The 66,158-nt window shown below is 42.2% G+C and overlaps 1 protein-coding gene across 2 annotated transcripts; it reads left to right on the top strand.

The window, feature by feature from the left end:
* Positions 1 to 26,357: 26,357 nt before the first annotated feature.
* Positions 26,358 to 52,154, top strand: TIAL1 (TIA1 cytotoxic granule associated RNA binding protein like 1). 2 transcript variants are annotated; one of them, XM_065407390.1, is made up of 12 exons: positions 26,358 to 26,554; positions 35,942 to 36,038; positions 40,027 to 40,176; positions 40,433 to 40,487; positions 42,383 to 42,470; positions 44,436 to 44,511; positions 47,246 to 47,354; positions 47,666 to 47,761; positions 47,866 to 47,950; positions 48,616 to 48,739; positions 49,204 to 49,343; positions 50,545 to 52,154. In XM_065407390.1, the coding sequence occupies exons 1-12, from the start codon at positions 26,526 to 26,528 to the stop codon at positions 50,660 to 50,662; spliced, it is 1,167 nt and encodes a 388-aa protein (XP_065263462.1). In that variant the 5' UTR covers positions 26,358 to 26,525; the 3' UTR covers positions 50,663 to 52,154. The 2 variants fall into 2 exon arrangements, with proteins under 2 accessions (XP_065263462.1, XP_065263463.1); XM_065407391.1 differs by lacking the exons at positions 26,358 to 26,554; positions 35,942 to 36,038; positions 40,027 to 40,176; positions 40,433 to 40,487; positions 42,383 to 42,470 and adding an exon at positions 43,894 to 43,962.
* Positions 52,155 to 66,158: the final 14,004 nt, after the last annotated feature.

The raw sequence follows: 66,158 nt of genomic DNA, 5'->3' as shown, positions 1-66,158 counted from the left end.
CCCCAACACTGACAGCCAGCGTTTGGGGCTGAAGTCGTGGAGGTTATGTAAAAATCCCGGAATCCATGACTGCTGTGATCAACTCCTAGCCTTAAAAAGCAAATAGAGGGACCCCTATTTGAGCTGCCCCGGGCCCTAACAATTGCTTGGTCTGCTTATGCCTAGCACCGGCACTGGTCTTTGGGCATTACCATAATGTAAATGATTAATAATCTGGGTGCTGGATGCCTTTGCATACAGCAATAAACCAGCAGTTTCTGATAGATAAAATTTTACACATCTAAAACACTTAAACAGCCATATTCTCCTCTGAATCACACCCATGCAACCCCACTGGACCAACTTCATCCTAGGAGTAACTTCATTGTGGCCAGTGCACAAGGGATAAAAGTACTTGGCCTGATTCTTCTCTCATTTACAAGGTGTAACTTATTCACTTCAGAGGAGCTACTCAGGCCCTGATCCTGGAAATGCTTAAGTGTATGCTTAAATTTACTCTTTGAGATGCCTTTGTCCACGCAGATTCCGCTGTAGGTGTATGCACCTCATGCGTGCTGCAAGCCTGGAATGTTTTAGCCAGCTGTGTCTATTGGGGCTGTGCATACATACACCCTGCACACTCTTGCGCCCGCTGTAGGAAAGGTATAAATTGTGGAGCAGCCCTAACCCCCACTCAATTCCTTCTCACCAACCACGGTAGCAAGTCGGATCCCACAGTGTCCTCCTGCTTCCTTGTAGCTCTTAAGTAGTTTAGGACTATAGTGGATAGCTTAGATAGATAGCTTAGTGTAGAGTTTGATACGTTTTATTTAAGCCCATTGGCTAAAAACAAAAAAACCTTTTTAGTCTTGCCTTGGAACCAAGAAATAGGTCTGATGGTGGAGAGCAGGTCTCTGGACTTTAAAATCTGTCCTGTCTCTGAGATTGCTGTGCCTGCTAATGATGCACACTTTAAGAAAGTGCTTATTGTTGTTTGGGAGAATCACACATACTTAATAAGTGAGCCAGTTTTTGCTCTTTTTCTGAGTGCACACAGAGTACTTATGATGCCTTTCTACAGTTATTTTTTATATAGAAGTCTATGTGAAATAGGTCTGACTCCACAGTACCCTCCTCAAGAGCAACCATTTCTTCCTGTGAAGCCAGTTTCTTCAAGTGCCCTGACTTCAAGAGATGTCACTACAGGACATGAGATCTGCTTTTAAGAGAGCACCTGCTGCTGGCAAACACTCAGAGCCTGCTCATCCCTCCTCAGGTGAGTCAGTTGTTCCTGCTACCCAAAGCAGGAAGGGACAGAGCTCTACTGATGGGCTTCGGCTTGGCACCGAATGCGGACAAAGTTCTGCAACTATCTAAGGAACTTCCTTAGGAGATCAGAGATGAACTGAGATAAGAGGCTTCAGAAGTCCAACTTGTAACAAAAAATGCTTTGAAGATCTCATTGGATGCCTCTGACACTGCAGCCAGATCAATGGCCACTGCAGTCTCTCTGAGAAAAACATCTTTGTTGAGGTCATCAGGAATTCTTAAAGAAGTTTGGGCCACTATTTGGACACCTACCTTTTATGGTTATGATCTGTTTAATTCTCAAATGGATGAGGCACTCTATGATCTGAAGGATTCCAGGGCGATGCTCTGGTCTCTTGGTCCATAAGAGGAAGCAAGCAAGACCTTATTCATTTTCTAGGCGGAGGCCTCCATCTTTCTCATATCAATATTGTGACAGGGTGTTGGGCAACAGCAGGTGATCCAGCACTCACACTTGAATATGGGAACTGTGCCAAATTGATAGATTGAGGATAAACTGGAGAGAGTTAAAAGCTAATTACCTCATGAACTCAGAGGGTACAAAGGTACAGGAAGGAAGTGCAAAAGGAGAGAGAGAAAGTGGAAGAGCTGTAGGCTGGGCTCAGGAAACCTTAGGGTATGTCTACACTGCAATAAAAAAACCTGCCACACCGAATCTTCTGGACTGTTTAATGACAGTCATCAGCCAAACAAATGCAACATGGAACCTACCTATGGAAGTTTCTCACCACATCCTATCACCTCTCATTTGGTGGACAGATCTTTTAAATGTCTACCAACATGTTCTGTTTCATCCACTGCCCCTCAAGGACTCTGGTGTCAGATGTGTCCAAGATAGGTTGGGATGCTCATTTGGACTCTCTCTGAATTCAAGGCACGTGGTCCTGAGCACAGTCTCAATTGCACACAGATATACTAGAGCTCAGGGTCATTCATTTAACCTGCCGGGCATTCCTTCCCCCCTTTGAGGGGATCACCATTCATATTCTGATGGACAATATGACTGTTATGCTCTATATAAACAAAGAGGGGCAAGCAAAATCATCCCTGTTATGTCACAAAGAAATATACCCCTGGGACTGGTGTACCCGACATCTGTTCAACCTAGTAGCTCTCCATCTGCCAGGTACCCAAAACAATTTAGTAGATCACCTCAGCAGAAAAAGCTCTGACAATCATGAACTGGATCAGGTATTCAAAACTGGGGTCTTCATTTGAGACAACTGTTCACTACCAACGTGGATATGAAATATACAGTGTTCTTATCCTGGGAGGAAGTAAGCCCATGTTGTATCCCAGATGCAGTTCTGTTCCAAAGGGACAATGATCTGCTTTATGCCTTTCCTCCTGTTCCTTTAGTCCCCAGAATTTGTAGGAAGATTTGCTAAGACAAAGCTCAGTCTGGGCGCTAGTTCTGGTACTCAAATCTGAGGCAGCAGTCAATCAGTTCCACTTTATAAATCTACTGGACATAATTTCCCAGAAACAAGGCCTGGTGCTTCAACTGAACCAGAATCTCAACACTTAATAGCATGGAATCTGGCTGGCTGAATTCTGTGGAAAGATCCTGCTCAGCAGCTGTACAAAGCTATTTTGATACAAAGCAGAAAGATCCTGGGCGGCGGATGAAGCTTCCCCTTGGGGAGGCTAGCCCTCTGCCTTGCCTCTTCTGGCCAAGGCCCTGCCTCTTCAGGTTGAGGCCATGCCCCCACTTGTTGTTTTAAACCCCCCAGTGGCTCAGTCGGGGCGTGGGGGGAGGGAGGGAGAGCTTGGTCAGGGCCATGGTGAGGGCTAAGAGCTCAGGCTTTGGCCCTGGCTGGAGCTCCAAGCTTAGAGCCCCTCCCCCATTCTGCCCCTCCTGCCCATGGCCCCATCCCATTCTGCCCCTTCCCTCGTGGCTCCACCCCCATTCTGCCCCTTCCCCCACAGCCATGCCCCCACTCTGCCTCTTCCTCCCGAGGCTCCGCCCCCACTCGCTTCTGCGCCTCTCCCCCGCTGTGGCCCCAAGACTGGAAAAGCTTGGTGCCCCCGCCATGGCCCCAAGAGCTGTGGGGGGGATATTTTTCCAGGGGCCCCAAATCTGCCACTGTCCCCCTCCTCCGGTGGTGCAAGGTTTGGGGAGGCTTAGCCTCCCCAGCCTCCATTACGCACTGCCCATGAGAAAGATCCCTCTACTAGAAAGATGTATTAATTGAAGTGGAAACATTTCTCTTCATGGTCTATTCAGAATCACCCAAGAACCCTTGGACTCTTCTATATTGTCTTTAGACTTTCAGCCGGGTCCACTTAGCTGCTATATCAGCATATCGTTCACTTGCAGATAGTCACTCAATTTTTTCTCACCTTGCAGTATCTAGATTTATAAAAGGTCTGATTCATGTGTTTCCACTAATTAAGGAATCGTTGCCCCATTGGGACTTGAATGTAATACTCACATTGTTGATGGACCCTCTATTTGAGACAATGGCAACATGTTCTTTATTTCATCCTTCTGTTAAGACAGCGTTTCTAGTAGCTATTGGCCCACAGGGTGGGAGAAATTCAAGCATTAATGGCAGGGCCACCATATATTGTCTTTCATAAAGGCAGAGTCACACTCAAACCATAACCAATACTTTTTGGCAAAAATAGTCTTGGACTTTCATATGAACCAGTTTATACACCTACTAGTGATTTCCCTTACATCTCATGATTCTCCTGGGGAGATTAAATTCCACAGACAAGATGTATACAGGGCTATGTCCTTTTATCTTTCTAGGATGAAGTATTTTCATAAATCACCTAGACTTTTTGTGACTCTTACTAATAAGTCTAAAGGGCAAGCTGTTTCCTCTCAAAATACTTTCTAAATGGATTACAGACTGCATTAAAGATTGCCTACTTTCTGCACAAACTTCCTATTCCAAGTTAGGGCTCATTCTACTAGATACCAGTCAACAGCTGTGGCTTGTTTAAGAGAGGTTACTATTCCTGAAATCTGTAGAGCAGCTACCTGGAGTTAGGTACCTGTTTTCCTCTCACTACTCCATTATCACAGTTTGTAGATCAGATGCTCACTTTTGCAGAGCTGTTGTATAGTCATTACTTTAATAGGGATTCAATGAGATACCTCCTTGGAAGGTAGTTGCTAGCCATTTACCTAGAGTGGGTCCATGTGGACAAAAGCTTGAAGAAGAAAAATAGGTTACTTACCTTACAGTAACAAGTTCTTCTAGATGCCTTCTCTTTAAGGGGTGCACGGCACATGCATAGCCCCAATGGACGCTACTGGCTACTGGTTTCACTCTATATGCATCCGAAGAAGTGGGTTGTAGCCCACGAAAGCTTATGCTCTAATAAATTTGTTAGTCTCTAAGGTGCCACAAGTACTCCTGTTCTTTTCACGGATACGGACTAACACGGCTGCTACTCTGAATACTGGCTAAAAGATTCCCAGCTTGTTCTTGTGAGGTGCACACGTATACAGTGGAATTTGTGAGGGCTAAGGCATATTGAAAAACTCCATTTACTGTAAAGTAAATAACCTTCTTTTAAAATATTTGCAGAACCAGGCTGTTATGCTAGTGTAACCGAAAGTAAAATGTGGCCCCATGCTTGGGTTTGGCAATACTGCCACAGGAAGATGATTCAAGAAGGAGTAAAGTCAGTTGGCCAAGCCTTTTGGTGGCTCATTGTAGGCGGGTCAGATCACATGGTGTTGGCTTCCCCTTCTTTCCTTCTGCTTCTCCATGTATCCAGGTATCTAGTTTTATTACATTACTAATCTCTATTGCTTTCAGCAGCTGGAAATGAGGAGGAGGAGGAGCCAGGGGAAGTCCTAGAGTTTGCTGCTATATAAGAGAAGAAGACAAAGAAAAAAGAGTCCTTTCCAGGACAGACCCCTTGTTGAGCTGCCAGCCACCATCAGCAACTGCCTGTGGAAAAGAAATAATCAGGAAAGAAAGGAACTGGGCAATATGTGCAAGCAGGGCCAGCTCCAGCTTTTTGGCCACCCCAAGTGGCGAAGGGAAAAAAAAAAAAAGGTTGAGCTGCCACCGAAGTGCCGCCGAAGAGGAAGAGAGGGAGTGAGGGACCTGCTGCCGAATTGCCGCCGAAGACCTGGACGTGCCGCCCCAACAACGGACCGACTGCCGCCCCTTTCTATTGGCCACCCCAGGCACCTGCTTCCTTCGCTGATGCCTGGAGCCGGCCCTGTGTGCAAGGGAGGAGGGGACCAGATCAAAGAGAAGCACATCAAAGGAAAAAGGAGAGCAGAACACATTCAGAAGAGAAGGGGAACAAGCTGCCAGGCAGCATGGGGAAGAAAGCAGGGGAGAAAGGAGATGAGAGGTCAGGCAACAAGTGCAAGAAGAGAGGAGGCCCTGCAGCATAGAAGCATGTGAATGAGAGCAGGAAAAAAGAGAGAGAGAGAAAACAGAACAGATGGAAGGGGAAGATGAAGCCGTATTCATTATATTGATGGGTTTTGTCCTTTGCTAACTAAAGAAAGCTCCTTGTAGCTTAGAATCAGGTTTGGAAGGTTAATCTGAATCTGGTATCAGTCTGATGATCCAGTATGTCCCCAGAGGCTTACTGTGCTGGCCAGCTGAAGAGGAAGAGGGACAGTGCTCCTAGCACCAAGGATGGACAGCTAAAGAGGAGTTGCTGTGCTTCCTGGATCTGAGGGGAACTCTAGGTAGGCTTCCTGGATTAACTGAACCACTAGTTATCTGATGGTTTTGGTTGTCCCCTGAAACCTTTAGCTAATCAGGATACCGCTGCATTGTCTACATCTAGGCATATTTTCCAGCCCCAGGAATACCATATATTGATGCTAGTAAGAGTTACACACTCATCATGGGGAGAATAGACTTAAGGCTGTGCCCCATCAGCCCCATTTGCAGCATTGATTCGAACCATAGGGTTCTACAGATAACATTTCACTTGGTGTGCCTTATAAGCAGGCCACTGAGAAAATTAAATCTCTTTAAAAATAGCTTCAGAAAACATATACAGAAAATGACAAAGCTAGTTTTATTCCATTGCTAATCTCTATTGCTTCAGCTCTTGTAACCTATTCTCTGGGCAGTCTCCATCACTTCAAACACTTTTCATCACAGTGAACACTCATTCTTCTGGACAGCTTGTTCCTGGTACAGACACGACAAATTCTGTCCTGAAAGAAGTTCCTGAGACATTAGGAACTACATATGATAAATCAAGACATATGGTCACTTTAAGAGGGTCCAAGTGGCAGCTATTGACATAGGGATACTGTAGACGCATGGTTCCATTAGAGTCACATTGTCAGGGAGTGGGGTAGTGCAAAGCCAGTGCAGAAAGATGAGGCATTTGCATGAACAGCCCTGGCCCTTGCTGATTTAAGAGATGGCTCTGTGGTTCATTCCATGGGGGCAAACCCTACTTTCCGACACAATATTTGAGAAGGAAATACATGAAGGGTCTTCCTGGAGATTTCAAACCCCCTTAATCCCCTTCTATGGGGTTTTAAGGGGGAATCCAGCTCTACAATATACAGGTTATTCTTACATTTCTTTTTAAAGGGACATCAAGCTGATTTGTCCCTGCATTTGAAATAGCTTAAAAGATGCATAACTGTTCTAAATGTCTTCCTGGTCTACAGTAAAGGGCACATTTTGCCCCATTTACGCCCCAGGTAACCCCATTGTTCTCAGTAGTGTTCCTAAGAGCAGCACAATTTGGCTTTAGTTGTTTATTTTTACAAACAACCACTGCAATGCTGAATAATTATGAATACAAATCACTACCTTTAGGGGGTCTGTTGTCACCATGCTGTTCTGTTGCAACATGTATATGGCGCCCCTCATTTGAAATGCTAGTACTTCTAATCATGCTCCCAGTTCACAAGAGTAAAGCTGTAAAAGAATTAATGCCTGAACAGAACTCTCATTAACTTTAATGGGAACTGCACAAACACTAAAGGGGGACTAGACACCCAAGTATATATATTACACAGGAACAAAGCTGTTCAGGCCTGCATGTTGTAATCACAGCGCACGTACACAGCTTGCCCTGATCAGAGCATATAGAGATTCACAAGGGGGACAGTCAGCTCAAATTTAGCCCCAAATTTCAGATTTTTTTTTTGTATAATCAAGCTTTTCCAGTAGAAAATATCCCAAGAGCTATACAAAATATTTCCTATGTTTGTTTCCACTGCAATTTAAAAAACAAACAAACATGGCGTTGCGGCGTTTGCAGCCCACTCACTATAGCACTCAGATACTGAAAGTGAACCTGCGAACAAAGTAAAACTGACAGATTTATGAAGTCAAAGTGAAACTGACTGTCCAAACTCAGAGAAATGCAAAAAGTAAACCAACAGCATTGGCAGTGAAAAGTACTCTGGATTTTTGAAATTCTTTCATTTTACTAATGTAAGGTGTTATTAATAACAGGTCAATTAATGTATTTGTTTACACTATATTAATTTTAGGTTGACTGTGTCCCTTTCATCTTGGATAATTTGGGTTGTACTCTCTCAGTCAACTATTGGCTTAGGAGGAGGTATTTGTGCCTACACAGAGATCAGGAAAATCTGCCGTCTTTCATAAGAAATTAGGAGATGTAGGGAGCAGATTCCCAGCGTCGGGTTAGTGTTACAGGCCTCCACCTAGTGGATAGATTGGTATTCTATACTCATACTGCAACTGGCTAAAATAATTAGGAATTGTTTTTGCCATCCCAGGAGACTACTGCACATTTGGATTGTCCCAGCCAAAGCTATTGTAGGAGCTGAGCATGCCCAACAGTGGTGATATCACTGCCTTAAGAAAGACACAGGTCCTAAATGAAAACCAGTTGAAAAGGGAAAGTGAGAGGTTTCTTTCAGCATCATTAAAAGTAGTGACAGCAGGAGGCCACATGTGAAAGCACAAGACCCAACAGTAATGTATGTGTCTTTCTCTCAACTTTTCCACCAAGTTCAAAATCTTGATCTACCTATTACTGCAGTAAATTTTAAAAATATTTTTTCAGAAGCTGCCAGTGTCACTGCTATTGCTCTGGCCTCTGCTTTGCTGCTTTGGCACAGTTGTAAACAGTGACTTCTTTTTGTGAATGGATACAAAGTGGTGCCTCTAGAAAGGCTGATCCAGAAAAATGCAGACCAGCATGTGACAGGGGCTCTGAGTGCCGAGCCAGGCCGCCCCCGTTGGCCCAGTGCAGGGTTGGTACACACTATCGTCGGGTATTCCTGCTACTACAGGGAGTTGCAGTAAGGTGAGCTCCGGTCCCCTGGTGGGGCTGCGTAAACAAATAGTCCATGGCCCCTGAGCCTCTGGGCTGGGACCGACACTCATAACTGGAGTCCTGTCCCCCTTGGATGGGGCAGAACAATGATCCATCTGTAGCCCCTGGACAGGGCAAAATGAACAAGCAGTCTATAGCCCCTAAGCCTGGGTGGGGCGGGTAGTACTAATTGGGGAAATTGGACCTTTTTGGGCAGAACACACCAGCACTCAGTCTGTAGCCCCTGGGCAGGGCAAAACAAACAGTCTATAGCCCCTGTGCCTCAGAGCTGGGACATAGAGCAGACAGCAGTCACGCCTGGTGGCCCGTGGAGGTGGTAGGGAAACCCGGCCCCGCCCTCTCCACCGGAACTCCCTGCTAGGGGTTGAGGCATAAGCTTCTACTACCTTCCCTGGGTCACTAGCTACCACAAGTTGCGTCCCGTGCACCTCCTCAGCTTGCAGCCACCAGAGGCATGTTATACATACGCTAAGAGTCTCAAGGTTCTGTACGGCTTCCCATCACTGTAGTATCTGAGTACCGACCACACAAAATCAATAGCAATAGTGAAGTCCCTAGTTGACTTGTTGGAGTCTCTAAGACCCTTTTCAGGGTCAAAGCTCTGGTTGGGGTAGGATGGTGGTTTTCTTGGGCATGGGGTGGTTGTTTGGCTGAGGTTTGGAAATAGAAATGGTGTTCAAATGAGTCAGCTCCTGACTTGTTTCTAACAGAGCTGGGTCGTTAAGCTTAGGCAATAGAGGCACATGTTTTTAGATCCAAATCTAGGGTTCAGTTCCCACTGGTGACAAACCACCAAGGAACATCACATTACACTTTCATAAGTAGTCCCGTGGGAGGGATAGCTCAGGGGTTTGAGCATTGGCCTGCTAAACCCAGGGTTGTGAGTTCAATCCTTGAGGGGGCCATTTGGGGATTTAGTTGGGGATTGGTCTTACTTTGAGCAGGGGGTTGGACTAGATGATCTCCTGAGGTCCCTAATAATCTATGATTCTATGAACTTACCAGAGTGGATTCTGGCCCCTTTATGTTGACTCTGTGGGGTGAATATTTAGTAGACAGGTAGGTCAATCAACATTTTAAGTGTAGACCTGGCTGTAAAAAAAAAAACAGATTTGTATAAATAAGTGATTATTATCAGTGACTTGTAATCAGGATCCTTCAGCAATTAGGGAATCCACACAAGAAATCTCAATCTACATAATCTTTAGAAACCAAAGTGGATGTGCTGTGGAAGTCGGTTGAGCAGAACTGCAAATCTAGCATTTGCAGAAGGCCCTCTGACCAGGGAAGGTCTGCCTCACCTACTCTTTAATCAGTTTTCCCTAGACTTTCTTGCCAATGGAACATAAGATGCCATACTGGATCAGGCAAATGGTCCACCAAGGCCCATACCCTATCTCTGGCAGTGACTAATACCCGGTGCTTCAGGGGCAGACTAAAGCTTTGATAATTCACCTGGCTGATTGTTTACTGCTGCACATAGGGGAAGAATGTTTTTCTGACCCTAGTAATTAACTTACTCACTGAAATATGCAGGTCAGATTACCCTTATCTTAGCTTTCAGAGCTACAGTTATTATAAATGGTGGTAACATGATCCAGTCCTTTCTAAAATCCAGTCCACAGTACGATTTTTTTTTCAGTGCTTAACTGGTTTTTAATCCCCAACAAGACTATTCCTTACACAGTGATTATTTTTCTGAATAGTCTGTTATGATAGAATTTATCAGCTATTTACAATCCAAATAAATTATGTTCACCTTTACTGACTTCAGTGGTCCCTCACTATCAGGCTAGGAGGGCAGCCACTCTGCCTTACTGTGTCAAACAGCAAACAGCCAGTAAACGGTCTAGAGGTTTTGGCCCTCTGGATAGGGCCAAGCAATACATAGTCTTCAGCCCATGGCAGGGGCAGACAGCAACACACAGTCTATAGCTCTGGCCCCCTGGGCGGGGCAGAGCAAGGAGCAGTATTCAGCCCAAATCCTGGCTGGGGCAGACAGCAAGTAACAGTCTGGGGCTCTGACCTCTGTGTGGAGCAGAGCAGCAAGCTGTCTTTAGATTCAGTCTTTGGGCTAGAGCAGACAGCAATCACAGTCTAGGGGCCCAGAGCCTCCTGGCTGGGATAGGCCACAAACAAGGCACAGGCCTTCTGGTCTAGGGTGAGTAGGTCAGATCCCCTGGTCAGATGGCCGAAACACACTGACTCACTTCCTAGCAGCACAACTGGACTAATGTCTGGTTCCCCTGGGCTATTTGCTACCGCAGTCTGTTGGCACGGCTCCATTGGCCACACATCCTCAGTGGCTTACCCCAAAACCATGCTGGTAGCTAATCCTTTAGTAAACTAAAAAATAAAGGTTTATTAATATAAAAAAGAGAAGAGAGCTATTCAAAGGTTAAAGGGAATTATAAACATTACAGTTGATTTCAGGGTAACAGCAGTGATGTTAAATTTGCTAGCTTGCAGTAAGTTCCTCCTAAATATTGGGATCCTCAGTCCATTGTTCAGAGCTCCCTTTTGTTAGAAATCACAGTCCAGAAATGTGGAGCAGGAATGAGGCAAGGAGGTGATGTCACCATCCCCAATTTATAGCCCCAGAAAAGTACTGGCTCAAACATGGAGTCATAGGTCACATTTCTTGCATGCCTTGCTGAGTCATGGAGTATCCATTTTCTCTGTGCTCTCTGAGGCTATCTACACTACAGTTTATGACGACATAATTTATGTCACTCATGGGTGAATAAAGAACTCCCCTGAGCAACATAAATTACACCAGCATAAGCGCTCATGTGCACAGCACTGTGTTGGCAGGGGAGCTTCTCCCACTGACACAGCTTCTGCCACTGGCGGAGATTTTTTTTATGCTGACAGGAGAGCTCTCTCCCGTAGGCATAGAGCGTCTTCACCACGCATGCTGCAGTGTGATGCTGTATTGGTACAGCTGCGCCGCTGCAGCGCTGTATGTATAGACATGGCCTAAGATGTCTTCGGGAGGGGCCCATTGGAAGAGTTGATTCTCCTTAATGGCCCATCAACACATGGCTGGCTAGTTTGATGTAAATGTGTACCCACGAATACAACATGTTTAATAACAAGCATACAGTAAAATGTCATCACTTCATACCCAATGATGATATACCCACTTCAATAAGATATCACTGTTCAACAGATCACAACTTTTCCAGTGATACCTGATATGGCATATTTTGTACAAGATTTAATGCAATTGTGTGATAGTGGTAACAACACTAGTGTAAATGGTCAACTTCCTTTTTATACAGTGTCACACTCTCTTGCTGCAGCTTGAGCCAATTACTTCTTGTCCTGTCCTCAGAGGTTAGGGAAAACAATTTATCACCCTCTTCATAACAAACTTTTCTGCACTTGAAGACTGTTATCATGTCCCCCCTTAGTCTTCCTTTCTCCAAACTAAACCAACCCAATTTTTTCAGTCTTTCCTTGTAGGTCATGTTTTCTAGACCTTTAATCATTTGTGTTGCTCTCTGCTGGACTTTCTCCAATTTCTCCACTTCTTTCCCAAAGTGTGGTGCCCAGAACTAAACACAATGCTCCAGTTGAGGCCTTATCAGCGCTGAGTAGAGTGGAAGAATTACTTCCTGTGTTTTGCTTACAACACTCCTGCTAATACATCCCAGAGAATGATGTTCACTTTTTTTTTTTTGCAACAGTATTACATTGTTGATTAATATTTAGTTTGTAATCCAGTATAACCCCCAGATCCTTTTTTGCAGTACTGTTTTCAAGGCAGTCATTTCCCATTTTGTATTTGTGCAATTGATTATTCCTTCCTAAGTGTAATACTTTTCATTTGTCCGTATTGAATTTCATCCTATTTATTTCAGACGATGTCTTCAGTTTGTCAAGATCATTTTGACTAATGCAAACATTCATTCATTTTTTTCACTGCTTCATCCTCCTCTTGAATTGCCCCGTTCTCAGAAAAATGTGTTTAAAAACTCTGTACAGCAGTGCACAGCTCACTGACAGAGAACCCAATCCTCATAGAGTTGGGGTAAATTAACTTTGCTGTATTGAACAAAATGGCGGTATACTGATTTACCACCAGGTGAGGATCTGCCCTCGAATATATTCAACATTACTTGTCCCACCAATTTCAGTTTCTTGGGGCTTGTCTACACTTACCGGAGGATCGACACTGCGGCGGTCGATTTAGTGGGAGACCCACTGATCGCTCTCCCGTCGACTCCTGTACACAACCTGATTGAGAAGAGTAAGAGGAGTTGACGTCTCCCGTTGACGTCGCATAGTGTGGACCCTGCGGTAAGTAGATCTAAGCTACGTCGATTTGAGTTACGCTATTCATGTAACTCAAATTGCATAGCTTAGATCGACTTTTCCCTTCAGTGTAGACAAGACCTTAGTCAATAACAAGGGAAGGAACCCAAAATATATTTAAGAGGAACTTCCACAAAAGGACAAGTTTAAGGGGAAAAAGAAGAGAATATTTGTTATAGTTGTAGCCCTAGTAACAGCTATAGTTAAAGCTGCTAAATATATCCATTGTATCTTTTCAGTCATTTATAATTTTCCAAATCTTTTGACCAGCAGATTGAAATTTACCAAATTTTATCTCTGCCTGAAGGTGAATTTTTTTATTTAAAGTTGGAGCCAAAAAGATTCAGATGTTACAAAAGAAGTTTCAAAATAATCTTCCTTGTTATAAATAAATTAAAATGGTGATTTTTAAAAAAAAAAGCCCTTGCACCATAATGGCTGGGAAGAAAATTAAGTTTGGCAGAGAAATAACCCAGTGTGAAGTATACATGGGTTGTAATACAACTGAATTATGAGCCTTTGAAAATTGCATGCCCAGTAATTTTTTTATGTCAGTGATATTTGTAATGGTCCCTGAGCATTAGGAAGGAAAGGGTGCTGTGTGTGTGTGTGTGTGTTTGGCTAATTTAGCTGCATACACAAGTATTCACAGAAGGCAGATTCTTTAACTGTGCATATCCGAAGGTGTGCACTGAATGAAGTATTAGCTTGCACTGTTGAAAAACATGCATTAAGGCCCTGATTTTGCACCACTGAATCCATGAGAGTTTTGCCATTGACTTCAATGGGAACAGGATCAAGACTTTGAGGCCCCAATCCTATAAGCTGTTCCATGTAACTTTACACCGTGCCTCTTCAGGGAGTAGTAAAGATGCTACACATGGATAACTAGAAATTGTGGCTTTCCTTGACTTTCGAGTGCTTAGCTAAGAAACCTGCATGCTTTCTTAACACAGCTGCTTTTACAGTGTACACAGAACAATACCAGAAACGTTTTGAGCTCCCATTTCTATTTTGTAAGCCGTTGTGTTGTGTACATTTTAAAGCCTTTTCCCTCACAGCCCAGCTTTTCTTTCTGCCTGATCCAGCACTGAAATCACAAGGCCAGTTCCTCAGCATGATTTTTGGGAATCGTGGCTGATTTATGCCAGTTTAGGATCTGGCCCAATATGCTGCATTTATAGTATTACTTGTGGGAATAACGGGACCACCAGTTACTTTTTAACTGCAGGATTAATCAGGAAGGAGTATAGCTAAGGCATTTGAACTGAGTACAGCATTTTGGATGCTACAAACATTTTTCATAATTAACAAAAATGGCAAGAACAAATATGAACTTCACATGATAGAAACAAATCCATCTGATAAATATTACATATTATACAAGTCTCTTTTTAAACTTATCTTAGTGTAAACCTGGGAGTTCGGGGAATGGTCCTGAACAGTGTAATAAAATCAAATAAGAGCATATCTGATTACAGTGCCATATCATACTATTGACTTCAATGGGGAGTTCTTAAAAATCAGTGGAACAGTATATCCAAAGATATGGGGAAATTTTGAAGAGCACGGCTAAGAAGATCAATATCCAGATCAAGTGTCAGGAGAGTTTCAAAGGGATTGGGGTTATATCAGATGTACATTTTATGATCAGACTTGGAGAAATAATATGCCAGATGTTGGCACATTTGGCAAGGATTACTTGGAACTAGAGTCAAGCACATGAGGTTACAGCAGTCTACATCTAAGCTCTGAGCATATTAGAATTGGCCCATTCCATTAGGATTTTAGTAGCTGTACACTGCAATAAGAGATTTTATTTTGGATCTGGTCCATATTCCGTTAGTTGGAAATAGATCTGTAGTAATATTTCTGCTGATATGCTACTGAGAACCAAGATTTTCAGGGGATCATGTGCTGTGAGACTGTTTTAGTTGGGTTTAACAAAACAATAAATTAAAGAACTGTGAGCGTGCTAATATTTGAGACTAGGCTAATGCTACAGAAAGAGCCTGAATTCTGTTAAGGCAGAAACTCATCATGTGGTCCTGCAATTTTTTTTTTGTTATGTTCAGGAAAGCAAAAGTGCACCAGTCTATTAATATACTTAGCTCACTGATTTTGGCAGATCACATTTTGGTCCTGTTAACTCTGCATCCAAGTTATTTTTTTTTTCCAAATTGTAGACTGTGATCAAATGGGGACAACATTGCATCTCAAAAGGTATTTTGTAATTTGTGGGATCTGGGTCTTGGGGAGAGGGGCTGTTGTTATTGAAAGCAATAGATACCAAAGCACAGACAACTTTCATTTACACTGTCAAAATCATGATGTTTATTTTTGGTGGAATGACCTTTAGAGGCATAAAGGCTCTAGAAGATGTTTCCTTATTAAATTATACTTCCTGTTGAATAACACTTTCAGTGATGAGGAAATTGGTACTGGAAACAGTCATGGAATTATAGAAATGTAGGGCTGAAAGGGACCTCAGTCCAGCGCCCGACACTGAGGCAGGACCGAGTAAATCTAGACCATAGATTCATAGATTCTAGGACTGGAAGGGACCTCGAGAGGTCATCGAGTCCAGTCCCCTGCCCGCATGGCAGGACCAAATACTGTCTAGACCATCCCTGATAGACATTTATCTAACCTACTCTTAAATATCTCCAGAGATGGAGATTCCACAACCTCCCGAGACATCCCTGACAGGTGTCTCTCTAACCTGTTTTTAAAAACTCCCAGTGATGGGGATTCTACAACCTCCCTTGGGAGCCTATTCCAGAGCTTAACTATCCTTATAATTAGAATTTTCCCCCTAATATCTAATCTAAATCTCCCTTGCTGCAGTTTAAGCCAATTATGTCAGGTCCTACCTTCTAGACACGGAGAACAATTGATCACCATCTTTTTATAACAGCCCTTAACATACTTGAAGACTGCTGTCAGATCCCCCACCAGTCTTCTTTTCTCAAGACTAAACATGCCCAGTTTTTTAACCTTTCCTTATGGGTCAGGTTTTCTAAGCCTTTTATAATTTTTGTTGCTGTCTTCTGGACTCTCCCCAAGTTTGTCCACATCTTTCCTAAAGCGTGGCAGTCAGAACTGGACACAGTACTCCAGCTGAAACTTCACCAGTGCCAAGTAGAGTGGGACAATTACCACCCATGTCTTATATACAACACTCGTATTAATACACCCCTGAACAACATTAGCCTTTTTTGCAACTGCATTGCATTATTGACTAATAGTCAATTTGTGATCTACTATAACCCCCAGATCCTTTTCAGCAGTTCTACCACCTAGCCAGTTATTCCCCAGTTTGTAGTTGTGCATTTTATTTTTTCCTTCCTAAGTGTAGTACTTTGCATTTGTCTTTATTGAATTGCATTTTGTTCATTTAAGGCCAGTTTTCCAATTTACCAAGATTGTTTTGGATTCTAATCCTGTCCTCAAAGAGTTCTAGCAACCCGTCCCAGCTTGGTGCCATCCACAGATTTTATAAGTATACGCTCCACTCCATTTTATCCAAATCGTTAATGAAAATATTGAATAGTACCAGACTCAGGACATAGACAGAGAACCATTGATAACTACTCTTTCCCTCACAGTTCCTCATATCTCCTTGTCAATTGCCGGAAATGGGCCATTTTCATTACCACTACAAACAGTTCTTTTTCTCTCCTGCTGATAAAAACTCACCTTAACTGATCACTCTCCTTATAGTGTGTATGGTAACACCCATTGTTTCATGTTCTCTGTGTATATATATATCTTCCTACTGTATTTTCCACGACATGCATCCGATGAAGTGGGCTGTAGCCCACAAAAGCTTATGCTCAAATAAATTTGTTAGTCTCTAAGGTGCCACAAGTACTGCTGTTCTTTTTGCGGATACAGACTAACACGGCTGCTACTCTGAAATCTTTGATTGTAGTCTTTCAACCAGTTTTGCACACGCTTTAGAGTAATTTTATCTAGACCACATTCCCCCTCGTTTTCTTATAAGAATGTCATGTGGGACTGTGTCAAAAGCTTTACTAAAATCAAAATATAAGATATAACCAGGAGACAAAGATCCTGTGTCTTCTCCACAGACTCCTGGTATGTATTGTGGGATGTCTGGAGGAACATGAACCTAAACCATAAGATCCAAAGGTAATTTTCTTTGTCCAAGTTGCAGCTTTCATTGCTATCTGTCATCATGGCCAGATGACTTAGAAGAGTTATGATTCTTCTTGTTTTAGCTTGCTCTGTAGACAAGTTTCTTCCTCAAAGCAAAAGATAATTGGTGTCAAAAGGCAAACAGTGCCTGCAGGCAGCAGTTTGAGCCCTTCTTGTGTTTTTACATTTTTTAATCTTCAGACAGTTGCAAATTAATTTCCCCCTCTCTTGTGCACTAATGCTAATCAGCTCAGAATATTCAGTTCCATGTTCTGACCCAGCTGTGACTTACTACATACCTGCGTTTAGGAAAGCAATTAGTTCAGAAGAGGTGTGTGTATCTGTGCGTGTACTGCAAAGGTGAAATATCACAGGCTACCGGCCCCAACTCTTTAGAGCAGGGGTCCGCTGGGGCATCCATGTGTGCCCGCCTACTAGCCGCTGGAGAAGCAGCCGCCGAGAAGCGGCAACGTCAAGAAGCGGTACCGCCGAAATGCCGCCAGATTTCGGCGGTGATGCCTCTTGACATTGCCGCTTCACGGCGGCATTTCGGCGGCTGCTTGTCCGGGGGCCACGGTCCTCGGCGGCTAGTCGTCCGGCGCCCGCCCCACGGAAAACGTTGGGGACCACTGCTTTAGAGAAATGTCAGCCTTTAACTGGAATGAGCTATAGCATACATTTGATCTCAGAAGATATTTTATTTAAATCAAGCATTCTGATTTCTAAGAGTGTGATCAAGAAAAAGAGATCATTTTGTATGCAGTAGAGGAGGAGAAGGATGTGTGTACAGAGTTTAATTTCCTAATTAGGGGTCAAGTCCAAGTTCCCTTCTGTTGTTACTCCATAGTTACTCTGGTAAACTCCCATTAGCTTCCATAGAAGTTTGTGTGAATAAGGACTAAGTAAAACCAATGTAAGGACTTCAGGATTTGGCACTAGTTTTTTTTATTATTACTATGAGCTCTCACAGATTATAAGAGCTTTGTTAGATCTCATTGCACGTGGTGTCTTTTGAGAGGATTGTTCAGTTGGGAAGGGAATATCTACAAAAGTAATTAGGTTTAAGAGAAGGGGCCAGATCCCCAGATCCAGCCTTGTTGCAGTTGGTACAGGATTTAGGTTGGGTGGAAGGAAAGGTGATTCTTGGATTAACCTGGTGTTGAATTAGTCCCCAGTTTGTCTTAGAGTGGCCCTGCTACTATGCCTGCTAGAGTGGTCCCTTACAGACCACTCACCTGGCTGGGGGTCACAAGAGTGCACTACACTCTGACTCCACCCCCTCCTATCTGCAGCTCACTCAATATGCCTGAGGGGAAGCAGATGGTGTAGAGCAGTGGTCCCCAACCTTTTTCGTCTGGTGGGCGCCAGACGACAAGCCACCGCGGACCGTGGCTGGCGGACAAGCATCCGCTGAAATGCCGCCGAGAAGCGGCAACGTCAATAGGCGTTGCCACCGAAATGCCACCGACAAGCAGCAGCATCCAGAGGCATCGCCGCCGAAATGCTGCCGGCGGCATTTCGGCGGTGACGCCTCTGGATGACGCTGCTTGGCGGCGGCATTTCGGTGGATGCTCGTCCGCTGGCCAGTATGCGGGCGCACATAGATGCTCCGGCGGGCGCCATGGCGCCCGTGGGCACCGCGTTGGGGACCACTGGTGTAGAGGCTCTGCTGGCTTTGTGCCACCTGAGGATTCCCCTGACGTCAAGGGAATTCCAGGTTTCTCTCTTGGGGCATCTCTCTGTCCCCTTTGACTCAGCAGATCAGTGCAAACTGGACAGTGTCAGGGGGGCAGCCTCCGGCCCGAGGTCTTGATCAAGACATTAACTCCTCGCAGTGGGTCAGTTTCCTCCATAAACCAGAAATGTGTCTGTTTCATCAACAAACATTTCACTTTTAGAGATGAGGTGAAAACTAAGAAGATATCAGAGCTGGGAAATCATCTCATCCCAAAGTTTCACAATTGCAAAGTAGCTTCCAGGCCTGTCATGGGTAAGGATATAATTAAAAATGAGGGCGTAGAAGCCAAACAAGTTTTATAATATAAACTGCACATATAAAGAGAGAAATCAAGAAGTTTCTTCATAAAATTCCCCCAGTAGAGTCTATAGCCAGTGAAGGTACCCCCAAGTGGGCCTTATTGTGCTATCCCTGCTGGATACAATAATTTGGATCCACATCCACAATAATTAACTTCTGTCCGACCCGTGATCCGCACTCCACCATTTATATGTATCTGCATCAGCACCCTTTCTATCTCACCGTTAGAGCCCTGCACAGATACAAACATTTGGATCTGCATCCGATCCGCAAAGATGGTAAACAATACAACCACATCTGCATACACGAATATCTTCAGATTTGCAGGACTCTAACTATCAGCTTTCCATTGGAATCAATGTGCAGTGGTGCTGGACAACTGATATTACACGTGTGGGCCAATGCGTGTAGGACTGGATGACTGATACATTTCCAGGACTATGTTAACTACTTATTTAGTCCCAGAAACAGAACTAACTGGCATGGATTAGTCAGAGTAGCTGATTCGTTGAAGCAGTGGTCTGCTGACCACCAACTGAGCATCCTAGAGACTCTGCTTGCCTTCTGCTGCCGAAGGTTCAGCATGATACATTGATGATATATCCACCATGGAAGAAGTCTTTCTCACAGATGTCACCATTTAATTAGGAGATTAGAGATATTCCTGAATAAGGATCTCAATCACACAGAAGATTCTGTGCGTCTGATTTTCAGTAGCTTTGTTCCAGCTAAAAGGGGGGAATGGAGAAAGAAACCACACCATACAAACTGATAATCATTTAAATAGAACAGCTGAATACATTCTGTGTTCTGGTCCCATCTCTGGCACTGATTTGCTGCGTGAGCTCAGGTAATTCACTTAAGCCTTTTGTATGTTTCCCTATCTGTAAAACAGAGTTAATTATACTTATTTACCTAATTGGAAGGAGTCTTGGATTAATTAATGAGTGAATAGTGTTTTGAAGCCATAAAATGCTAAGTGTTATGCAATGAATTTAAATGGCGACATGCAGCTGTGAAAATGCTCAGTGCGCAGTGCTGAAGTTGACCTCAAGGCATTTCCTGGTCCCTGGGCTGTCCAGTTTGCACTGCTCCAGCAGTGCAAAGAAATCAGATGAATGGTGGTTACTAGATCCTGGTAAGTCTGACACCCATATGTTCAAAGTCAGCTTCTGATTTTTTTTCCTGAAGTTTTATCTCCAAAAGACCTCCCTCCACTCCCCGCGGTATTATTTTTAGACGTGCAGCCCAAGCCTTGCCAAGGCCTTGCCAAGCTCTGAGACTCACTGCTGCGGGTCTTTTATTGCAGCGTAGACATACTCTAAAGGCCCAGAAAGGTTTATCTCTTCAAATTTACCATCTGTAAGAATAAGTTTGCAGACAAAGGGGCCAGGATGTTTTTCCTTGTTGTGAGTGCCAAAATCATGAATTTTCACACACAAGAGATGCTCTCCTTGAAAAATAAAAGAGGCTTCAGTCACATGAAATACAATTTTCCCCACAAATTTCCCTGTCTTAACTGAATAGAATGCCCCTAACTTGGACTATGACAGCCCTGACTGAGTTTCTGTGTTATGTTCAAATGGGCAACAGCTGAATTATAACTTTGTTATCACTCTTCAGTGTTAAAAATTAATAAAGTATAACTATTTAAGACAGGAGTCAAGTTTCTGAGATACTGTATAGCAAGCTCAAGTGTATCTTGCCTAAACATGGCCTGCACACCCTTTGAATAGCTAATGTTCACTGCTGTACCATCTAAATTCAGGCCAAACAATGTTGATTGGAGTTCTTCTCTCCTGATCCTCACAACTTCTAAAGCTGGTGTTATTCTTATTTGATACCATCTTCTGTCTCAGATCCCAAGTCTACTGTTTCAGTGAAGATAACAGAAGTTTTCCCAGTCCATGTCTACAATTACAAGCTTACAGCTGTACTGACACAGCTGTGCCACTGTAAAAGCGCTCATGTAGCCACGTTATGCCGACAGAAGAGAGAGCTCTCCCACCGACATCATAAAACCAGCTCAGTGAGTGGCATAGCACTGTCACACCATGCTTTTGTTGGTGAAACTTTTGTCGGTTAGGGGCACAAGCGCTGACTTTCCAATGTGCCGGGGGTTGCTCGACCCCCAGCTCTGCCTATCGCCCTGCCCCCACTCCACCCCTTCCTCCAAGGTCCCACCCCTACCCCGCCTCTTCCCGTCCCCTCTCCTCCCCCACCTCCACCTCTTCCCTCCCCAAGCATGCCACCTCCTCGCTCCCCTCCCAGCCTTCTGCATGCCGCGAAACAATTGATTAAAGCCATTTTTGGCCTGCAATTTGAAGAGTGTTTCAAAACCTCTAAAACTGAAGCCATTTTTAGCGGCTGTACAAATGATGTTAAACAAGGTGGCAAACTTTTGGTTCTTCTTATGTTGTATTTTTTGGTAGAGTGCCTTTCAACTAAAAGTCTCCACCCCCTTCTCGGGCCCAGACTTCAGATTGTGCAGAGAGGTCTCTCTGCAAGACCCTGCCATGGTGTGAGAGAATTGGTGCTCGTAAGAAGAGAGATCTGGGTATGTAGGGTCTCATCGATGTGTGGATATAGAAGGCATGATGTGGTTGCAGAATGTACAGGAAGTTTTTTCGAGATGGTTAATTTTGGATAATACAAATTACCTCAGCTCTTAGTAGAGTTCATAAATTCTCTCAAAGGTCCAGTTAAGTTAGTTTGGAAGCTCCAAGGGTGTACAAATGCACCATCATATTTGTCTGAGTTCAGTTTCACAAACTACTTTAATTATCTCTTGTACACCTCTAGAAAAACTAAGACCTGCCCTCTCTAAGTGAATGGAAGCAAGGGTTCTCCTCAGTATATACCATGGAGAAGAACATCCCCTTAAGGAACACTAATCTGATGAATTAATTTTCTTCTGGGAGCTTCCACAGGAGACCATACCCCATCAATATCACCTTCCAAGACATAGCTGCATCACTTCTTTACATCTCTTTAGGTATCCACTTCACTTTTTTCCCCCTTCTATGTTTCTGTCTCATTCTCTCTTCCCCTGCTCATCCTCTCTCTTTCTTTTCCTTTCTTTATACTACTAGTATTTTACTTAACTTTCAGCTTTGAAGTTTTAGGTATCAATTTAAGTAACCCACCAAAGTAGCAACAAAGTGTGGTGCATAATCCTTTTGTCTACTATATTGATATTGGTTATCTTTCTACGCCGTGACATTTTTAATCCTTCAACGGGTGATCAGTGGTTTTTTTTGTTGATGTTTTGTAACCAAGTACTATTTCTGCATCTGTATTCTTTAATTTCTTCAAAAAAAAAAATCCTTATTTTGTTAATTTTCCTGCTTTTTAAATGTTTATTTACTTCCTTGCGTTTGAATTTCCAGTCTTTAAAATGTTTTTTTCTGTAACTACAATATTCTCAACAGTTACAGAAAAAACATTTTAAAGACTGGATGATATATATATGTTAAAGTTTTTTGCCTGAAAGTTTAAGGCTATGTCTATACCAGGGTTCGGCAACTGGATTTTAGGTGTGTTGCAAGTAGGTAGTATAAAATCAAAACTTTGGGGTACATACTACCCTCTGCTGGGAAGCTAAAAACAATGTCCGAGAAAATCCCTCGAATCTTCAGTGGGAGTGGTTGTGAGCAGTGATTCTGCTGCATTTTCCATCCTGAATACCCAGTTGAGTAGCTGCATTCTGTGGCATGCTTCTCTCAAATCCTGATGGATTTCCAAACATCAATTCACTTAGCATAAAAGTAACTCCCCTTATGTTAAAACACAAACCCATTGCTCCAAGTGTAGATTTTTGTGAAGCCCCAAGTTAGGGGTTGTATATTAGTATGTGCTGCGATGGGAGAGATTAAAGAGCAGGACACAGGCCATGGGCTTCTGCATATATGCTCTGGGTCTTTGGAAATGTCCCAAAATCTGTGTGGATCTTGGCACAGCTATGGGTTTTGTGGGTCAATCCCCTTTCTAGTTACAGTGCTCCCTCAAATGGAACTATTCAGAAGAAACTTTGTAAGATCCTTGCACAGTGTTCTACCTCCTGTGTGGGAACACATACACAAGAGTAGTATATGGCTCAGTAATTCTAAGACCATTTTGACACACTAGTTGTTAAGTACTATAAAAATGCCAAGACTCAACATAGCTGAACAGTACATAGAATTTGGTGAAACTAGTGAGTTATAATATATGGAGATATACCTATCTCATAGAACCTTGAAAGATCATCAAGTCTAGTCCCCTGCCTTCACTAGCAATACCAATTTTTTTTTGCCCCAATCCCTAAATGGTCCCCTCAAGGATTGAACTCACAACCCTGGGTTTAGCAGGTCAATGCTCAAACCACTGAGCTATCCCTCCCCCCTAATTATCAGCTTATTAATAAAACAGGGTTTTAATTAAATGGATGGTCTCACTTTCTTGACATGTAAGATTAAAGTCTAGGATATTTTGCTGAATATATTTGTGATTCCTATGATATTGTATACAGTAATAGTATGTCATTTATATTTTCTTGTATTCTATTGCCTGTCATAGCTGTCATTTATATCTTCCTTTTTCCCTGCTTCCCCATATCAAAAGTTTTCCATGGGATTTGGGATTACTACCCTCAATTCAGCATGCTGACAGTCTGTTCAATATTAGGAGGAAGATATGTAATGTCTTATGTAATATTTTGAGATGTCAGAAAAAGAGATTCACACTGGGTTCTGTCACCTCTACCAGTCTTTTAAAATGTCATTAAACTTGACAGTACCACAATGTACGTAGCAGTAGCTAATTTTCAATTGTTGACATTTAAATAATAAAGCAATGCACTAAGTAAAAAGTGCTAGGAAAAATTGAATTAAAATATTGTTCAGATCTCAACTTCAACCGCCTTTCCCCCCCTCCCTTTTTACCTCGTAATGTATTAATCCTTCTGCTGTTAGTTATCTTTGTAACTGTAGAATTTAATACTGTACAGCACTTTGAGGACATACAGTTTGTAGAAATATGCTATTCAAAATAAGAACCTGATCCTGCAACAGAACCAATGAGACTTACTACTGTGAATTCAGCTAGATTGTAGAAAACACAATATTTGGTAGTACAATAAATGTTTACAGGATCAGGTCCTCAATTTGCATGCATCATTTTGTATTGTTAAGTATTCATACATACAAACTGGCCCTGGTAGAGGCATTTGTTTTAACAGTGAAATGCTTCAAGCACTTCTATGAAGCCTTAGTTTCAACAATCCATCTACAAAATTGAAAATGTTCTTCACCTTTAATTAGACCTTCTAGTCCTTGGCCATCCTGTAGACTATTTTTTTCTGAACTGTTTTCTTTCTAACTATTGTCTGTCCAAGTTAAAGTGTAAGACAAAGGAATTTACAGTGTGTTTTGTATAGAGCCAGGCATAATGGTTATTAACAAATTTATAAAAATAATCAATTATTGATTTCAGCTTATTGCAGTCTTCTTCACCCACAAATCCAGGTCTGCCTAATTTTAGGTTGCTAAAACAGTAGACAGTAATAATATTTTACATTTGTTGAGCATCTCAAACAAGCCCAGAGCAGTTTTTTATAGACATGTGAAGTTATATGTGTAAACCTCAATGGTCTCTCTTACATGAGTAACGTTACTTATATGTCTCTAGAGGATCAAGCCCTATATACTGCACAGTGGGTGTTTTTCTTAAAAAAAAACAAACAAACAAACAAACAAACAAAAAAACCACCTGTGGTAGTAAAATTTATCTCCATTGTTTACATTCTAAGAATAAGGACTATCACACACACTCCAGCATAGCAAATGGCAACACTTTTTAATGGTTCTAATTGTGATGGTACATGTAACAGCATTGAAATAGATTTTTTTTTAAAGATATGCTTTAGTTCAAAAGGAGTTATTTGGGGTAAATTCTATGGCCTGTTATACAGGAGGTCAGATTAGATGATCACAATGGTATCTTCAGGCTTTGGAGTCTATGAATCTATTAAATGCACCCATGTCTGGGGTGGATGCAACAGTTAAGTGGAACAACTGATACACTGGGGAAAGATAGCAGCATCAGAGCAAATACCCTTTTTTACAGAAAGTGGGCTATAAGATCTTAAATACAGCATTACAAAATTTCATGGATTTTAATCAACCTACACCTACTCTGTACTTTGGGACATGGAAGTAAAAGAACAACAGGGTTATTGGTTGGGTGGTAGCATGTACATGATAATTTTGCCTGGCTCACTTCCACGTCCATGCAGAGAGAGCAGGTGTCTTTGCCTATGTTTTCAAAAGCAACTGGTGATTTTGGGACGGGTGCCTATCATGAGACCTGCTTTCAGAGGACTGGTGTTCAGAAGCAGGGCTCTTTATAGTGTAAAAAGCTGGAACCTCAAATGCGTTACAAAATGTCGGTCCCTGAGTTTGGGATACCTTCTGCCTCCTGCTACTAACACTTTCAGGATGGGCTGGGGTGGGCGCCTGCCTTTCCTGCCCCGTGGCTGGGGAGCCTGAGTACTAACGCTACGTATCCCCCCCTCTGAGGTCACACAGAAAACGGCGCTTGGCTTCCTAAGCATGTTCCTGCCCAGCGGCACATCCGTCCCGCAGAGCAAAGGCTGACACAGGGTCTAAGGGAGCGAGTGAGGTCACCAGCTCCCCCGCCCTCCAGATTCTGGTAGCTGGGGGAGAAGAAGTGGTGGCGTAAGCCCTCGGATCTGGGCTTTCACCATACACTTGGCCTTTCGCTCCGGCAACGAACCATCTGAAATTTAACAATATCTATGTTTATTCAGTCCAAACTGGCCGATTTACTCAAGGTTTAAAAGGCCACAACTAAACCCACCCAGGTTATGTGGGGCGAATCGGCTTCTGCTAATTATCGCCCCGCTCAACGGGAACGAACTGTGGCACCAGGCATTTCAGAGAAGGGTCGGGGGATGCCCTGTGTGCTCCCTAAAATGCCTGGTCCGTCCGCCGCTGGCTATGCTGGGAGTTATAGTCTTTTGTCCTCCCATCCTTTCCAGTTATCTGGGGGTATTGAGATAGTCCCGCCTCCTAGAACTACAATTCCCAGAAGGCCGTGGGGCTACCCCATCCACCTACCCAAGTCTTATCCTCTGTGACTACGGCCCCCAGACGGCACCGCAGCGCTGTGGAGGGGAATGGGAAGGAGAATCCGGCCGGAGAGGGAGCGGGCTGCGGCTGCGCAGTTCGCGGCTTCCTGAGTGGCTGGCGGCGGCGGCCATTTTGTAGTGCTGCCTCCCTCTCCTGCTCGGACTGCGGTGTCGGGACCTGGCGCGGGGGCGAGACGGAGCGAGGGGAGCTGGGGCCCTCACCTTCCCTTCTCATTGCGCGGCGGAGCCCCCCCAGCGCGCCCCCTGGAGACAGCTACGAACGGCCCTCACGCCGTGATGGAAGACGACGGGCAGCCCAGGACCCTGTGAGTGAAGAGGGAGCGGGAGCCGGAGCCGGGCGGGGAGTGGGGGCCCAGGGGGCTTGGCCAGGAACAGCCCCCGGGTGGACCCGGGTTTGGAGGACGCCGGGGTCTAGAGGGAGGATATTGACGGTGGGGAGGGAATTCAGAGCGTGGCGCGGGACGTGCTGCCCCAACATGAGGGGCCTGGCCGGGGGAGGGAGGCGAGGAGAGACCACAGAAACTGGAGAGAGGAAGGGGAAGGTGGAAGATGTTGACGGGAGTTGGGGGGCGGCCGAGATTGCAAGAGGGAGGGAACAGGAAGCTGCAGAAAGTGGGAAAGGGGGGAGGAGAATTTCGGGGGGAGAGAACACAACCTGGAGGGATGGAGGAAGGCAGAGGATAGGGGGGGGGGGGGGGGGATGGTCCAGAAATTGGAAGTGTGGGAAGGGGGAGGAGTAAAATACCGACTGGGGGGGGGAGGGTCCAGCAACTGAAAGGCAAAGTGCAAAAATTGAAGTGAGGTAGGAGGAGGAAACTAGTCAGGATGATACTGACTTTGGGAGGGAAGTGGAGAGCCAGAAGCCGTGTGAGTATAGAGGGAGGCCCTGGAGAGATCCAGAATCGTGAATGGGGTGCATAATCAATGGCTGACAGTTTCGCGGAAGGCATGCTCTTTATTGTACTCTTGAGGTTATTGCAACTAAACCCCTCCCTTCACCCACCTGAATTGTATATGTGGCAGAAGAATGCCCACAACTACTCCAAGGTAAATGGATTCCTCATGGTTCTAGTTTGTGGTGTCATGAAACAGATGTTCATTGTTTCATCTTCTTTCCTGGGGTGAGGTGAAGACCATTGTGAAAGAGGGTTCTTTCCCTAAAACTGGGTGTTTAGAAAAGTCATTTATTTTTTTCTCCAGTACTTGTATAGTATGTTTTTTTGCTATACACTGTCATGAGAAATCACTACATCTTGAGTTTTGTGTCAGTGTGTGTGGTGACTTACTAACAGCTTGAAGGTTTCCTTCTAAGCAAATGAGCTTAATCTTACAAAAATTCCTTAAAAATAAACAAATATGAGCTTTTGAATTGCTTAGTTTGCTAATAGTCATATTGAAATCGGCTATGCTTTAGTTATGTTGGAATATTTTGTTGTATTTTAAAGTTATATGGGGGGTACCTGGAAAGTATAAATAGGCGCTCTTTATATGTGCTTTAAAAAGTCTATATAAAATAAGTTTTGTTCAAACTATTTTCAACTAGTTTATAAACTCCGCTCCCTTTGCTAGTTTTGTGAAGAACAGTATATACTATATGAAATACAAAAGATTCAGACTGTGCATGTGGGCAAGAAAGAGGTTGTCCTTTTGCCTGCCTTGGGAAAATAGCTTTGAAATGGCCTGTGGGGGCTAATTTGGGTTGTTAAGACACTTAAAAATGCAGACTGAGTTGGGAATAAAATTGGTCTCTAACTAATTTTATTTTTCTAGGTGATATTGTCTGTCTCTTTCCCGCCTCTTCCCCAATCTACAAAAGTTGGATTTGATTATTCCTACTTTAGCATAACAATTACCAGGCCTGCCTTTGCTCTTTGAGGTGCATACTTTGAGTCCTTCTACCCCAAATAACTTTTAGAAATGGATATTGACTGCCTAAAGGGACTTGGAATTCACTTATGACAATGGGGAATAATCTTAGGAATTTTTTTTTTAAAGTGGGGGAAGGAGAAAGAGTAAGGTGCACAGTGAGGTTTAATTTAGTTTATTTTTAATGAATTAGATATCCTCCTGACTTCCCCTCTAAAAACAAAAACAAAAAAACTTCTGGGAAAGTTAGAACTAGGCTAAGTTTTAAATGTGCTCTTACTGCTGCTGCTGCTGTCAAGTTCTGGTGTTGAGTTAGTAGTTTATACTTTTGATTGAGGTATCAGGAAGTGAACTAGTTTAACCCTTAAAAAGAACAGGAGTACTTGTGGCACCTTAGAGACTAACAAATTTATTAGAGCATTTATTAGAGTTTAACCCTTAGCCATTTAATGACAAGATTACATTTGTGCTAAGATGTCTGAAATAACACCTCAGAAGAGCTGCAGAAGAAGATTGAATAATCACATATGATTATATCTCTGCTTAATTTGTGAAGTTAATATACAGTAAGTGCTTTTCTTAAAATACAAAAAATTTTCTCTTGCATAATAATATCAAAAATCCTGCTGTGGAATTGCTTAGACATTCCACTCACCTCTAGCTTCATATGAAATACCAATATTGTTTTTAAATTTAGGATTCTCACTTAAATGCTCATCTTGTGGGTTTTTTTTAAGGTTACTGCATAACATTCATGCCTTTTCAGTTGAACAAGATGCTCACTGACATCTAGTACCAAATAGTAACACACATTAAACTCTAATTTTTTTTTAAAGTAAGTAGTAGGTATTTTATCTTTAAACCCAATTGATCAATTGTATAATCACGTGGTCAGTAAAATAAGTGTCACGGTTCTGTGCCCATGTGGTATTTCACTTATCAGAGAAAATATATCTCAGGAGTTCTAAATAAAAAAAATAAAATATATGGAGATATACCTATCTCATAGAACTGGAAGGGACCCTGAAAGGCCATCGAGTCCAGCCCCAGGCCTTCACTAGCAGGACCAAGTACTGATTTTTGCCCCAGATCCCTAAGTGAGCCCCCTCAAGGATTGAACTCACAACCCTGGGTTTAGCAGGCCAATGCTCAAACCACTGAGCTATCCCTCCCACACTGGAAAATACTGTACGTTACCATTTTTTCTCCTGTAGACACCTGCAAGTTAGGGATCAAATGTTTTAATTGAAAAAAAACCCCAAAGGCATTAGGTCCTAAGTAATTGTTTTAAATATTAATTGCCTACAGTATTAACTTATTTTGCAGTATTTCAAGTGGTATTATATTGCTTTCTGGTGTTTAATGACTTCTTAATGGTTAAAAGTATCTGAAATACTAGAAAATAAAGGCCATTTAACCTCTCACAGCTCGCAGGCTTTTATATAAATCTGAAAAAAATTGTTGGCTTACTTGTCAAAGGAAATGGTAGTATTTTGATAAATTGTCAGCTTATTTTTATAACTCAGCATAACATGGCAGTATGGTAAAGAAGAGAGAACTATGTTTACCTCTACAGTGCCTCATATAATGGTGTCTGGATTCTGATCAAAGTCTCTCCTTATTAACATTATATAGAAAGCAACAGCAAAAAAGTACTTTTGAATTTATCCTCAATGCCACACTGGTTGAGACTGAAATCAGTAATAAAATATATTAGACTAACAAAAAATAAATACAGTTTTTGAGGCCTCAAAAGCTCTTTTGGTAAGAGTTCTTTAGAACTTACTAATAACACATCTTGTTGATATGAAAGTTTCAGTTGGAATCAAACTTACTCTTGTAAAGTGTGTCAGATCCTTATCCTTCACAAGCAATAGACATTGAAGTCTTATTACTTTGATTTCCTGGGAAGCTAGAACGTGATTCCTGCCAGTGATCTGTTCTCTGACTTGGGATTGCCCTTTTTGCACACTAAAGTTGTTCATTCTCCATATTAGCAGTCTTCGAATAGTCACCACTGTACACAAAGGTGTTACATCACCCACTATGCCAAATTATGTATTTCGGAATGTGGAATCTGATCCATGGGGCACTGAGCTAAAGCTGTTAAACTTTGAATCTCAAACTTCACTTAAAGCCAAGTCTCATAGATAAAGGTAATTTCTTTTCAATTTAAATTTTTTATATGGAATACAATATGGAATTTCCAAAGCATTTCCTCTTTTCCTGCAGCTCACTAGCAGTATCTGTGAGATGATGCCACTGACCAAGTCAGAGAGTTAGAATTTATGTGAAATTTTCACCATATAACTTTCCCCATTTCTTACCCCTCCCCGCAAACATTCAGTATCCTCCTTTAAAGTAGAGCCTGGAAGAACTTTGACGGGCCAAAAAGAAATAGCTATGAACATAGCTGTCCTCACTTGCCTACTGTACAGCAATAAAAAACATGTCACCTTCATAGAGCTCTTTTTGATCCTCAGCCTAGTTTGATTCTACTAGCTTAACAGGATCTGTGAACCTCAGATATTGTTTTTTTGGGGATGGTTTTCACTATGGGGAGATCCACACTGCTGCAATTGATGCAGCAGGGATCGATTTAGTGGGTCTAGTGAAGACCCGCTAAATCGACCATGGTCGACCCTGTTACTCCAGCTCCCTGAGAAGATTGAAGTAAGTCGACGGGAGAGAGTCTCCCGTCGACACAGTTCAGTGAAGACACCAGGGTAAATCGATCTAAGCTACGTCGACTCCAGCTCCGTTATTCACGTAGCTGGAGTAGCGAAACTTAGGTCGACTTACCCCGATAGTGAAGACAAGTCCTTGGTCTGTAGACATTGTCAAAATCATTCAGTAGTACAATGTCTTGGACTTCCAGTATCTGGTCTAGGTTTTTAAACTGTGCCTATCAGTGTAGTATGCAAGTGCCACAATTTTATAGAAGTGAACACACTGTACAAATATGTCAATGTGCATGAAGCCACAGCATATTGAGGTCCCATGAATTAAGGAGACAGCCTAGAGAGGTATAATAAGTGCCTTTCTCTACTGTATAATGTTTCAGTTTTGCAAAACCATACTACTATCCTGTGGGTTATAATAATATAAAAAGCTTGGAAGACCTTGAAAATGGTATTTTTAAAAGCACTTGCTTTGCTCAAAACATCATATTGCATAGTTCTGCAAACTTAGTTTTTATAGTCTAAATACATAGCACAACTTTTAAACTATACAAAATTTATATTAAAAAAAACCTTTCTAGGCTGGCTGCATGTTACAGGTAGCTGTTTCCCTGGCTGTTGTGAAGTCACAAGTATATTGGCTGGCCACTCAAGCCAAGCTGGTGTTTTGTGGCTTCATGGAGTGGATTTTGGTAACATAAGACTTCAATTCCAAAGGTGTTGAATGTCTTCCTTACCCTGGCTATTTGAGATAGTTAAGTACTTTACACCAAAGTTGTTTGATATTTGTATTTTGTTTTAAGTCATCTTTGAATATATTGGGGGCAGTGCTAATATTAAGTACAAAGACTGCATAAAATATTAAAGCTAAATCTTGATATTTAACTCCCACTGGCCCAAACTTGTATAAGTTTGCATGGCCAAATTGTTCATGTAGTTCTAGAAATCTGGACTCTGCAGATATTGCTATGCTTATGTTATTTAACATTATATTACAGATTGGTCTGAGGGTACATCTACATTGCAAAAACAAACAAAACCACGACATCGAGTCTTAGACTATGGGTCAGCTGACTGGAGGTAATGGGGCTTGTGCGAAAGGGCTAAAAATAGCACTATAGGCGTTCCTGTTTGGGATGGAGCCTGGGCTCTGAAACCCAGCTTCAGCCCGAAAGGGAACATCTACACTGCTATTATTAGCTACGTAGCCTGAGCCTAAGTCAGTCGAACTTGGCTCTGAGACTTACTGCTGCAGGGTTTTTTTTTTTTTTTTTTTTTTTGTAGTATAGATGTACTTGAGTCTACAGTACTGCAGTTTCAGAATGGTAGCAATTTGAGAAGTGTTAACTGCTTTTGTCTATTTTTTTATAACACTGAAAGTTGAAGGAAAACACTACAGTATAGAGTGATGCAATTATCAGATATGCATTTAGGGAATTTTAAAAAACTTGTTCTTAAGCCAATAAAGCATTACACTTCCTTCAAATCTAGGAATTAGTTGACCCAGAGTAGTATTGCTTTTTTCCATAAGGAAGCAGCCTACAAAATGGCTGAAACATGAGTTATAGCAAGTTCTTAAAAATCATTTTGCAAAAGGTTTAGTAGTTATATAAACCTACCTACTGTCCTTTTTGGAAATTTTATTAAATTAGTGTGGAGTAAAGCTTATGCTAATTCCTGAAGAATGATTTCTCTAGTTTCTTGCCAGCACAAAAGAGATTCTGTTTTGTATAGTTTTTGCACAGTATTAATATACACTTTGGAATGATGCTCTTTCTGATCTTTTACTATATTGCAAATGTCTTCTTCCCTCATTTCTTTGAGTCAATGGAGATGAAGCCAACATGACTTCATTGTGTTTACTATCCTGTTTGTGCAGAGCAATTGATGAGTGTGGGCAATGTACACCATTTGGGAATGTGTTAGCTTATACTGCTGCAGCGCTAGCAGAGGAAACACAAGTGCTCATTATGTAGGTCCTATAAAAATAAGGGTTATTTCTTGACAAGGATTTTTTTATTTATAATCTGGAGGTTATTTTTTTTGTCTGATTCTAGTAACATCCTCAAAGGTTAAATTTTGGGTTCAGACTATGAATAGTCTGCAAATGTTTGAAACATTAAGTATTGTTTAGTCCAGGGGTGGGCAAACTACGGCCTGTGGGCCACATCCGGCCCGCGGGACTGTCCTGACCGCCCCCCGAGCTCCTGGCCCAGGAGGCTAGCCCCCGGCCCCTCCCCTGCAGCCTCAGCTCGCTCGCTCCGCCGCCGGCACAATGCTCTTGGCGGCAGGGCTGTGAGCTCCTGGGGCAGTGTAGCTGCAGAGCCCCGCCTGACCCGGTGCTCTGAGCTGGGTGGTGGCGGCGGCGTGGCCCACCTCCAGCCGAGTGGCATGGCTGTAGCACCGCCAGCCACTGGTGCTCCAGGCAGCGTAGTAAGGGGGCAGGGAGAAGGGGGGGTTGGATAGAGGGCAGGGGAGTTTGGGGTGGTGGGTGGGGGAGTGGATAGGGGTCAGGGCGGTCGGGAGGGAACGGGGTTGAATGGGGGCAGAGGTCCCGGGGGGCAGTCAGGAAGGAGGGGGGATGGATGGGGCGGCAGGGGGCAGTCAGGGGCGGGGGTTCCAGGGGCAGTCGGGACGGGGAGAAGGGGTGGTTGGATGGGGCAGGGGTCCCGGGGAGGCTGTCAGGAATGAGAGGAGGGGTTGGATGGGGCAGCGGGGGTCCGGGGGCAGTCAGGCGACAGGGAGCGGGTGTGTGTGGATGGGGTAGGGGTCCCAGAGGGGCCGTCAGGGAATGGGGGGGTTGGATGGGGTAGGAGTCCGGGGGGGGGGCCACAACCCCCTCCCCTAACCAGCCCTCCATACAATTTACGAAACCCGATGCGGCCCTCAGGCCAAAAAGTTTGCCCGCCCCTGGTTTAGCTAATTTTTTTTTAAATTTAAACTAATTTTAGTATGGCATATATTTATGTAGTTTGAAAAGACAATTCATGTTGTTGTGGCTAGGTAACCTAGAAGAAAGTTCTAAATCTTATGTTGCAATTCAGTTAAAGATGTGATATGTATTGGCAGCGGTGTTACAAATAGTGACAGAAGTGTAGATCTGAGTGTTTGTGTAGCTGGCTGCTGTATATTTGTGTGTGTGTGTGTGTGTGTATATGTATATGTATGTATGTATATGTATATATATATATATATATATATATATATATGGGCAGGGAGAAGGGGGGGTTGGATAGAGGGCAGGGGAGTTTGGGGTGGTGGGTGGGGTACACACACACACACACACACACACACAAATATACAGCAGCCAGCTACACAAACACTCAGATCTACACTTAGATAGATATACACACACATCCAAATAGCAGGTTTGTCTGGATATCTTTTTTAAAAAGTTGTTTGTTCAGTGAAATTTATTCTAAAATGTTGTGAATCATTAGTTTCTGATAGTGAGTTTTCCCTACTATATATAGAATTGACTTTGTAAATATGCATACATATTCTAAATGGGAAAGTTTATATCCAGGTGATATCTAAAAAAGTTATTCTGGACCCCAATTAAAATTTAAGACCTCATTGAGAGATTAGAGAAACACATACTTTACGTTCACTGAAACAGTAGTTAACAAATGCTGTTTTTAAACCTAAAAGGTTTTCTCTTGATTTAGATTTGTGTGGTACTGGTGCAAAACCAATCAAGTAAGTAGTGTTGATTTCAGTGTCATTGGAGTAGCAGACTGACCAATAGGGAACTATAACATTGGCAGAGAGTTTATTTCAGGCTTTTCAAAGGTAACAAACAGACAAAAGGGAGTAAATGTAAGTGTTTAAAAAGTGATTTTAAAGATATTTGATGTTTCTCATTTGTTAGTTGAAGGAAGCAACTTTTCAAACAGACTTTAAATGGCTTTCACTTAGTATATTTCTGCCTTCATTTTTACCCATATGAATTAAACTTCATAGTGAAGTTGTTTGAAAGTGATACATTAATGTGAAATGTCTGTGATTTAACAGGCACACTTGAATACTTAAAGTTGGGTGGTATTGTGATACTCTTAAGTTGTAAATATACCTACGTGATGTGAATGTTACTGTCCTCCAGATTGGAGGCTTTATTGACAAATGAACACACTGAATATCTTTGTACAATTTTTACATATAAATTCAGTTCCATACCTGTGCATTTAATTACTGAAATTTGATCATTCAAATTAGAAAATGTGGATTTTCAGCAGTTTTTCATGACATGGCTTTATCTTTTGTGGAGGTGAATTCTAGATTCTCTAATAGCTTTCAGTATTGAAGAAAGTAGATGAACTTTCCTGTTGGAGTTTGAGTAGGAAACTTTTTTCACCTGAAATTGACCAACTGATACACTTTTAAATTTGGAATTGTCATGAAGGTTGTGTAAGTACTAAAAAGTTCTTAAGTCGGAAAAAAAGGGGTGGAAAAGGGCAGTGTAGTAATTGGTATGAGAATGACTTTTGGTCAAAACTTGCAAGAGTGTATGGTGCATGTGTACTTTTTTAATACATTTACCCTCCCTCTGGAATTCCCAGTTACCACAACAGATACCTAATGGAATACTCCTTGTCTATACTACCCTCTAAGTTACATTGCTTGTTTTCGGGTGTGTTGTTTCCCCCCAAATGACTAGATGCAATAGAACCAAATAATTGAGCTCTCTAATTATGAGATAACTTGTCATCTTCACATGTGGCTGAGTTATATATCAATAAAATATTAAGGAATATGATGTTGAATATATAAAGAATAATTTTTCCTACCCTCCAAAATGGTGTTAGGCAGGTAGTCAGTGGATACCAAAACTTGATTTTAAACATCATTCCCAACTTGATTGCCTGATCCCTTTTTGTTGCTGCTGACAAAAGTAATACTGCTATGTACTATTACATGACTATTTCTAGTTTCATGATCTCAGTTGCATTGCCAATCTTATAATTTAGGAAACTTGTTAATTTAGTAACTGTGAATAAGTTCATATGCAAATATTGTGAAGTATTTTGTTCAGTGTCCGATATTTAAAAGGAGGTTTTACATAGAAATTGTATAATATGTTAAAATCTATTATAAACTTGAAGATAAAGTTGCTGGATTTAAAATGTTGTTTATTTCCTTGTGTAGCTATGTAGGAAACCTCTCCAGAGATGTGACTGAAGTACTTATACTTCAGTTATTCAGCCAGATTGGACCATGCAAAAGCTGTAAAATGATAACAGAGGTAAGGCCTTCCATTTCCAAATGGTATCAAATATAGCATACTGGTTTTGTATAAAAATGCAGAAAATCAGATTGGCAGCATATCTCTGCAACGCTGGTATATGGTAGAATGTAGCTTCCTAAGCAAACTGTATTTGTAGAGCCCTGCACAGATACAAATTTATATCCACGGATGCAGATATAAATCGGTATCCACGGAACCACTGGGCTCTCCCAGGGGCCGCAGCAGTGAAAGGAGCAGAACGTGGGGCCACCACTCCCAGGACCCAACACCCGCGCCAGCAGCTCCTCTCCTCCTCTGTACATTCCCCAGCCCTGCCCCTGGCCCTTCCACGCAGCTATCTGCGTCTCCTGTCTGGGGGCGTGCATGCCACTTGAACACAAGAGCGCGACCAGGAACAGCTGCCAGTGAGCCTGGTACCCACCCCAGTAGGCAGGGATGGGGGCGGTACAGCCGCGCTGAGGAGCCACTGGCGCGGGGCGCTGGCTAATGGGAGCAGCAGCCCCACGTTCTGCTCCTTTTGCTGCTGCGGTTCCTGTGAGAGCTCTGCAGTTCTGAGGATACTGATTTATATCTGCGGATATCCGAATCCGCAAGTGTAATTTTGTATCTGCGCAGGGCTCTATGTATTTGGACTCAACACTATGCATGACTCAGCAGTTGTCAGCTTGTGCTCAAAGGCAGTCATCTGAGTTTTTGTTCCCAGGTACTCTTTAGGAATAAGCTCCTTCCAAGACAATCTTCAGCTTGTACAATTGAGTACTGGTATCCTTTGGTTTCATGACAACTTAATGGGAATTTCTAGCACTGCAGACATCTTAACCCAATCTTTATAGTTCTACATTTTTAATAACCATGGATGGTTAAATGGAGTTATAGTAATAAATCTACTGTAGATAAATTCTCAGTCACGCATGTTCACTTCCTTACCCAGTGACTTTAGCAGCTGTCAATAAATAATCTAGAATGGATGAAGGGTTGAGAGATTCCAATATCTTTCACTGACCCAGTACTCTTCAGCCAGTCTACTAGTCTGTCCTTGATTTATCTGACTTAGCTATCTAATATGAAAGAAAATAGCTCAATAAGAGTAGAATCAGTGCCATTTTCTTAGTCAAATTACAGGTTTCACCTGTAATAAAGTATCCAAATGTGCGGTGCCCATTTATGGCCTTTAAAGTGTGTGTGCGTTCAAAGTTCACCCTGAATTCGGTGGCCTGTAGTAGTACCAAATTTAAATGCTTGCTTTTAGAAATTATTAACTGGCATCTTTGTCTTGTCTGAGTTTTCAGATTGAGAGAAAACAGAAAATGGAATGTATGATGTTTCTGTTAGGGTGGTTCACTACAAACAACATGCTAACACTTGTATTTTATATTGTATTTAATAGACTGCAAATGTCTGTGGTAATTGCATCTCATTCATATTTAGATTGAAATATTATGCTGGTGGTACAGTGGGTCAGTACAACAGCCTTTAATTTGTGGAAATGCATTTCAAACCTGGTTTGAGTAATAGGTGCCTTAAAACACTTTTACTCCTTGTTTCCATTTGTACACCTTGAAAATAATTCACATTCAACTGGCAGACTCTTTTCCAGAACTAGAATAGTGGGTGTATTGCAGGTAAAGACATGGCAAAACTATATTTATGTATACAGGTTGAGCTGCACCTGCCTATTCTGTCCTTCTCTCTAAAAATCAGTGTTTAGTCCTCATCTTTTCACAGACACTAAACTAGCTCTCCTATTTAAGAGCATCTTGCTCAAGACCTAGTCACCAACTTATCTCTCATCTCCCCCAGTGGAGATAGTATTGAATGTATCCATCTGTGATGGTATATAGTTTCTTCCACAGGACTAATTAGCATGCTACTTTCCTTTGCTCTCAGTTCTGTGCTTCCATTTTTGTTATCCCTCTTGTAGAAGACATGGACCAAATAGTCAAAAATGACTAGAGATTTTGGGTGCCCATCTTGAGATGGCCTAAATGGGTTTGATTTTTTTCAGAGAGTGGCTGCTCAGTAATTTTTGCAAATTGGGACCTTTTAAGGTCTCTTGAATTGGACACCCAAAACCTGAGGTATCCAAAATCACTCCTTAAAAGGCCCTTTAATTGAAATGAGGGTGAAAATTGGGCAGGTTCTAATGGAAGAATAAACTCAAATACATGCACTATGGATACTTAGTTTCCTCCATTCTTCCTCTTCATGCAGCAGGAATGTGATGGGGAGAGAGAGAAAGGGGGCTTTAAGCCTCACTTGTATCTGTGATGTTCTGGGGCAGCTGGGCACCTACCCCACTCCTGGTGGTTAGAGAAGTCATGAGACTGTGCTAATTCTAAGATACGCTTCCCCAGGCCTCCAGCCACATCCTGTCCTCCTCCTGACGTGTTCCTATCACAAGGGCTGAGAAGATGGCCAGCGTAGAGACTATGTGGTGGCTCTGTACCAGTTGGTAGATGCCCTGTACTGAGGGTGTTTTGGAGGGCTATTTCTGTCCTCTTTATTGTCCCTTAGCGCTACTTTAGGGCCAGACTATCCAGTTCTTTTATGTCAATATCAGAGATGTGGGTGAGTGACTGCTTTCCTTTATATCCCTCTGGAAACTATATTTGAGCACATATATTCCCTTAAATAGGCATTTCTTTGTATCTGATACTTCGTATATGAACCAACATATTGGCTAATAACGGTTAAAGCAGTGTGACATAAACACCCAATCTCCACATTTTTGGTGGCATTACTGGAGAAAGTGCTGCTGTGCAAGAGCCCGGTGGGTTAGCAATTAATTTACAACAGACATTTTGCTAGATATCTGAAAGAAGGCAGAAGGGAAAATGAGGTTCTTGCAGTGAACTTAATTTTGTTTTAAATTAGCTGTTTTTCAGAACTTGCTTTATGAGCTCTTTGGTCCTGGGATTGTATATGCTATATCAGTAATGCAGATATACCAGTGTAAAACTCCAACTTAGTGCACACTGCAAACATTTTTCACAAAGCTTAAAACCTAGTGTTTGAATTTCATACTGTAATGATGATTACGATTTGATTGGCTTCTCAGAAGTCATTGACTTTCTTTACATTTAATATCGCTGTTGTATTTAATAAAACTGTTTAACAATTAGTATTATTTAAAAGTGACCTGAAGGGCAGATGGGGCTGTTTGTACCCTTCTTTTTCCCTGCTTCGAAATGTCTAAAGAAAGTCCGACAGGTTTGTCTGCTTGATTTTACATTACAATTTCAGGTCTTTCCAACCCCAGCAGTTCGTAGCATACAGTATGGATGATAGGAGACCATGTAGCATTATGATATCATAAGTATCGAGATTAAAGCTTGACCAGTTGTGAAGAGAGGATTTTTAGTCACTTTTACACTTTACTTTTAACTTATTGTTAGTCTGTTAGTCTTAAAGGTGCCACAGGACCCTCTGTTGCTTTTTACAGATTCAGACTAACACGGCTACCCCTCTGATATTAACTTATTGACTCTTCAAAAGATATTTGCATCCAACTGTTGACAAGATTCAATATTTTCACTTGTTGGAGCTAAGAGATCTCCCACTCCAGTTTTCTGGTCTACCAAGGAGTCCTTTGGCAAATAAAGGAAAGATTTTGTCAATCAGGAGGAGAAAGAAGAAAAGCTTGGAGGGGATAGGAGGGAAATGATAAACCTTTCAGGCTTTCTTTGTATGTGTTAAAGATGCAGAATTTCCCAAACCCATTTTTCCCCTCTGCAGGTAACCTTAAGGTAACTTGGTATGTGTTAAGCTTAGTAGACTAATGGTAATGAAGACTTAAAAAATGGATTTAACTTTGATAAGAAATGTCCACATTTGAAATATCTTCAAAAAGAGTTCAATTTTAAAAATTAGAGTTCAATGTATTACATTCTTAATGTTATTTTAAAGGTTATATCTAATACTAATGAAATAACATTGTTAAAGTTTCTAGCTATAAGTAATATTTTTTCCTGGATTTTCTTCTCAGCAACCCGATAGCAGAAGGGTCAACTCTTCTGTTGGATTTTCTGTTTTGCAGCATACAAGCAATGACCCTTATTGCTTTGTGGAATTTTATGAACACAGAGATGCAGCTGCTGCATTAGCTGCTATGAATGGGAGAAAAATTTTGGGAAAGGTAAGTTGTATATAAAAATGCTAAGGTTTAAGAAATTAGATTTATGTCAAATCTATAAATTATGATGTGAAGAATTTCACTGAAAACGATTAATCACAGTCTTGCTTACAAAAAATACATCCTCTGATGTCTTAAAAAAACTCTTATTCTTTCTATTGAGGGAGAACTTGTGTAGGTTAATATTTGTAAGTGACCTTTGAGTGTACATTAATTTCTAGTTTTATGAATTTATGCTAAATCTTACATTTATTTTCAGGAGGTCAAAGTAAACTGGGCAACAACACCGAGTAGCCAGAAAAAAGATACATCCAGTAAGTAATTCCACAGTATTACATTGTGAAATATTTGTATAGAGATTAGTGTAAAAATAGGTTGCAGTGACAAATGTCTAAATATTATTGTATTTTACCTCTCATGCTGAGTTTTAATAGCAGAAATACCCACATTCGTGTTTACAATTGAAGTTTTAAAACGTTCCCTGTATTTTACTCTATTTTACAAATGGTAGAAACTAAAGAACATAAGAATGACCATCCTGGGTCAGACCAATGGTCCATGTAGCCCAGTATCCTGTCTTCTGACAATGGCCAATCCCAGATGCTTCAGAGGGAATGAACAAAACTGGGCAATTATTGAGTGATCCATCCTGTCTTGTCCAGACCCAGAATCTGGCAGTCAGAGGCTTAGGGACAGCCAGAACATAGGGTTGAATCCCTGACCATCTTGGCTAATAACCATTAATGGACTTATCCTCCATGAACTTACCTAAATCTTTTTTGAACCCAGTTATATTTTTGGCCTTTACAACATCCCCAGCAATGAGTTCCCACAGTTCGTTGTGTGAAGAAATGCTTTCTTATATTTGTTTTAAACCTGCTGCCTATTAATTTCATCGTGTGACCCCAGTTACTTCTGTTATGTGAAGGGGTAAATAACACTACTTTATTTCACTTTCTGCACACCATTCATGATTTTATAGACCCCTATCATATCCCCCCTTAGTTGTCTCTGCTAAGTTGAACAGTGCTGAGTCTTTTTAACCTCTCCTCATATGGAAGCTATTCCATACCCCTATTATTTTGGTTTCCCTTCTCTGTACCTTTTCCAATTCCAATATATCTTTTTTGAGATGGGGCAACCAGAACTGCATGCAGTATTCAAGGTGTGTGCGTACCATGGATTTATATAGTGTCATTATGATATTTTCTGTCATTATCTGTCCCTTTCCTAATGGTGCTTAACATCCTGTTAGCTTTTTTGACTGCCGCTGCATATCGAGCACATTTTCAGAGAACTACAATTACTCCAAGATCTCTTTCTGGAGTTAATAGCTAATTTAGTCCCTATCATTTTGTATTTATATTTGGGATTATGTTTTCCAATGTTCATAACTTTGCATTTATCAACATTGAATTTCATCTGCCATTTTGTTGCCCAGTCACCCAGTTTTGTGAGATCCCTTTGTAGCTCTTCACAGTCAGCTTTGGGCTTAATTATTGTGAGTAATTTTGTATCATCTGCAAACTTTGCCACCTCACTGTTTACACCTTTTCCCAGACCATTTATGAATATGTTGAAAACAGTTCTAGTCCCAGTAGAAATTCTTGGGAGACCCTGCTATTTACCTCTCTTCACTGTGAAAACTGAACATTTATTTCTGCCCCTTGATTTCTGTTTTTCAACCAGTTCCTGATCCAAGCGTGGACCTTTATCTCTTATCCTATGACTCCTTACTTTGCTTAAGAGCCTTTGGTGAGGGAACTTGTCAAAGGCTCTATGAAAGTCCAAGTACACTATATGCACTGGATCCCCCTTGTCCACATATTTGTTGACACCCTCAAAGAATTCTAATAGATTGGTGAGACACGATTTCTCTTTACAAAAGGCATGTTGACTTTTTCCCAACAAATCATGTTCATCCGTCTCTCTCATAATTCTGTTCTTTACTATAGTTTCTACCAATTTGCCTGGTACTGCATTTAGACTTCCTGGCCGGTAATTGACAGGATCACCTCTGGAGCCTTTTTAAAAATCTGAGGTGGAGAAGTTAAATTACTGTTGAATGTCTGATGGAATCCTTGAATTAAATTTCCTGGGAGTTCCTGGATCCCAGTTCTTTGCTCAAACTCACTTTCTCAGAAGTATGCAAGGAGTTAAATTGCTAGATAGCAGTTAAATATTTGATTAGATAATGCTTTATTTGCAGATCACTTCCATGTGTTTGTTGGGGATTTAAGTCCAGAAATAACAACAGAAGACATCAAGTCAGCATTTGCTCCTTTTGGTAAAATATCGTAAGTATCATAATCAATATTGCAAACATCAGTTCAGGAAAAACTCTAGCATAAGTTTGTTTTTTGTCTGAAATAGTATTTCTTCATCTTTTTGCAGATTGTGTGATAAGGTTTTCATTATATTGGGGTGGATGGTGAGATGTCTTTATTTCAGGTTGTGCATCACATGTTTATAAATACATTTAATGAATTCTGTTCTCCAATCTTGTTGAAAGCAGTATGCTTTTAACCTAATTTACATATAAAGGTCATTCCGGTTTTTAATTGAATAACCAGAAAAATAACACATCCACAGCTTTTGTTAGTGTGACTAATTTTTTTGTTTAGTGTTTGCGTGCAGAATAGTGATTTCAAAAATTACAAGTGGTGTGTATTCCATCAGACTTGCCTATAGGCAGTATAGGAAAGCAGGTAAATATCAAGGTGTAATTTTGTGATGCAGTAAGTGTAGCTAGTTGTAAAACTTAGCTAAGTTGTGAACATATCTTGTATAAATGTAAGTTTTGTTTTTTTTCCTGAAGTATGAAATAACTTTTCAATTAATAGAAGGGGGGTTACGTTAAAAGTGCTATATTTCAATGAAAAAATGCTGTGTTTATATTTGTGCACACTTCTGCCAGTTAAGGGATAAATACCTATCTATATTACATATTTAAGGTTAGCTTTCAAAACATCTATTGTGTTTTAATTGAACATGTTAAACATTACAAGAATTCTTGAAGTGCTAAAGCATGTATGTCTCTTTGAATAAGGTAGTGGCTTCAAAAAAGTACATTGATCTCATATAACTTTCTTTTTAAAATCCTTAAAAAAAAAAAAAAGTTACACGTGAACTTTTTGTGCTACTTTACAGGACTATATTTCTGCTAAGAACAAAAATTCTCATTTTTCTTGCTCTGTACACTTTTAAATGTACCATAAACCTTATTTCTTATCTTCTGCTATTTTGTTGTTTACTTTGCTTTTTATCTCTAAATGTGGTAAGTAGTACTGTTTAAAAATCAATATAAAAAGAATACAGGTTTCTATTTCTCAGTCTATATTTATACCTGAGACCTGCAGTTTTTCTAAAGTCCAAGTCACAATTAAAAGTAATAGCATTCTGGTTATTTTGCAGAATTGCTCATAAGAATGGACAGGATCTTGAAGGCTAACTGCAAGGAACTGTGCACACTGGAACTCAGTTGTAGATTTTTTCTCATTTCTATTTATTCTTATTATACATTATTTATATATACATATTTTAGTATTTACATTTTAACATTCTATATTCAGTGCAGTTCTATATTTCCAATCATTTTAACTTACTCACTAAAAATTTCTGTGTAAATTTGTTGTTTTCGTACTGGTGTGCTTAGCATTGTTGTTAGTTTTATTATCCTTTCTTAAATTTCTGAAAATGTCAATTTTTCAAAATTTACAGCTGCCCAAACTCCAAAATGATGGTAGAGAATTGACCAAGAAAAATAAAGAAATCTGTTAACCAGGCCATGTATGCCTTTTAATTCCTATTTTTTTTCCTCTTTTTCAATTTTTTAATATTTCATATATTTTGTATCACTAGGCAGGAGACATTTAACTATTTAGAAAATGCATGGTAAAGTAGATAGAACTGTTACAGTAATTTATAGAACAGTAAACCTTAGAGGACCTTAGCTAATAGAATTTTAGAAAAGGAAACTTTGTTCCTTTTTAAACTTCGAATTTGAACATTTTAGTTTTAGCCAGAAGAGGTTATGTGGATAGGTTGCATGTTTATTACATGTTATTTTTTTGTCCTACTGCTTTTTTCTAACAGGTAAAGAAGCAATAGGGAGAGTTCAGGAATGGCTATAGTTTTAGGGCTAACTGAATTTATAAAAAAGAAAAACAAATATGCTCACAATACAGTGTGTGTGGTTCCTTTTAGTTTTTATTTTGAAGGTTAATAATAATTCCCTCATATAGCTGTGCTTCTTTTCACAGGGATGCACGGGTAGTTAAAGATATGGCAACTGGAAAATCAAAAGGCTATGGTTTTGTATCATTTTATAATAAACTGGTGAGTAACCACATTGCAGGAATAATCTTTATACAGACTAGTATTTATGCAAAGCAGTGATTAAAGAGACTTGAAGTCATCTATATTTAAAAAATAAATAAATAAAAAAGTTGAAAGTTTCAGGTACTAATCCTGCCAGAGTCATCCCGCCAATTTTTGTAATTTTACAGATTTTTCCCCCCCTATTTTTTAAAAAAAGTTTCCCCCCGCCTCTTTTGCTGTGATACCTTTACTAAGGATCCCTTTCCTAAGGGAAATGAATTGATCATTTAGGGGAAAATATTGAAATTGGCTATAAACAAAGCCCTGTCAAAGAAAAGGTAAAAGTGAAGAGATTCCCCCCCTTCCCCTCCCCCGGTAATCTTAAATATAATAGTAATGGGTAAAAATAGTCCAGACAGAAGTGACTTACATTGACTATCCCTTTAATAGGATAGCTAAAAATCTTATTTTTAAGAATTATATTAAATAAATAGTGTCCATAGTTAATGGTACATCCTCACTATTTATGGCAACAAGGTGCTTTTTATAAAGAGTAATTTTAAGTTATACCATATGCTAACTAGAATATCTGAGAACATATTGTGAAACGAATTGCCCACACAAGGTAGCTATGAGAAACAGAGCTATTTTTATACAGAAGTACTTGAGGGATAGTTTACATAGCTCCTCCATATTGCCTTCCTAAGCTTGTTCTGTGTATTGAAAAAGAGACAAATGTACAAATATTTCAGGGGCTTGGGATTATAACAAACATACGTCTAATGCTTTGTTGTTGGAAGTATTTCACATAGTTTTTTCATTTTTGTAATGTTGAATGAAGTTCAGTGATTTCATAGTTAAAAGGACATTCCATGATGAAAATAATATTAAGAAACCTTGGTTTATTAAAATTGAAAACACTAAAACTCTAGTTTACATTTTACCGCTTATGCTTTGTCTAATTGGCATTCCTTAATACAGACAGCAAAAGTAGATAAATCTTTTTTATTTTCTGATTCTCTTGCATTATCATAAGGTTGTTTCGGTTTCCAGCCCTGCAGAAAAAATGCTGAGACTGTTTATATTTATATAGAGCCTAAATTACGTGATTGTTCCTTTTTAAGAGTGTACCAGTGAAAATACAGTTCAGTTTGGAACTTGGTATTTTCTTAGTGTCAAATAGGAGCACATAATTTTATACCAGATACTTTAATTAAAAAACAACAAAACAACTCTAACTGATAAGAATACCAATAAAAGGCTGGGTTTGTTACTTTCTTGAGCAGTAGTCTATGTAGATCAGCCACTGCTTATTTTAAGTGTAAATAAGTGTTTTAAAAATTACTCCCTGCATGTGCCCGCCTGCTTTTCTCTGGTATCCCTCCCTTTCTCTGTCATATTTGAGTCTTATTTTCTTCCAAAAACATGAAACACTTAGAGCCAAACGTACAAAGTTCTGAGTGCTTTGTGCTGTTCAGTCTCGAAAGTGCTCAGCACACTGTAGGACCAGGATCACTGTTATATCTCATCTGCTTCTGTTCCTACTTTTGTCTTTAAGTTCCTCCCAATTTCCACCCACGTATTCTCAGCTTTGCACCTTGCAGTTCAGGGAGATGGAACCTATCCTAGCCCCCATGACTTTGTGTGCCATGTGACCCTGTCTCTCCTCCTTCAAAGTATCTGCATTCAGGGTGCACTTGTGAATTACATCTGAATTAAGCTGTTCAGGCTATTGGCTGTGTTTATTTTCCATGTTTGTATGATGATGTTTGCTCTTATGGCTCTGTAAATGTTGGACTGCATTCAGAGGTGATGTAAGTTGAATACCACGAAGGGGCAAATGGGAGGCTATAGCAGGGAAAAATGGGTGACATGAGGTTGTTAGGTTGGGTGGTAGAGAAGGTGGGGCCAATCTCAGCTTTGCAAATTCCTCTTACCTACAGTTCTGCCTTCTCAGAATGTAGTATTTCCTCTTACATCACCATTTACTACCAAAATTTAACCAATATGCAACCAAGTTGATAATGGTTTTGAACATGAAGATGCAATACCCTTTTGCAGCAGTTCCTTCTTGATACATAATTTGTCACGCTGGAAATCTGTGGGTCAGAAACGTATTCATTATGAATATTCTAGATAAAGCAATAAGATCAACAAAATTAATAATTATGAAAGTTTTTCTATATCCAAGTATAATAGGTTCTTGTTACTTTCCATCTGTTTGTTAAATGCGTTTTTGCATACATTTCCCATATAGTTGTTGGTAAGAGACTAATTATAGTGTTATTTGAGCTTTGTAAACTAAACTCTTATGTTTTGGTTTAATTTATTTTAGTTAAGATTGCTTTTGGTAATCATATGACCTTTGTATAATGTTGATCAGGAGACCACTGGGTATTCAATTATAGACTTTGTTTCTGTTTGCTTGTCTAGCTATAATATCCTTGCTATATACATGGCTTCCATTGTCTTCTGTTGTGTATTCTGTGCATTGGAAATAGCAGTTCACTAGTGAAGTAATTTTTTCATTACTGGATTTTAATGTTACTGCAAAATTTTATGATGTAGCTGCTTTAATACATTAAATGCCCAAAGTTTTGAAAACTGCAGTAACTTTATTAGTAACTGGTATTGCTGTTATATGTAAATTAATCCCAATGACAAATGAGTACATTCTCAAAAGTAGTAGGCTTACCTATCTTCTCTCCTTGTCCATGAATGTTGAATGAGTCTTAATTTTGATGTCCTTCAGGATGCAGAAAATGCAATTGTGCACATGGGAGGCCAGTGGTTGGGCGGCCGTCAAATCAGAACTAACTGGGCAACACGAAAACCACCTGCTCCTAAAAGTACACAAGAAAGTAAGATGCTTGTATTTACCTTGTATTAGCTCTCCAGCACCATGTACTGTTATGCTGGACGTTACAATGTTCAGTTAGCAATACACTTAAGTCATCAAATTCACTTAACTTGTAAGTTAGTATGTGTTTGACTCCCAGATATTCAGGAATAAAAGGCCTAGTATATTAAATCATTATTGTTCTTATTTTTCCTGTGGATTTGTCTTAAAATATTGAGCAGATTTGTCAAATGTATAATTTTGTAATTATATAAAAATTATTGGAAAGCAAATCCTGTTTTAATATTTTAAAATGACCCTTTCTATGTATAGATAGCACGAAGCAACTGAGATTTGAAGATGTAGTAAATCAGTCAAGTCCAAAAAATTGTACTGTTTACTGTGGAGGAATTGCCTCTGGACTAACAGGTATGATTGACTTTTATTGGGGGTACGGGAGACGTGTTAAACAACTAATGCGTTTGCAGCCCCAAGGTTGCTAATGAATTGGTTGAAAATATCATCTGTTATAGATCAACTTATGAGGCAGACGTTTTCACCATTTGGACAGATTATGGAAATAAGAGTTTTTCCAGAAAAAGGTTACTCATTTGTCAGGTAAGGCTGTTAAACTAAATCTACGATTGTTTAATATATTACTATTTCATGTATTGTTCTGTAACATGTACTCGAATTAGCAGTGCTGTTAAATTAAAAGCTCTCATTGTTGCAGTATACATTTGTAGGAAAAATTGAAGCTTTAAAGGTTATGGGCATTTGCTCCTCAGAAAATAAAGGCCTACAAAGGCAGCCACAGTTTGGTGTAAGATTTTTTGCATTTCTTGTGATTAGAGTTGTCTGAATATCTTTCTTATTGATTGATTTGATGGTCATTGGGGGTAAGGTTGGGTCAACCCAAAACAAAACATTTTAAACTTTCAGCAAACTGAAAAGTGGAAAAAAATAAATAAAACCTCAAAACTTGTTTAGATTTTGAGTTAATAAAAATGAAATTGAAGTAAATTTCCAAACAAAGTTTTTTGGATTTTTTTTTTTTTTTTTTTAAACTAATTTGGTGAATTCAACACGCGTTCATAGATGTTTCGATTGACCCAAATCTGTATTTGGGGGATAGGAGGAAGAAGGGGAGGAGAGTTTCAGTCAACAGTTTTTCACCCAGTTCTACTTGTGATGCACGCAAGCAGTCACAGTTCTTTTTAAACTAATAGCACTATCAATTATAGTAAAACATAGTGTTAATTTCATTTCTATCTTATCTCTAGGTTTTCAACCCATGAAAGTGCAGCACATGCTATTGTTTCAGTCAATGGAACCACAATTGAAGGACATGTTGTTAAATGCTATTGGGGTAAAGAATCCCCTGATATGACTAAAAACTTCCAACAGGTAATCAAATTTTAAATCTGTTTTTAGTAGTTTGAGTGTTTTTGCATAAGCCAGCTGTGTTAAGTGTAAGACTATTATCTCTCCCCATTGATAATTACTAATTTAATAATAATGTAAGACAATTAGTGAAATTGCCTGGTGTGGCCTTTTTGGTAGTGCACATTGCAGTGCACCAGGTTGGGCTTGCGGCTTTGTAGGAACATAACTTCTTGTATGATTCAAGGTGGGAAGCAGCTTTGGGAAATATCTGAATTCTAGTTAATTGAGCTACTGAAGACTAACTCCATCCCCAGTCAAATATTTTACGGTGGTAATGAAACCTTAAATTCCTTATTGCAAAGGCAATTCTTTTTTCAACAATTAAAGCAAAGAATTGTAACTCCATAGATTAAGGTTTTGCCCTTGCCAGAAACCTTAAATTTAATATGTCTGTAAGAGTTGTATTTTTTTTTTTTTTTGCCTAGGTTGACTACAGTCAGTGGGGGCAATGGAGTCAAGTCTATGGAAATCCACAGCAGTACGGGCAATATATGGCCAACGGATGGCAAGTACCATCTTACGGAATGTATGGTCAAGCATGGAATCAACAGGGATTTGGAGTAGAGTAAGTGATTATACTTGTTTCAAATATTTTAAAAAAGGTGTGTTGCAGTTCTCCAGAAATGTTAAAACTCTTCAGTGATCCTCACTTCATTTTAATTTGGTATCAGGAGGGCTCTTGGCTTCAAGCCTTTCCGGCCAAACCCTCTGCACTAGGAAGCTTAAGTCTGTTGAATTTCATTTACCTAAGTGGCATACTAACTCTGAAGGGCATGGACCGCATAACTGATCATTCATCTGCTCTTAAGAGTATTTAAAATATATGTCCAGAACGTGTTGTGTTTTTTTTGTTTTTTTTTTAAATTGTCTTACTTTTGTAATATTCTCCTGAGGATTTCACGGTAATATTTTTCACTGCTGACTTATCAGCATGTTCCCCCTCTCTCACCCAGCTGTTTCTCCATTATGTTTTCCTTTTTTATACATACGCATCAGTGATGTTGGTAGAAGTTTGCACAGCTCTTGGAATAATGTTAACTCTTGCTGTAAAATCAGCTGAGAAGTTGATATTGTTTGTCTGTACCCAAGTGTGTTTCTTCAATTAAGTGGCTTCAGACTGATTATGTTGCATTTATATTTCCATTTGAAATAAAGACAGAGAAACTTGAGTATGGCTACAGCAACAATTTATATTTAAGTACTACACAAAATCTGTCTAACTTGATTAACTTAGATTTAAATATAATAAAGGATTTCTTGCATTTGAATATTAATGGAAAAGGTGCAATACATATTGCCGAGTTTATAAAATTAAGTTGCTCCAAATGCTAAGAAGTTGCCAAGTCATCAGCTCCTGTAGATCAGAAAACTGTACAGGGTCCGGAGAGCTCTTGAAATGAATGGAATGTTTCTTCTCCGTCTGAGCTAAACCAAATTCTGTCTGTTTTGTTTAACTTGAATGGGGGCATTTAAAATTGATTTCCTTAATAATTCCCTTTTATGTATTTGAACAATACCTTTCTGCTTTGGAGCTTGCTAGCCCATGCAGCTAGTATGTAGGTTTCTTGGCTTGCGGTTTTTTCCAAAAGCAGGCACATTTTAGGAGAAGAAACTGCTCTAAAATCTTCCTGTATGTGCATTATTTTTGTGAGAAGTTGGGAAGCTTTTGACCTTGGCAGGAGTAGAAGGTAACGGAAGCAATATCAGATTTTGCATCTCTTTGTAAATAACTTGATTGGCTTGCCTTTTTTTGTTTGTTTTTAAAGCCAATCTCCATCTGCTGCCTGGATGGGTGGATTTGGTGCTCAGCCTGCCCAGGGACAAGGTGCTCCTGTAATACCTAACCAAGCTGGATATGGTATGGCAAGTTACCAAACACAGTGAGCTGGGACTCTGTTTAAACGTGTGTATTTCATGATAGGCTTCAGTTTCCAGTGATACTCTGAAGACTGGAATGTAGACACCGGAAGAAGAAAATATTTATTTTAAAAATGGAAATGTTTGGAACCTTTAGCACAGCTTTGCTTTGGTGAAGAACTCACATGTCTTCTAGTTCTGCCTTTTTAAGTTTTTGTTCATGATGGATATGAACATGTTTTTCTTTGTGTACAAAAACTAAAATAAAGTCAATAAAGACAATTCTGACTACAAATTTTGATATAGTAGGATAAATGGCTAATGAATTCGATCCTTAGATTACCATTCCATTTTTTTGTTCTGTCTTCAGTGTTTTACATCCCTGTGCTTTTTAAGAGAAATGACATTTGAAATACAGTAAGTTGCTTTCAGTTAAACATAAATCCTGAAATTTAACTGTGGACCATTCATTACACCCTGTAAGACAGTAGTGGTTTTTCAACAAATATGAGGGCATCATTCAGAAAACATACATGCTCTTGGAAATATTTTTTTTTAAATATTTAATTTTTCTATGTGCTTAAAGAAGCTGAAGTCTGATACAAAATAAACTTTCCATCTAAGCTGAAAAACATTACTGTCTGAGTTATTTGAGCAAATTTTGCTGTCCACATTCAGGCACATACTAAAACTTTTCAAATCTGGTTTGCTTTTTAAAACTGTAGTAATTGCATTTAATTTTGAGAAGCAAAAATGTTTTTGCAAGTATGGTGTTTGTATTAGTCAGGCAATCATACTTGTGCTTTTTACATAAAGTTTGAAGGCTACACATTGTAAATATTTAATAACTACAATGTTTCAAAAGCATGCTCAAACATAGAAGTAGCTTGTAATTATTCAAAGTAATACTTAATATACTCTGCTGCTTTAAATGCAGTAGACTGACAGGAATGTGCAAGACTGACATTTCCAAAGTTGGCTATTATGTAAAGTTACATAAATTACTATACAAAGAGCCTTAATTTTAATTTCATAAATCTTTAATGCATCACATTTTGTCATTAGAAATCTGAATTTTTTGCTTTACATTATTGGGTATGTAAATACCTTCGTTAACCTTGTAAACCTATTTCAAGGTTATTATAAGTTGTATAGTATCTTGAGTGTTTTGAAAAATCTTGGGATGTTTTTTAAGTCTAGAAATATTTTGCCCAAGAATTTTTTAACAAGATTGTTAAAAACATCTTATTTTACAGAATATTCAATGTGCCATTTGGTAAATGGAGATGCAGTTGAAACAGTACACTGAGTTGTGACTTATTTTTAACTAAAGTTTTTGTCTTTATGGGTGGTTTGCATGTGATGAACCTGTACAGAGGCTGGGTTGTTTGTGTACTGAGTGTGTAAATGGATAAATCATGAAGATGTTTAAATGGTAAACTTGGGTTATTTCTGAATTATTTTATGGATACATTGATATAAACTGCCTCAATAAATTTGAAGTTGAAAATGAATGTAAGTTAGCTATAAGTACTGTGTTTTACCTGTGACAGCTAGGGGGTGCAAATGTTTCAGCTGTATATTTGAATACACTGAGACAAGCACTGATTTTAAAAAAGCATATAGGACATGCTGTGGTAGTCCAATGAAGTAAACTTGCATTAAAAATGGATTGTTGCATTTAAAGGGGTTATAATTCCAGAAGAAAGTCTGAGAATCTGAATATTTTAGTCTGTTCTATTTCTTTCATATATATTAGTTTAGTTTCAAGTTAGAATAGGATTTTGAAATGGAAAATTGCTTTAATATTACAAATCTAGCCAAGTAGGTAAAATGACTACACATCTTACTGTTTTAGATAATCGAATGGTTTATTCATTCCTTTTGCAGCCAAATCACTTATAGAACCCTTATCTCTTGGATCAAGTTGAAAGGAAGAAGTTCTAACAGAAACTAGACAGTGAGCTAAATTATAACTGCAGATACATATATGCAACTCTGATGCACACCTTATGCATGCGATAGTGTCTGGAGTCAATGTGGAACCCCAAGTGCTTGTGATGGCAGAAGTTGGCCCTTTATCTCTGTTTCTCCTTTACCTGCTGTTCTACTCAAGATAGAAATTTGTCTAAATTTTGTATATATGTATATCTTTAAGCGAAGATCGGCTAATCCATTGTAGTCTAAACATTTCACAAATAAGTCTGACTTTTTATAACGCTTATCTGGTTAAAAAAATTTAATGAATCCTGAGTTATTTGAATTTGCAAGTTACTTTAAGGTTTATTTGCTTCCATGTGAAGTGTGGGGTTTCTCCTTATGGCTAGGTGTTGGAATATAACTAAAGCGGTAAAATTGTTGATGTGTTTTGAGTTTGTACTGTGACTTGAGCAGTATGTTCTTTCATGAGTTTACTCAATATTTGATGCTGCCGGTACATCACCACATAAACACCCAATCGAAATTGGGAAGAAAACGAAGGCCTTGATCCTGCAAGATATCAGCACCCAGATCTTAGAAGTCTGATATGCCCACTGCGGGACAGAGCCCTAACTGATGTCTCTTTTCCTCCTCCTGAGAGCCACAGTATTCTTCTCTCTCAGTTAATTAGTTTCTTCTAATTGTTTATTTTTTTATGCAGCTTTTCTTTAACACTGATATTTCTTTGCAGAATACTCAAAGTACAGGAGTCTCCAGTGTCTTTAGACTAATGATTCCATAGTACCATGAGGAAGAGTTTATACTTTGATTGCTTTCTTCTCAATAACATTCATAAATACACCAGTGACAGTTACCTTTCATTTTTTTTGGCACCAAAGAGCCTCTTGCACCATTTTGTTTTTATGAATTACTATGTTGTAATCCACCATGCTCTCCAGTTGCCGAAGTCAACCACTACATTACCCCTTGCCACTAGGATTCTGGATTTCAAAGAACATTGAATTTTCGTGGCTGAAGTTGATGGGTGAACTTGAGGCGAGGTTGTAATCAATGTTTTCAGAAAACATTTAAATAAAAGCAAAAAGTTATAAATGGTTTATCCTGTATTGTCATTTAAGTTGTCATCCCTCTACCTCTTACTGTAAATTCTTAGCAATAATACAAGACTGACCTTGTAAACTATGTGCATGCATTTATGTGATAAGGTATTTTATATACATATAATTTTAAAATATTTATTTCATACAGATCACTGTTAAATACGTTAATGTCACAAAGTTTAAAGTTGCACATGAAACCTAACTCCTGCCTTCTTAAGACTATTGGAATTCAGATGCTCCAGTTATTGTCTTTTTCTGCAGGACCGTCCCATTCCTTGTGCATTGTGAAAGGTTGATGAGATCATTGTGTGGAAACCACTTCACTCATTTCATATATCAACTAACTTTTGCAGTGAATGAGGCTGGGTCCTGCATAAAAAGTAGTATGATTGACTAATTAAAGGCTATTCTGTGTCTACACAAGGAGCAGAGTTAAGATTCAGTGGGGAACATAACCTTTTGGCATTTTGAGTTTTGAGTGCTTCATGTGTGGACAGTGATACATTTTTTTTTTTTTTAATCATGTAGAACTATTTTGTGGATAGCATTGAAATACTCTGTCCTGCACAATATGTATATGCCAGTGAAGCAAGCAAGGGCTCTCTGTTCGCTGTAATTTATTTTACAGTAGATTAGACAAGGTTCTTTCAAAACCCTGCTTCATGCCATTTGAACTCTCACAAATAATCTCCCTGCATCTACATATGATATGAATTATAGTTTCCTGCTAGTACAACATCAGTAGGAAGCTATTACATTGTAAGTTGACTGCAAATTTATACCATGTTTATATTCATGTGCAGTACCTTTCCAACTTTAGCAGATTGTTACTATTTTTACTGCATAACTGTGCTCATATACACAGTGTCTTTTAAACCTTCTTCTCAGCCAAATCAAAACAGATTATTCCTAGATTGCTGAAAGTCGCATTTAAAACCTAGAGATTTAGGTCCTGTCAAATTTCACGTCAACCAATTCCTGGTGAACCTAGTCAATCAGTTCCAAAAAGACTTGCAGTTTTTTTAATTGCAAGTGTTTTTTCACCACACATCAAAATGATGGAACCATTTTTCTTTTGACTTCTCAAGCAAAATCACTTATAACCTGAAAACAAATGTAGAAAATTTCATCCTCAAAGGTAAGTTTGACAAATAAGCGACTGAAAAACACCCTCCAGAATGGAAACACTTGTGTATTCCTAACTACTTCTTTGAGTAGTGCCCGTGTGGGTGTTCCACTGTAGGGGTGTCTGTGTCCCTGCGCCTCTGATCAGAGATTTTAGGTAGCAGTATCTGTTTGTCCCGCACGTGCGCTCTCCCTCATGCTCTGCCTCAAGGCTAACTAGCATTGCACAGGTGAACCCCTCTTAGGCCGGGGTGGTCGAGAAGGAACTGAGACCAAATAGCAGTCTTTCTCTTTACCTTACAGTATAGAGTTAGCTTCTTAACTCCTATTAGAGTTTCCGCTTGTTTTTTTTTCCTCTTAGTTATATAATGTTTCTGTTAGGGGTTTTTTTTTTTTATTCCCCCCCCTCTTACCCCTGTTCTCCCCCCTCCCTTCCCCCTGTCTGGGGATCACCCCCAGTAAGGGGTATGCTCTGCTCCCCCAGGTTTAAACGGTGCCTCTCCTGCAGTGAGGACACTCCTGCTGCATCTGGTCCCTTGGAGAGGCTCACATTCCACAGAAGAGTACCTTCTGCCAACAATTGAAGGTTGGATCCTGAAAGAACCGGGAGTTAAAGATGAAACTTCTCTTCATGGAGGGGGGTACTCTTAAACCGGTGTCCGACCCCGGTCCTGAATCCCGTCCACGGCGAAGATCATCCCAGATCCTTCTCCTTTTAAGGAGGGGAGAGCCAAGGAGGAAATCAAACTGACCCCTGACCAGCCAAAGGAGATTGCCATTGCGATTGGTCATCTCTGGACCGATGACTCCGAAACATAGTACCCACAGGACGTATCACTCCCCCAGTGCAGGCATTGCCTATAAGCATAAAGACCTGAAGGGTTCAGGCTCTGAGGTGGTGGCACCAGCTGTCAAAGGCAAGAGCAAGACCATACTATCTCTGCAAAGGCGGTACTGACAGGGAAACTTTTGGAACCAACTACTTCCAAACAATCCTTGTTGGACCAACCATTTCATACAAGATCTCCACTGATTTCCTTGGTACCGGCAAGACTGCACCAACAAGCCCTGATGGTACTGATCACCACGGTACCACAGGACTTTTGTTTTTCCTGAGATCTCATGGTGAATGAGACTCCAGAGTCCCTGTTGCTTGGTACTGGCACATCTTGATCCCTGGAATCACCACGGGCACCGTGGTGTTTGCCTCCAGTCTCCTTGTCAGCTCCACCACTATCCAGCAAGTACTCAGATAGTGACAAGGATGATATCTTCTCACTACACTCACACCATGGTCCATCTCTACATCAACCAGGGCCCTCCCAGTCTGAGCCTCAACCTTCTTGGTATGACCACCTGTAGGTACCACCACCCATGCCCTTTCCCCCACCCCAGTGGCCATACTGCGACCCGTGGGAAGCCTAGAGGCACCATACTACTTGGGCATTTAGTGTCTCCTACCAAGGGATCAATAGGATGGTCTCCTTAATCCTCTATTTAGAGCCCCAGAACCTCAAGAGGAAACTTTTGAGGAAGAAGAGGCCAGACTAGAAGAGGAGGCTATACTACCAATGAATATCCCCCCTGACGAGGCGGTGATGCTCCCTCCGCCATCCAGGGCGGATGATTTTAAATAGTTTCAGGATCTCTCAAAAAGGGTGGCAGATACAGTACAAATTCCTCTTGAGGAGGTGAAAGAAGCCCACCACAAGTTGATAGAGATATTGCACACCTCCTCTGCCTCCTCCTCGAGAATTGCTCTCCCTGTCAACAAGGTACTTCTGGATCCTGCTAAGGTCATTTGGCAAACGCCAACCTCTATCACTCAAACATGTAAAAAGGTTGATTAAAAAGTACTATGTGCCCTCCAAGGATGCAAAATTCCTTTTTTCGCATCCTCCACTTAACTCCATCATTATGTACACTGTCAATTCCTATGGCCAATGCCCTTATGGCAGAAATTGGAAAAGACCTGATTTATTTGATAGGAAGGCATACTCCTTGGTGACTCTACAATTCAGGATTGCTAATTACCATGCCTTAATGGTGACGTATGACCACATGAACTATGCTAAATGTAATGCATTTATTGATCATCTGCCAGAAGCACAACGGGAACAGTTTCAAGCCATCATCCACAAGGGACAGTTAGTAGCGAGAACAGCACTCCAGACCACACTAGATGTCGTGGATACAGCAGCCCACTCAGTATCTATGACAGTGATGCGACAGGTGTTGTGGTTACATGTCTCAGGACTCCTGAAGGAGGTGCCAATGATGGTCGAGGACCTCCTTTTTGAGGACTCTAAACTTTTTGCAGACTAGACCAACTCATTACTCCATACTTAAGGACTCCAGGGCCACACTATGCTTGCTAGGGATCTACACACCAAGACAGAAAAGGAAATTCAGTCCCCAGTCATCCCATAGATCCCGGTCACCCCAGTACCCACCACCATAGTGTTAATATGAGCCATAGCAAGAGGCCTAGGATTCAAAAGCGAAAATTATCAGATCCTCAGTCCTTAATATCTCAGCCCTCATCCTCGAAATACCAGTTTTGATGCCTTGGTTGAGGCCCCAGAGGCCACTCCCCACAACATCAAATATGACCTACAGATCTTCTACATCCCTTTTGGATGTCACCTCACTCTTTTTCTTCAAAATTGGGAAAATGTAACTTCCGACAGATTGGTCTTAGAGTACCCATTGGAAATGATCTCGGTCTACTTCACTACCCTCCCTCTACATCCCTCTTCAGGGACCCTTCTCATGAGAGACTTAAGACAAGAAATGGATCACCTGCTATGCCTAGGCACCATAGAACTCGTTCCTGTATACCTCAGAGGCAATATTTTCCAATTCCCAAGAAAAAAGGAGGTTGGAGACCCATACTAGATCTAAGAGCACTGAAAAAATACATGAAGGCACAAAAATATCACACTAGCAGTGATTATTCCATTTCTTGAGCAGGGAGAGTGGTTCTGAGCCCTGGACCTCCAGGATGCCTACTTCCATATATCAATCTAGCCATCCCACAGACATTTCCTCAGGTTTGCCTTCGGTCAGGACCATTACCAGTACAGAATACTTCTCTTCAGACTCTCATCCGCATCTCCATACTCCAAGGTTCTCTGTAGAAGTTGCTCATCTATGTTTATAAGGGATCATGATTTACCCTTACTTGGACGACTGTCTTCCCAGAGCCCACTCCTTCAGAGATGCCCTACGGACCACCCAAAGGACTATGGATCTATTCACACAATTGGCTTTGCAAATCAATGCCTAAAAATCTACCTTGATTCCAGTAGAGTGCTTGGAGTTTATAGGGGCCGATTTCAACTCAGTACAAGCTAGAGCACTCCTCTGGTGACGCAGATTTCACACCTTGACCACTCTCATAGAGATGGTTCAAACCAACCCACAAACACCAGCCAGACATTGCCTCCAGCTTCTCAGGCACATGGTGGCATGCATATTTTGTCATCTCACGCCAGACTACATATGAGGTGCCTAAGCATGGATCAGGTTGGTCTACGCTCCAGATAAACAGATTAGACAAACCTCTGTCGATACTCTCCAGGGTTAAACACTCCCTGAAATGGTGGAAAGACCCTATGAACATCTGTGCAGTGGTCCCATTCACGCAGCACCATCCTCCCCACATTGCTTCTAACAATGGATGCATCCCTATTAGGCTGGGGAGCCCCACAGGTTCAGGGCAACCACCACAAGGTTCAGGGCAAATGGTCCCCCACAGAGTCGACTCTTCATATCAACCTCTTAGAACTAAGAGCGGTCAGAAATCCTGGTGTACACTTTCTTCCACTAATCAAGGACACTCATACGAAAATCATGACAGACAAGATAGGGTGCATGTTTTACATAAATCGACAAGGTGGCGCCAGATCATCCTCTCTGTGCATGGGACCACTAAAGTTATGGAATTGGTGTATTGCCACAGTGTTCTCATATCAGCCACTTACTTGTCGGGAGTACAGAATATAAGTAGCAGATAGTCTTAGCTGCAAGTTCTCACATAAGCATGAATGGGAAATGAACCCAGCAGTGCTCTACTGCATATTTTATCACTGGGGAACCCTAGTAATAGAATAGACTTGTTTGCCATTTACCTGAACAGGAAACACCCACTCTATTGCTGCAGAGCCGGCCTTGGGAAACACTCATTAGGAGATGCTCTCCTTCTCCCATGGGACAGAAGCTTTTATATGCTTTTCCTCTGTTCATTCTGATGCTGAAGGTTCTGATAAAAATAAAGAGAGAAAAAGCAAAAGTTATACTGATTGCTCCCACCTGGCTGAGACACGGTGGCACCCATACCTGTCACAGCAAGCAGTGTGTCCATCAGTCCCTCTTCAACCCACTCATCACCTCCTCTCCCAGAATGACGGACAAACCCTCCATCCCAACCTACGGATCCTCCAGCTCAAGGCTTGGCTCCTTCATGGTTCCAGCACAGAAAACTGCTGCTCCGAGTAGGTGCAAGAAGTATTATTACACAGTAGAAAATCGGCTACCCACCGCACTTACCTGAAAAAATGGAAAAGATTGCAGGTTTGTTGTAATTCCAAACAAATTCCACCGGTATCTTCCTCCGTCCCCTTCATGCTAGACTACATACTAGACCTGAAGAGTACGGGGATATCTCTTAGCTCCCTCAAGGTACATCTTGTGGCCATAACAGCCTTCTGCCAAGTGATAGAGGGATATTCTGTTTTTACCCATCCACTGACAGAGATTCCTCAAGGGCATAGAAAACCTCTTTCCATAAACAAGGAACTCTGCTCCAACCTAAAATGGGACCTAAATCTAGTTCTAAAGAGCCTAACTAGAACCTATGGTCACTTGTTCTCTTAGCATCTATCAATGAAGACCATGTTCCTAGTAGCCATCACCTTGGCACAAAGAATAGAGGAAATAGCAGCATTAATGGCACACACCCCTTCACAGTTTTCTTTAAACAGAGAGTCACTTGGAGGTCGCACTCAAGTTCATCCCCAAGGTGACCTTGTCTTTTCACTTGAACCAGCTCATTCACCTTCCCACCTAAATCATGCCCTCATCATGGCAACAGGGAGACTACATACACCTACATACGCTTGATGTTAGGAGAGCCTTGGCCTTTTATTTGGACAGGACAAAGCTCTTTAGGAAATCTGCTAAGCTCTTCTAAGCGTTGCAGAAAGGTCAAAAGGTACAGCAATATCCGTTCAGAGATTTTCCAAATCTCTCCAAATGGATCTCCAGTGGTATTAACTATTGCTCTCATGCTTGTAATTTGCTACCTGCATTCAGAATCAGTATACATGCCATGAGATTGGTTTCCACCTCCGTTGCCTTACTTTAAAATGTTCCCATACTAGAAATCTGTATGACAGCAACTTGAGTGTCTGCTCATACTTTCGCAGAATACTATGCGATTACTAGAGACTCAGCTTCTGGTGCTATCTTTGGCTTATTGTCATCAATAACGGACTTGACTCCAAAGTCCCGATCCTCCATTGGGGATCCTGCTCGGGAGTCACCTACAGTGGAGCACTCATAGGGACACTACTCGAGGAAGTTACCTTGTGCAGTAACCATGGTTCTTTGAGATGTGTGTCCCTATGGGTGCTCCAGAACCCACCCTCCTCCCCTCTACTTCAGAGTTCTCAATAGGGGCTCTGCAGTAGAGAAGGAACTGAGAGTGGTTTGCCCATGCAGCACTAGTTAGCCTCGACACAGAGCACGAGGGAGGAAGAGTGCATGTGTGCGCCGAACTGATACTGCTAGGTAAAATCTCCAATCAGAGGCGCAGGGGCGCAGACACACCTACACTGGAGCACTGATAGGGGGACATCTTGAAGAACCATTGTTACTACACAAGGTGAGTAGCTCCCCCTTGTAGTCATTACTAAGCATTTTTCCTGTAATAAAATAGGTACAGCTCTTATACTATTCCTTGTGACTACAGGAAATCTCTGCTGTAGCTGCTCACAGTTTGAGCTCAAATTGTGTAAAGAGATGCCTACGATTTCCATCAGCTGAAACATAAATATAGAATTCAGCTTGTCTAAAGAGTAAGTTGAATTTCTCGTCGTTTTAACTATGCATCTGGCAATTGAAAACAACATCTGGCAATGGGGGGGGGGGGATAGCTTAGTGGTTTGAGCATTGGCCTACTAAACCCAGGGTTGTGAGTTCAATCCTTGGGGCCATTTAGGGATCTGGGGAAAAAATCTGTCTGGGGATTGGTCCTGCTTTGAGCAGGGGGTTGGACTAGATGACCTCCTGAGGTCCCTTCCAACCCTGATATTCTATGATAGTTAAAAAGCACATGCTTAGTCCTGATCTCCTAAGTACACAGGCATTAAAGCAGCAGTCTATAAATGGTTATGCAAAAATGAATAATTAAACACACAATGGAAAAATTAACTGACGCTTTGGTTATAAATTGTGAAATGGAAAGGCATTGTTTACATTTGGAAACAGTAACTGCAGCTATGATGCTGTTTTAAGATTAATCCTGCATTTCCCCACTATAAATAGCTTATGGGTAGTGCCTGTTTGTTTCTTTGTTTTTTAAAAAGAGTTCAAATATGGTTGTTTAGTACCATGAGCAGGGCCCCATGCATTCCATGATCCTGTGCTGTAATATATTGAGTTTTCATTTAAAACAAATTCTCTAGTTCTTCTTCGACTGATTGCTCATGTGTATTCCACAGTAGGTGTGCATGCTCGCCACGTGCACCGGTGCCGGAAGTTTTTCCCTTAGCAGTACCCGTAGTGGGGGAGCACTGCTGCAACCCCTGGAGTGGTGCCTGTATATCGTGCCATAAAGGGGGCTGTGCGCTCCCCCCACCCACAGTTCCTTCTTGCCGCCAGTGAAGGTAGTCAGAACTTTGTGCTCCAGCCTTGGCTGCAGCACTTCTAGCCTTAGTGGTACTTGTTCATCAATAGATAGCTTCTCTAGTTGGTAGCCTGGCTCGGGCCATGCCCCGTGCCCCAGGCTTCAAGTCATGCGACTCCTGTCGCAATTCCATGCCCAGAAGCGATCCGAACTCCGAGTGTCTTTGCTGTCTGGGCGAGGCTCACATAAGTGCGGTGTAAAATTTGTAAATCGTTTAAGCCCCGGACTAAACGCGAACGCGAGATACAACTCCAGGCCCTACTTATGGAATCGGCATTGGCCCCGGCACCGGCGCGCTGACCCGACCCGGCCCCGGGCACCGCATCCTCAGTGCAGAGCAAAGCCCCATCCACCAGTCGGCACCGCTCCCCGGCCAAGAAGCAGGGCAAGTCCCAGCAACGCTGTGAGAAGGACAGGGGTGAGGCCGGACCTGAGTTGGCCAGCCCATGATCCCCTTCAGGACCCAGACCTCCGACTCGTGCGGAGCGGAGTAGCCCAGCTCCGTCCGCGCGTGCCTCCCTGCCGATACGGGTTCCCTCCATGCCGGAGGCAGCCCAGGCGGCGTGCGACGTCCTTGTTTTGCCGGTACCGAGCGGGCCGTCCGAGGTGAGGCCCCGGTCCCAAGGGAAGCCGCTGTTGGGCTCCTAGCCCTCACCGGCCACGTCGGGCGTGGAGACCTCCGCCCGATCTGCCGGGCCCTCCCGTAGCCCCAGACAGACCTCCACTCCGTTGTCGGGGTCACCTGGGAGCGAGTCGCCTGAGTCGTCCTCGACCCGAAGAGGCAGCAGGCGCCGACATGGGAAGGGTCGACGCTCTGCGTCGAGTGAGAGCGGATCTCGACGGCACCACCGACGATATCGCGAGGATCGCCATGTTCGGAGTGCATCCCGGCACTCGCCGGCACCGCGGCGCTGTGCCCGGAGTCACCGAAGGGACTCCAAGGATACGACCTCCGACGTTTACTCTTACTCGTCGTCAAGGTTGAAATCCCGGGGCAGGACCCGACGTGGACGGCACCGGTCGAGTCACTCTTACGGCACCGTGCGATCCTCGGCCACCTCCGCCTCGGCTCCCAGCTACTCCTCCCCGGGCCGCACCATCCCCAGGAGCAGATAACCCTGGTGGGACCCCAGGCGGCGCAGTGGCAAGGGGCACCCTGGCAAGGACAGTGGTGCCAGTGGGCACCGTGGCCCCAGGCGCCCGCACCGCAGAGGCCCCGCTCCGTGGCCGGGGCATCCCAAGCCCACTCTGCGTCCCCATCTCGGCACCGAGGGCAGTCCTCGGATGCCGCGCCACCGGCACTGCAACCAGACCCTGACGTGGAGTGTGGCCTACCGGCACCGCCCGATGCTCTAAGGGCCGTCCCGGTCCCCCTGCCAGCACCGGATGAGCCCATAGCGGTACCGCCTCCTCCTTCTCAAGAGGTTTTCAAGGCGCACCAGGATCTCCTCCGATGTGTAGCTGCTAATCTGCAGCTGCAGGTGGAGGAGATGGAGGAACCATCGGACATGCTATTCAATGTCCCCTCCTCCTCGGCACTGGGCCGCGTGGCACTGCCACTTCACCAGGGGGTGGCAAACATCTCCACGGGCCTATGGCAAACCCCGGCCTTGCATCCGCCTATCTCCAAGAAGGCAGAACGTAAATACTTCGTGCCAACAAAAGGGAACGAATATCTTTACACCCACCCCACCCCGAACTCTTTGGTGGTGGAGTTGGTCAAACACCGTGAGTGGCACCGTCAGCCTGCACCAGCACCTAAGGATAAGGAGGCCAGGAGACTGGACGCGTTTGGCAAAAAGGTTTATTCCTCAGCCAGTTTCCAACTCGGGGTAGCAAACCACCAAGCCCTCCTGAGTCGCTTTGACTTTAACTTGTGGGGTTTCTTGCCAAAGTTTGAACCCTCCTTCCAAGACCAGGACAAGAAAGAGTTCAGGGTGCTGCTCGATGAGGGTGCAGCGGTAGCAAAAGCAGCTCTCCAGGCGGCCTTGGACGCAGCTGACGCAGCGGCTTGTTCCATGGCCACGGGAATTTCCAAGAGACAGTCGTCTTGGCTTTCCTTCTCGGGGCTGTCGGTAGAGTCCCAGGCTTTGATGCAGGACCTGCCATTTGATGGCATAGCATTGTTTGCGGACCAGACAGACACCCGTCTGCACGGGACGAAGGACTCCCGCACCACCCTGCAGACTCTTGGTCTGTATGTCCCGCTGGCCAAGGACAAGCCCAGACCGCAGCCCTCGGCTCCCCCGGCACGGGGCAAATATGAGCCCCCGCCCAAGAGGCCTAGGGACCAGAGATGCAGGTCTCAGCATCAGTCGCGGTCAGCCCCACGCCCCGGCCCCTCGAAGGGCAAGAGGCGGTTTTGACTGTCTGCGGCGGGGTCACCGGGCCTGTTGCCAGGGAACCCCCCCCCCCCCCCCAGTTAATAAAGTTGGTTTTTGGCAACCGTTTATCTGCCTTCAGGGTACATTGGTCCCATATAACGTCGGACCGGTGGGTCCTCAGTACCATCTCCAAGGGGTACAGGCTGCAGTTCGTTTCCACCCCACCGAACCACCCTCCGCCCCGGGGGACCCGGAGCACACCCTTCTATTAAGTCAGGAGGTGTCATGCCTCCTCACCCTGGGTGCGGTGGAGAAGGTACTGCAGGAGTTTCGGGGCAAGGGGTTTTACTCCCGGTATTTCCTGATCCCGAAGGCAAAAGGCGGGCTCAGGCCCATCCTCGATCTGCAGAATCTCAACCAGTTCATGGTTCATTGTAAGTTCCGCATGGTGTCCCGGGCCTCTATTGTTCCATCCCTAGACCCGGGGGATTGGTTCGCAGCCCTGGACCTCCAGGATCCGTATTTTCACATCCATATTTTCGAGGGCCACAGGCGCTTCCTTCGCTTCCTGGTGGGGACAGACCATTACCAGTTCACAGTCCTCCCCTCTGGTCTTTCTACGGACCCCAGGGTTTTCACCAAATGTATGGCGGTGGTCGCAGCCCACCTCAGGAGGAACGGGCTGCAGATCTTCCCCTACCTGGACGACTGGCTGCTCAAGGGCAAGTCTCGGTCTCAGGTGCAGGCGCAGGTGCAATTCCTGCTAGATACCTGCACAAGGCTGGGCCTGGTGGTAAACGAGGAGAAATCCACGTTAGTCCCGGTTCAGCGCATACATTTCATAGGGGCGCTGTTTGACGCTCGGGGGGGCCATGGCCTCCATCCCCCAGGACAGGTTCAAGACACTCAGAAGTCTCATAGCCTCAGTCACGACCTTCCCTGTGACGATGACAGGAATGTGCCTTCAGCTCCTAGGCCATATGGCAGCCTGCACCTTCGTGGTGCGACATGCCAGGCTCAGGATGCAGCCCCTCCAGCTTTGGCTGACCTCCCAGGCCAGGGACAGCCTGGGTAAGGTAGTCGCACTGCCCCCCCCCATATAGTTGCCGACCTACAATGGTGGTCTTTCCTGGGCAACATGCTCCAGGGCCTCCCCTTCCGGGAGCCCCCTCCCTCACTAGATCTGGTAGCGGACGCTTCAGACCTGGGATGGGGAGCCCATGTAGGAAACCTCCGAACACAGGGCAGATGGTCGCCCTCAGAATTGGCCCTGCACATAAACGTCAGGGAACTCAGGGCGGTACGCCTGGCGTGCGTGGCCTTCTGCCAGCACCTGGGAGGGAGGGCGGTCAGAGTTCTCACGGACAATACGACTGCGATGTACTATATCAACAGACAAGGGGGTACTCGTTCAGCGGCTTTGTGCCAGGAAGCCCAACTCCTGTGGGAGTTTTGTATAGCCCACGTCATCCACGTGAGGGCTTTTCACCTGCCTGGCAACCGCAGTACGCTCGCGGATCACCTGAGCAGGTTTTTCTCCCAACAACACGAGTGGTCTCTACACAGGACGGTGGCCAGGCAGCTCTTCCTACACTGGGGCACTCCCCAGGTAGATCTGTTCGCCACCGCCCAGAATCGCCTATGCCTGCGATTCTGCGCCAGGGCGGGAGAGGGCGAGGGGTCGATTTTGGACGCATTTTAATGTGGTCGGAACCCCTGCTCTATGCTTTCCCGCTCTTCCCCCTGATAGGCAGGGTCCTGCAGAAGGTGAAGACAGACAGGGCACGGATTATCCTCATAACTCCGGATTGGGTCCGTCAACATTGGTACGGGACCCTCCTGCAGCTTTCCATAGGTCCCCCGCACAGGCTGCCACTTCGACCGGACCTCCTTTCCTAGGAGGGAGGTCGTCTCCTCCATCCCAACCTGGCCGCCCTCCACTTGACAGCGTGGCTGCTCCATGGTTGAACAAGGAGGAAGGGAGGTGTTCTGAGAGGGTTAGACAGGTCCTGCTCGAGAGCAGGAAACCATCCACACGTAGAACCTACTTAGTGAAATGGTATCGGTTCTCTAGATGGGCGAGGGAGAAGGGTGCTTCCCCCTCCTCAGCACCTCTCCAGCTC

Source organism: Emys orbicularis, chromosome 7 (assembly GCF_028017835.1).
Source record: "Emys orbicularis isolate rEmyOrb1 chromosome 7, rEmyOrb1.hap1, whole genome shotgun sequence".
Lineage (NCBI taxonomy): Eukaryota > Metazoa > Chordata > Testudines > Emydidae > Emys > Emys orbicularis.
Note: the sequence above shows the minus strand (reverse complement) of the source record. Positions and strands in the feature narration are given on the sequence as shown.

Coding starts and splice junctions, on each gene's coding strand:
- TIAL1 (XM_065407390.1), top strand. CDS start 26,526: ATGGAAGACGACGGGCAGCCCAGGACCCT. Junction 47,762..47,865: donor AATTGCCTCTGGACTAACAG/GTATGATTGACT, acceptor CATCTGTTATAG/ATCAACTTATGAGGCAGACG. Junction 48,740..49,203: donor TGACTAAAAACTTCCAACAG/GTAATCAAATTT, acceptor TTTTTTGCCTAG/GTTGACTACAGTCAGTGGGG.